We start from the raw sequence: 68,790 nt of genomic DNA, 5'->3' as shown, positions 1-68,790 counted from the left end.
ATCGGTTCCATCATGGTGGTCGCGTTGTCGACGTACGAGCTCTGGAAGCACGTGACGTCTCCGTCATGAGGCGTTGTTGTAGCCACGGTCAACGCCGTCGAGTGCGAGCCAGAGGACAAGAGCCCCAGCACCACTAACCCGACCGCGAGGATGACAGCAGAGCCACCGATGAGTCCCCACTTGATCCATTTACGTCGAGTCGCAGAGCGAGCGCTCAGTTGCTCGTCACTAGCGAGCGAACTGGTGCCGTACGCTGTGCGCTCCATCACCATATCAAACTGCTGTGCTACTCGTTTGCCAATTCGATTTTAACCAACAATTCCAGCTCCAAACCCACTACAACACGATCGAGGAGGTGGTGAAGGATCCAAGTAGTGCAGAACTCACTTCAACTTGTCTACGGCATCAAAAATGACAATAACTGTCTCAGTGTCATATTTGATGGCGTGGATTGCTCACAGTCGTGATTTTGTTGCACATGGACGCACCGGCCGGATGGAGGCGACAAGGCTCGGGCAGCGGAGGCGCGCGGCGGACAGGAGCAACTTCAGCTCTTCGGACCGCGACCAACTCGTCGAATACATCCACAGTTACTGCTCAGCCACGGGCGGCGTCTGTCGGAGCGCTACGGACGCCAAAACAAACTGCTGAACGCGATATCAAAGCTCGGAAAAGTACGTCGATCGAGTTAGAGGCTGCCCCATCGCGATGGAGAGAAATGAGGCAGTCCGTACGCACGAAAGCGACGCTGGAGACGGCAGAGAGCCGCCCGGTTAATGCAAAAATCGCTGATCTGTGCCCGGAAGACCGAGAGAAGGTGACCAAGTTGGTCCACCGCATCGTCGAGGTAAAGATACACTAGTACAGTCAATTATGAGCAGTTGTAGATATAGAATGGTGATATTGATTCTATGTGCGTTTGTTGTGGGTTCCTGGGCAGGTGGGGACGCTGCAAGAGGAAGGAGAGAGGGAGTTTAGCCGACAGAGGGAGGTGCTGGAGGCTGAGGTGAAGGAGTTGCGAGCGCAAGTGCGACAAGATGCTGAAGAGATCCAAGAGCTGAGTGATGAGTTACGCTCTGCGACGAGGAAGGCGATGGTGTTTGAAGAACGAGTGCTGGCATTGGAGGAGAGCACAGACGCTGAGACGCGATCTCGTCTGGAGGCGGAGCAGACGCTGGATTTACTCAAGCTTGAAGTGGACAAGTTGCGTGCTCTTGTGCAGCGACAGCAGGATGAGATGAAACGGAGGATGAAGGAGCAGCGGGAGCAGTTTGCTACTGAACTACGAGAAACGAAGGAGGAGTTGAAGGAAGCACAGGAGCTATTGTTGAAGGAGCGGAACGAGCGTGTCCTCGAAAAGCAGAGAGCTTTAGACCAGCGACTTGAACGCACAGCGACGATTGGAGAAGAGAAGTTGGACAGGCTGCACTCGCTCCTTCGTGAACAGCAAGAAGAAATCCAGCTCAATGCGAAGGAGCAGCAAGAGGAAATGCAGTTGAATGCCCGGAAGCAGCAGGAACGATTTGACGCTGAGATGAAGCAGCTCAAGGAGGAGCTGAAGGCTGCGAATGAGTTGCTTCAGCAAGAGCGTCTTAACCAAGTGGCCGAGAAGGAGAAACTTGCACCTGACCCAATTGAGCGTGCTGTAGAAACAGTTCAAGACGAGCGACTCGTGGCCCCTCAAGAGCATGTTCCTGCTTCCAGGGATCGATCATCAGAACGTTTTTCGACAAGTATCGACAGCGATCTTGCAGTTTTCGAGGAAGTGAAGGACCTGTACGCCGAAGATCTTTTCGCATCGCGTCGCTGGGGAGGACTCGCTGCAACGAGTGCTCCAGCTCCAGTCAGACCAACATCAAACCAATTCGATTCAACCTGGCGAGAAGCCCTTCGTCCTGGCAACATGTCCCTTGGTCCGGCATTATCTGCACAGGAGCTGTCTGTGCAAGAAGCCATCGAGAAGGACATGGAAGCCTTACTGCGCAGCGAGGCTCTCCACACTCTAGACGCTTTGCAGTAGTCCATGCAGATATTCACAATACTTCACACAAAGTAATACAGGCAGTCTCTTCAAACTGCAGCCAGACCCGAGGCCAGACCCGTATCCCGATTTTCATTCCAGAAGTTGTTAAATTAACACAAACCCGAGTATGTTTTATAAACAATGATGGTACATCTCTGTCTTTTCCTTTGTCTTCTTGTGAAATGTGTTCACTGAAAAGTTTTCAATGAAAACTGAAGTCTCACATTGCGATCGACCAGCATGGCACCGCTGGAAGACGAGCTCAAGAAGCTGCAGGCGTTGGCCGCACAGCAATGGGAGCAGTACACCACCCAGCTGCATAGCATCGTCGATAACCCGCACGAGCTGCTGCAACATCCCTCCACGCCCGTCGTGTGCGGGGCGTTCGTGGTCGGACTTGGCGTCGGACTGCTGCTCCCTCGTCTGCGGCAGCCGTTCCGACGGTTCGCAACGGTGGAAGACGTGCCTAATCGGCTTTTCCATGAGGAAGGCAAGCTCAAAGCCCTAGCAGTGAATTTCAGTGACGGAGACACGTTCCGAGCGCGTCATTTGCCGCTTTTCCGAGCCCCCGGGAGCTTCGACGGGAAACTGTCGGACCACACGCTGCAGATCCGCCTCGCGGGAATTGGTGCGTCACAACGAGCTGGAGGATTTTAATTTGCTTTGTTGCAATGAACGACCGCGAGCTGACCTGTATTTTGCATCGGGTGGTGGTAGATACGCCCGAGACGGCCAAATTCGGGAATCCGGGTCAGCCGTTCGGAGACGACGCCAAGAAGTGGCTGTCCTCGACTCTTGAGGGAAGAAGGTTGACGCTGACGCTGCTGCATAAAGACCAGTACGCACGTGCTGTTTGCATGGTACAGTACGGGTGGTGGCCGTTCCGACGCGATGCGTCCGAGGAGATTCTGAAGGTGGGGCTGGGCCAAGTGTACCGCCAAGCGGGTGCAGTGTATGGAGGCAAGCAGGAGCTCTATGAGACGCTGGAGGAGAAGGCGAGGATCAAGAAACGAGGGATTTGGAGTCAAGGAAAGAAAATGGAGAGCTCCAGCGACTACAAGGCCCGCATGCGTGCAGGGTAGACGTGTGGAGAAAGCTGTGAGGGGAAAAAGTGGTGCTGCTTCAAAAGTAACACTCTTTGTATGCAGTGCCTTCCCAACTAATCATTTTGTGTCACGTGCTGCAAGTGCATGGCGTTCTCTTGATTTTGGTGAGATAGTGAGGGCTGTCTACGATATTGCAGTTGTACTATCTAGATCTCTGTTGTGAGGTGGAGGCGCTTTCTTGCTGAGCATGAGATTCCGTCGTGCTAGAGCTGCGAAGATCGACAGAAAAGCATTCGTCAACGTTCAAGCTCCTCGTCGTTTTCAAGAGAAAATATGAACGTACGCGAACAAGCTGGTGGGGCGCTGGTTACTCGTCGCGGGGATGCACCTGGTGCGCGCTTGGATGGAGAAGATGATGTCGGCAAACACGGGGGCTTCTTATGAAATGCGCGCTGCTTAACAAGACTTGTAAAATTCATTGTATCCGCTCGAGTTGACTCAGAGTTTGGGTTGCTGCATGAACGACATGGACGTTGCACTTTACTTTGTTTTCGAAAGAGTGTCTGCAACACAAAAAGTTGTGAGTAAAACGGAGCAGCAAAGAAGAGCAGCATTAGTCTTTACCAGCGAAGTCGAGGAACCGCACGAGCATGAAGCTGTAGTCTCAGCGTAAGAAAAGTCGTCGGACTTACTTCCGACCCAGGTATCACCAGCAAGATAGTGATTTCGACCCTGACCGGTCACTTGGTCTCCTGTGAAATCCCTAGCAGCAGATGAATGACCCAAGTCCCATGCCGTCTCGGTCAGAAAAGTTCCTCTTCCAACCTGTTGTACTTGATGCTGGTTGGGAACAGTTGTCGGCTGTGGTTTCGGAAGTGAGTAAGTCTCCATGCGCTGGATAAACCCACACAGTCAGCTACCACTCGCAAATAATACAAGAAGATGGCGCGATCACTTACCACGAAAGTGGATCGACGCATGCGCGACGCAAAAAAAGGCAAGTCCGGCCCAGCACTAGCCTCCTCTCCAGATCGGACCTTCACGCCAGGCGACAATGGCATCGCATGAAAATGTTGTTCCAGTGGGTCTTCATGGGACTCCGTTTCTCGTTCGGCACCGCTGTCCTCGTCTCTGATGCCGGCAAAAGCTCCAAACGCTTGGTAGGGGAGGCTTGGACGTGATGTCATTCTCCCACCATCGATATCGGGGAGGACGCCTCTGATGCTAACGCTACCCCGCCTCGGTAGTGCTTTCTGAATGGTAAACTCCACTTTCACCTCTTCTTCTCGCTCACCAAAGCAGAGCGTCTTGGCAGCTTGCCTGCTGTGGGCTGATCCTGGAGGATGAGGTCGTCGTAATGATGCAACAGAGGACGGCGATTTTGACAGCGGCGGAGGTGAGCGGCGCGCTTGAGCACTTGCTACGCTATCACCCGGGCGAACGGAATCCGTGTCGATGTCAAGTTGTAGACCTGCTCCGGCGCTGTGAAAGTGTGGAGATGCAGCGTCGCCGGAATGTGAAGCTGTGTGATGATCTTCTGTCGCCACAAGCTGGTGTTTTGCTATTGCTTTCCGAGGCGACGCAATATGATGCCTGCTTGATGAGTTTGGATGCTTGTTGTCGTGAACTTCAGTACTATACGGTACCCCAGGCTGAGGTCCTGTCTGTTCTACATGGGTCGTCTGCGCACCATGCTGCTTCCTCCTCATTTTACTTTTTGTTGTCGGTCTGGAGGACGTGATTGAAGCTGGATGCGTATGTGATCGGGTCGCTGCCTTGACTGCATGGTGAAGAGCTTCGCGGTCGTAGTGGTTGCGCTTTGTCGCTCGAATCGGTATTTGTCTCCGTTGATACGTGACATCAATTAGACAGCTCTTAGGTGGCTCGAGAGGTTCCAGTGCGATGCAATCACGCCCAAGCAAAGCTCTGGAGTTGTTCAAGATATCGTTATCGCTCGAATCCACGCAGGGATCACCTGTCGGAGCGATCGCCGAAGCCAAAGTCTCTTGGATTATTCCCGACCCCCATGCAGCTACACACCCGAACAACCGACGATTCACAACGTTTTCTATCGACTGCCCCACACTTCCTATGGCGAGATCCTCCACGACTTCCAGGACCAAACCTTCGATGTCATCCAGAGCCCATGATCTGTGGTTTCCGGTGGCCGATGTTGCGTCGGACTCGCCCACTTCAGTTGAAGGTGAGGCGACTACACTATCATGTTCCAGTGAGGACACCTGCTGCCTGTCATTTTCGCTGTCATCATGCAACTGGGACCCCCCACGAGTGATTGGCGCCTCTGGAGTCATTTTGGCATTGTCCGACGCTCACCAAGTCGACGATTTCCAAACGCAAAACTCGATTTCGTGGGAGACTGCAACGACAATTGAATTCCCTAAAAAAAGCGGTGAGTTGTCAGCTATTTCGGCTTGTTGAGCTGCGGTGAGGTCACAGCAAGTACCGCTAGCTCGTGAATCATGGCCTGTTGGAAGACTGGAGAGCCCACGGGGTGTTTTTCAGCTCGAACCCTTTCGGCGAGGTCTTCAGCAATTCGTTGGCGCTCTTCGGGCGTAAGTGGTCGCTGTGGGGGCTTTCGACCGAATAGTCTGCTGAGTACTCCCTGCTTTGCAGGCTTCGTGTCTCGTTTACTTGCGTTTGGACGGCTATCATCCGAGTTTGCCGTTGGTGTCCGAGCTGGACTGGCTGGTCGGTCTTGGGCTTGAAGCCCTCGAAGCTGTTCCTTGAGTTTGACCACTTCACTTTCCAGCTCGACCTGTCGTCTACGCTGAAGCTGTTCGCGCTCTGCTAGCTCGAGCCGATGTCGCTCTTCACCCGAGAGCAGCACATTCGGTCGCTCACTTGTTGACTCTTTCGTCTCGACATTGAAGTAGACCGTGGCTTTCTCGTCCCTGATCTCAATCCAGTCCCCATGCTGAGCTGCGACGCACCACGGCAACCAGGTGTGTCGGCGCTTGGCTCCTTTTGCGTGGGTCCTGTCAAAGCACCCGTCGCAAAAACCATCTCCGCAGAGATTGCACAGTCTTGAGCTGGCACGAACGTCGCATTCCACACAGAATCGATCCGTTTCGCGCTCTAGTAGGTCACGCAGTACATCTAGCGCAGTCCACGTGTGCTGCATACTGCGCCGCTTGCTACCGTTGTGTGAAGAGGTAAAACATGCCTCACAGAATTTGTCTCCTCCACACGAGTCGCATTGACGTACAGCGAGAACGTGTCCACAGTCACAGCACAACAAAGCTCCGCGACGAAAGCGCAGGGCTTTATCCACATGTCGGAGCTTCGTAGCCGTCTCGTGGTCATGGGCGAAGCATGATTCGCAGTAGAAGCAGCCTGGTCCCGCTGCATCATTCTCGTTGATAGATGAGGTGCCTGGGAGCTTAGATTCGGTTGAAGTGTTGACGCATGACTCGTTTTGAGGCGGAGGAGTGCACTCGTAGCAGTAGTAAGCAGCCAAACCTTTCTCCGCTGGTTCTTGGTTGTTGGTGCTTACCGACGGATTGTCTTCGTCGACTCGACACTCCATTCCCGATTCACAACGAGCAACTGCAGCCCTGGGTACCACCTCAAAATCGTGCTTGACGTTGCTGGGAATTGACGAGTTTTCTTCGGTTGGGCTTCTAGTGTGCTCCCTGAAGCACGCCGTACAATAGAACGCTCGCTTGGTGTCTTTGCAATCTAAACAACGCTTGGTTGATGGCACGAGCTGGCACTTGATGCACTTGCCCTCACGCAAAACCTCCTCGAGCGGGTCGATCTCTTTAGGCTTTCCCTCTTCAGCGCTCTTATCTCCTTCACTCGGAACATCTTTTTCTTCTTCAGTTGGAGCATTCTTTTCTTCTTCACTCGGCACATCTTTCCCTTCCTCTTCTTCTGGCGAAGTTTTCACTTTCTTGGTTCGAGGCGGAGGAGGATCCCAACTACTTTCCTGCGTGCTCTCGTTGTAGTAGTATACATTGCCATATTCATCCGTGAGTTGCATCCACGGGTCTTTCTCCTCTTCCTCTTCGACATGTTTTCCGTCTCCTCCATTTGTAGCAGGCTTTTTCGTCGTAGGTGTCTTCAAAAGCGTCTCAATCTCACGTTCAGCAGCCAGCTCTTTGGCCCGGTATTCGGCTGCTTCAGCCTTGACACGAGCTAGATCCGCTTCTCGTCTTGCTTCTCGGAGTTGGTTTGCAGCTTCTTGAGCACGCTGCACGCACAACTCCATCTGTTCACGGTCGTAGCGCTCTTTCCAAAGTCGCTCCTCTTCTTTTCTCTTACGCTCCCGAATGTACGCCTCCTTCAGCTCTGCTAACCGTCGTTGCTCACGAACGCGGCGCACATATCGTTTTGCTAGCCATCTTCGTGCTGCACTTTGAATTACGACAGCTTTCTTCGACTGAAGACGTCGATGCTCATCCACTTGCAACCGATGCACCCAGTAGGCCATACGAGTAGCGTAACCCCGGTATCGACGCTGAAGGTAGACCGCAGCATGGTCTTCACGTGCCAAGCGGTCATACCCAGCCTGAACCTGTGCACGTAGCCATCGCAGTTCTTTCGTCGTGAAGCAAGAGCCATCCTCGAGGAAACGTTGTGTAACGTAGGTAAGAAGCTCTGAAGAAGCCTGATGGGTAGTCCAGCCGATGCCTCCACTCTCAGAGCCAAAATATCTTCGCTGCTCAATTTTCACGATGTTCAGCGCCTCACGAAATACTCGCGCAATGTGCTGCGCTTCGTACTGGCGCACAAGCTTTTGAATGAGGATCACGGATGTCTCCCGCCGCTTTGCTTCGATTCGTAGCGCAACCAAAACTTTATGCGCAGCTCGGCAAGCGTACACGCCTCTGACCCACCTTTGAAGCTTGTGAATGGCGTTTTGCCGCCGAGTACGCAGACGTCGTGCTAGAGCACATCGGATGCTGCACTGGACGACTAGCACCGCTTGTTGAGCTTTCTGGTAACGACACCTAGCGAACAAACCGCGTGTGTGTCGTTGCAAAATTGTAGCAGCTCGTCGTCGTCTGTCTTTCTCAGCGGCGAGAAGGAATCGTTTGCGTCTTGCACGAAAGCAGCGGAAAGCACATTGAACGACGATGGCAGCTTGTAAGCGACACTGGGCAATTCGTTCGCGTCGTTCAGCGAAGCGGAGTCCCAGGGCATATAACCCAGCTCGTCGACGCCAAAAGCGCTGCAAGTACACTGCAGCTTGTTCCCTCCGACGTTCTTGTAGCCTGCGCTCGTAGATTTTCCGTGCAAGCAAGCCTCGCAAAACGCACTGTACGGCGATAACAGATTTCCAGTGTAGCCGAGCCAGCTCCTCAGCGGCGGCACGAGCTTGAGCTTCATCGTTCAATCTCTTCCGCTCTCGAAACTTTGCTTGGAGGGTGGCTAGAAACCAGCGATGTCTTAGCCACCGTTGCAGTCGCAGGGCAGACTGTTTCGCTTTTGCTAGCCATAGTCTCCGGTGGATCGCCTCACTTCTGGCTAGAAACCCTCGCGCAGCTCGCTGCATTTGAGTTGCAGCTTTGAATTCGAACGCTAAGCGCTCAGCTCGCTTAATACGACGACACAAAACTTCCTGGCGAGCCACGTGAGCTCTCCATTGCGCTTGGATACAAATCGCCCCTTCACGGCACCGAACGCGGCGAGCAATTCGGCGTCGTACAGCCACTCTCCTCAGAAAGAGCTGCAAGTTTCGTGCAGCTCGATTTTGTTTCGCGAAGTCAAAACCAATACGCAGCGCACTCCACCGCATGGTAGTTCCATAGCGCTCAAAACGCAGCAACGCCTGTATTGCTTGATTTCGACGGTAATCCAGAGCCTTCGCAGCCTGGCGGAGCGCATCTAAGTGTAGTCTTGAGCGGCGCGTTCGGACCGCTTTCTGAATGACAGCAGCTGAAAGATGTCGTTCATGATCGACCAACGTTTGGATTGCTGTCTTCCAGTGTTGGAAGCCTTGAGCTAGCGTCCCCACGTATGCGTCACTGGAGACCCGCTCAAGAAGGGCGACGGCGCGTTGCTGAGCGAGATGAAGAGCTTCGCGTTTTCTGTCCTCGTGCCGAACTGCCTCAAGAAAGGCTACCCAGCGCTTGTAACTGTTGTACAGCATGCGGTGCTGCAGCTTTGCGAAAATGGCGGTCACTATACGTAAACCATCTTGCTGTGCATCGGAGCGGCGCATCAGGTTGCGCTCGAAGAGGAATGTCAACGGCAGTCGAGATTTTCCCTCTGCAATTCGCGTCATCACGCTCTTCTCTAGTCGTTCTTCTTCTTCAGCAAGCTCCTTAATCTGTTGCGAATACTTGTCGAGCAAAGTTCGAGGAGTTAGCGATGCATTCCGCTTCATAGACTCCGTTTTGCTGTGTGCCGAGATCGCCGGTGTAGGCGTAAGTACTGGGAAGCGTAACGCAAGAAGTTGTGAGGGTTTCTTGCATTTTTTCGGCTTCTTCAGCTTTCGCAGCTGTACGAGCGACTCGTGACTTTGTTGTAACATTTCCAGCACTGCTTCCGTGTCTTCACTTCGATCATGACCATCTTGATCGAACAGCTCTATTGGTGTTGGAGCAGAAAGCAAAGGCATCAAAGGCGTACGCTGAAACTGGAGTGACGACATAGCAAACTCTCCGGTAGATGGCCCGTTGTTCATCAAGTCTTGGTCTAGGTTCGTGCAAATCCTTCCGTGGTTTCGAAGTATTGTGTTGATCTTCGCCTGCTTCTTCTTCCTCTGCTGCTTTCCATGTCTTCCAGGTCGAGACTCTTCTCCTCTACTTCTGGATCGCGTGTTCCATTTCTTACGACGCGGTAAACGACCTTTTGCTTTATCGTTGCTCTCGTTACCACTTGATCGAGCAGGCGAAGAGGGTGAGGCATCCGACACCCAGCGGAAAGGTGAGCGGAACTCTTCCAGGGCCTCTTGATCCACCCGAAGCCACGGATACTTGGCCGCTAAGTGGGTCACATCCCACTGACTTTGGGGAGGAAGCGCCATTATGCTGCGAGGTCGGAGGCAATATGAAAGCAGCAGCAAACCGTTACGACCCTGGTTAAGTTGAAGTTGTCGACCAATCACAAACCGCAAACTATTTATGTAGCCATTTCAACTCCTTGCTGGGTAATGATATCAAACGGGTTTGTGTGCCAAACGTCGATTCCAGTGCAGGATGGCGAGCGCTACTGCTTTTTCGATAGCGATTTCAATGCGTCGGAACTGTTGAGTGGCCCCTACCTCGACGTTCCGTGTGTGAACTTCGCCTGTGTTATAGGCGGAGCAGTTGCAGATAGCTTGCTGCTACGTGATATTGAGACGCTTTTGAAGGCACCTACGGCGAAAGGGTCTGGTACAAATGGAGAAGACGAGAAAGATGTCGAACCACAATTTTGAGGTGGAGCCCCGACAGCGAGCACTGATGCCGGAGGAGCGACAACATAGTACAGATGACCTCGCAGAAAGGGTTCGTGCTGGAAGACCAAGCTGTCATTTGCAGAGTGAAATCAAAAGGTTTAGTGCAAAGTATTATAAGAAATTCAACAAGCAAATACACATGTTTTGTTGATTCAGACATCAAGTAGGTTCTTACGCGTATTTTCGACTGAGAATTACCGAGCAGAATAAACAAGTGCTTCTGAAACACAATTGGGATGAATTCCATCTGATGGAGGAGGATGCAATGCAATGCGAGGATCTCCGTGCGCTTCGCTAATGATCCTACGACCCAGTACTAGTGACAGTAATGCAGTAACATAAAGAAGTAATCTAAAATGTGATCCAGTAACTACTGAGTGATTCAGTAGGTTCTCCAACACAGCCTTCCTAATACAGCCGTAAATAGCGAAAAGTGTCAGTGCTGGAAGGCCCTGAAGGGATGCTCCAGTCGGGCACACCAGAGACTGTTTGGATTATGCGGCAAGTGTGATTATGGAGGACAAACCTAATAGCCGCTCTCTAGTCACTATCAATGGGACACAGTGCATAATATAGTGCATACATTGTAGAATTTGTACACATCAGAGTACAGTACTCTCCCTCATTGCACAGTGGATTTAAAGACAGCTATCACAGAGGTATTCATTATTGAACGAATTATAAAGCAACAGATGGCATTGCTATATCTATCCGATATTACGGGGTATTACCATAGTGTGGTGCGCAAAAGGAGGGATCGCAAAACTGTATAGATCCACGTATGTTGTGAGGCAGCGTTTCCTTTTGTTCTTGCTCATTATTAATTTTTGCTTCTTCGCCCGGCAATCCAGATATCGCGACACCACCCACTATATCATGAACTTCGGCTTCTTCCTTACCCTGGTGGTAACAACCTTTGCTGTGGGCTGCCTCAACCTCGCCAGTGCCAAAGAAGCCGTCAAAATCACTGCGATCGAAGACCTCTGGAAGAATGCGCTTCTGAAGGTGAACGCGATGGGAGCCTTCCGCGAGGCGGGTAAACTCAGACCCGCTAAAAACAGGTGGAAAGGCCTCGCCGCCAAGATGAAGGCAGGTCAGTTAAAAAATCTCGACACTACGGACCCCAAGTGGCAAAAGGCGTTCGTGAAGATAAAGGAGGCGGGTCTATTGAGCAAGGTTGACGAGGCGAAGATTGTCAAAGTCACGGAGAATGTTGCACACGAAGTCGCGAATAACCCCAGCAAGTGGCGTTACGTCAATCAGGCTCTATTGGTTACGTTCGGTGTCGCGGTCACGGCACTTATCGTCACTGGTCTTCAGTCGATGATGTCTTCCTAGTACCTCGGTAGGTGCCTTTCTCATTAAGAGTCCGGTGCCAATCTGCTCGATGCCAACGACAGTGAAACTCGCACACCCTGCGCACAAAAAGCAAGTACATATGTAAAAACAGAAATTTAACCCCTATGCATTTAAAATTTGCACATTTTTGTCATATTTACGTTTTTTTTTTCTCTCTCTCTCTTATTGACCTTTTCCGATAATCATCGAGTATGCGCGTCCGCCTCTCCTTATTAATAGGCCTTACGCTACTAATGGCCCTTTGAGCATCATCAGGCCCGTCGTTTTGCTATCTCATTCTACAAGTGACTTGGGATCGCCACACTTCAGCAAGCATCAATTGGTAAACGTCATAGTGGTAGGTGCTACTAGGGATTTGGCCGCAAAATATTTGTGGGAGGAGCTGATCCGCTTGCCGTTGGAGGCTGCGTTGACCACTAGACGGATATCTCGGTTCGTAGCAGGAGAATCAGACACTTTAGAGAGAGGTCACGGTTGGCATACGAAGTTTTTCAACGATATGTTCGGTCAACGCGTGTGTGGAGCAGTGTGTGTGTGTGTGTGTGTGGTGGTGGTGGGGGGGGGGGGGGGGGGGGGGCAGGAGCAGCTTTTGACTGCGCAGAAGTGTCGAGAAATTCTGGAAGGGGAATTCATACCTAGTGTTCGGTACACGCCGTTGCGGGAGGAGAGCTATTACCGAGAGCTGGGGAAAAGATTGAATGAGATGAACGAGCTACTACCGAGCGAAGAGGGACGGACGGTGTACCTTGTCATCCCACCACAGTTTTTCCTGCTGGTATGTGCATAATTGTAGTTTGTAGCTTGGCATGTTGATGTTGATGCTGTTCCTGAACTATTAGAGCTGCGAGCTTATCTATCGCTACTTGCGTCCGCGGTCAACAGAGTCGAGAGCTGCTTCTTTTCTCCGAGTGGTGGTGGAGAAACCTTTTGGGCGGGATCTCAAGTCTGCACATGAGCTAGCTACGCAGCTGCGAGCGATTTACGATGTACGATAAGAGCAGATCAAGAAATACATTGCCCGTCAAGACGCTAGTTCTTTGAATGCCTCGGTCGGCGAATGGCAGAACGACGAGCTGTACGTAATGGGCCAGTACGCTGGCAAACCTGTGGTGCACGCGCTTCGGAGCTACTTTCAACTCAATGCAGCCGCTTTGTATTCGATCTGGAACGCAGAACACACCGACAATTTCCACGTCAGTGCCGTGTTCAATGTTGCAAGTGATCATTTTGGATGAACTAACAGGGCCAAACTCTTTTACCCACTACAGATTGAGATCACAGAAACAGCAACGCTCCAAAATCAGGTACACTAGTTTGACAGGTAGGCATGGCAGCATGCGCCAAGACGGCATCTGCGACGTCTACAAATATTATTGACGCTGCCGCGACCTGTTTGTTCTGTGACGGCTATTATACTTCGAAGTAATACAGATTTGGACACACAGATATGACGCCCGAGGTTTTTCTATTGTATCAAACAGATGTGGACACAAATGAGTGACATCTGCAGCCATTATTAAATTTAGCCTATCCGAGCGCGCTATCTAAAAAAATGGTAGGCTCAATATTCTGCTCATTCGGAGTCATAAAATGTCGCTCTGGGGCTCAACCAGTTAGCGACCTTAATTTTATTCGGGTGACGAGAGTTCAATCCCCCATTGACCGTAAAGTTAAACACCCATGTGGTGACCTTGGTGCCGGCAGTAGGTGCACCTGTTAACACCCCCCGCCCAATTTGGTCGTCTATTAAAAGCCAGCTTTTACCCACGCTTTCTTTATACAGCTTTAACTCACCGAATCCCACGCAGTGACAACGCGCTCAACTAAGCGCTTCCGCTTTTCTGGCGCCGACAAGCGCTGGAGCTTGAGCAGACGCCCGCGGAGGAGGACATGGCCGCTGGTACGGATAGCTTCGAACTAGTAGGACTGTGTGACGGCCCGAAATTTCAGTTTGAACGGTCCCATCACCCCGACATCCAGGGGCTGGAGCACCAAGGTGGTATACTTCGGCAACGGCACTACCTCCGTGCCCCAAGTCGTAAATGCTTCCTGTGCAGCAGCACTCAAGTGGCACTTGAGGTTGTCAACGTAGAGCGCTAGCGGTCCGGGTGATGTGTCACTGATGAAGTCGCCCCAAGCCTCCTCTGCGAAGGTGTCCAGCCACACCCGAGCGCCCATCTAGGCGTTCTTCTGGACGGCGGTCACAACCTTGTTCGAAATACCCTTGACTTCCTCCTCGACGCGCCCCCCAGGCTGGCCCTTGAAAATGATGATGGGGCGGAGCTTGCGTCCTGTAGCTGACACAATCAGCAGCACGCTTGCTCTTCCGGAACGAGTTTGACCCTTGATCTTGGCCCCATTGTTCGCGCCCCGCTCACTGATAATGCGCGTGGGGGTGTCGTCGTAGTAGACGGCCGTTTTGTCGGCATTGAAAATGCACGACTTTTTGTACGTGTCTTTAACCTTGGCACCGACCCCGCTGGCGAACATGCGTTGTTCTTCCTTAAGGTCTTGCGTAGACAAGATAGATACAGTTGGCCGCACCAGAACCGCCGCTGGTGTATGATCCGTCGGATAATCTGGCCTAAGCTCTCCTCCTTGTTCTTCGTAAGCTAATCTGTAATGAAGTCGGCGTAGTCTTCCTTCAAGAAGTCCAACACGTAGGACGTTTTCAAAGAAAAATCGTCGAGTCGCATTTGCTTGATCCACTGCACAACCTCGTCACAGTGATGGAACGAGTTTAGTCTACCTTGACCACCTACGCTGCACTTAGATCGCTTCTTGTTATCGCATGCATATTTAATACTAGCCTCCTTCTTTACCCATGCACGCACCACAGTCCTTGACTCGATACCATTGAGCGTGGCAGCTTCGGTGACGCTCAGACCAGCGTTGGTATCGTCCAGCACCTTTGCTTTAAGGGCGTTCGAATATGCGTTTCGCCGGTCTCGAACAATCATGTTAACTTCCTCAACCAACTGACCCCCTCCTCGCTTTCTAAGTCACCCTGTGCGTGCAATCATCACTCACCCGCCAAACTCGTAAACGAGCGATCACTCCGTCCTCCGTGGACTCTATTTCGCGTTTAATTATGAGTGGCTTTGGTGCGTTACATATCTCAGCAATTTAATTGGTCAAAAATGTTTGTATAGAACCCAACTTAATAAACCTTGTCTGTCATTGATCTGTGTCCGTCATATCTTAGTGTCCAAATCTGTACATTATTATTAAAGTTAATTAATAAAAAGTAAATAATTTAGTTAATAAATAAGCAGTTTGCGCACGTTATCACAACACGGACTTCTGCTCACGAGAAGAGTTATACTATCGTAATCAGAAGCAGAATACGCGGCTGCCGGTGCGCATTCGGTCCCATCCTACCTCATTTCCTTTCAGTTTCCGTGGCACCAAATGCGGCTCGTTAAAAAGGTGTTTTGGTGGACAATGCCTTCTGCCAGTTCCCAATTGGGTATTTCCCCGGATATGATTCTGTCAGCTGAAATTTCCCGGGATGTAGACCTTTCCCCCAATGTGGACCCACGCCGCCCAGATTTAGGTGGTACACTCTACGTCAGTCACTCTTAGCAGCAAGGAGAGCGTAGTGGTTCGTTGCGCAGAAGATGATGGCGAAGATCACGAGCAGCTTGGAGAACAGTGCCAAGAGCAATACATGACTAGCGTTGGACTACGTGACGACGTTGGTGAGCCCGTACACGTCTATCAGCGCGCTGCAGTCACCTGCATGACCATGTCCATTTTGACGAGCGCAAACATGTCGAGGGCCATGAAGGCAGGGATATACCGTCGACGAATGCGAAAGATATCGACGTCGGGGCTGCAGAATCGAAACGACTGAATGCTTCAATATGAACGAGATTTGATGCGCGCTAATTGACGTGTAATGTATACTGGTTTGGCGAGCATGAAACCTTTACGAAAGTAAAAATGCTAGGCCGAGGCGACTGGGGTTCTGCAAGTGTTCCGCTACGAACGGACGGTGGCATTGGCTCCGCGACGCGATTTTACGTCTGGACACCAAATAAAAAAAGTCTGGGGATATATATTTTTTTTTGACGATGCTGTAGCTTGGTGGGTTCTTCGTTCAAGAAGTCGTACAGGGGCTCATAAGAAAGTGGAGACACACCACGCTGGCAGGGTGTGCTTAAATCGCGATTCGCACTTAGGTTTATAAATAATATTTTGTTTGTCGCCGTCTCATATGTAGGTAGAGCTATATAGATTGGTATAGGTCGTAGGTACAAAAACACGCTGCTATTAAAAGCGCGTGCTGTGTTGTCATTCTCTGATTGGTTGAAGCTGTGAATAATACTGTCCATCAGAAGGTGACCTGTATTTGGTGGCTCATATGAGGCTGGAACCCCCAGTCTCAAACCTAACAGAAATCAGAGTTTAGTTTGCCTAAAACTCAAACTACGACTCATTCTCCTGAGTCTCACGACGATTCCTCACATCTATAGTGTAAGCTAGATAACGGACACACCTGACTTATTATAGTCCATTGCTGATCGGACCCAAGGAACTCTGTCCTTCTCTTTGCTCTAGCGGCATCGGATAATCCGTATCGCTGAACACAGTGTCATTACTTTCGAGGTCGATGCCGTGCACTTCCTCGTTGTGGTGGCTTCGCATTAAGCCGTCGGTGATCTCAGCTATTGTCCTGTGAACTGAGTCGTATCTGTTGTATCTGCTTTCTCCAGTTGACTAGACCGTGTGATGTATAGCTCCGTTTGTGTTCAAATACTCACCGATGGTATCGACAGCGCAGTCTTCGTGTTATACTTGATGGGCTGTAAGAACTGTTCGATCAACACAACTGCCGGGATTTCGTACGCCTAGTTAATAGTATGGGTAAGTTGCAATATTATATCCCCGTTGCTTATTGCATATTCGGCACTTGTAAATCTTGCCACTGTTTGACTCGCCATCGCTTGCATATCTCCTTGTCTTCGGCCGTCCTGCGTGTCGATATAAAAGTGATGGGAGAATCGTGTGATCGGTAACGACAACGCCATCGTCAACCATCCTGACACTCATGGTATCTAACGATGACTTGTACGTACTCACGTTATACGCGGTGAAGAAGATCTAATCTTATCTTTGAGGTTGTCCAGCCGCACGAAGAGACGCGGTACGGTGGCGACATGGGATTGTTTTAGTGAACGAATGCCTTGCTTGAGCAAGACATACACTTCACATCAACTTCACGCCTCAATCCAAACTCCCTGCGACTTGTAGTATATATACTTGGGGCACTTTCCTCAACATTATATGCCCCCGCTTCTTTAAGCTCTTCCAGGCGGAGTTGCCTTGCCTTATGAGTGTACGTATGCGTGGGATCGGCCTATGTTGTAGCCAAATGACGCCTGGGGGTAGCACTAGTCATCATAGCCCTCATTGCCTGCTGAAGGATTCCAAAAGGTGTTGCATTTCGGAGGCCGTTCGTCAACATGATGTTGTTATCACTCTCGACGAAATTTGTCGATCTCCAGTTGAACAGGGCGCGCGGTACTTTCTGCTTTTGCGACTGACCGGCAAAGCCAGGGAGAACGCTGCTGAACCCAAGTCAGCTCGTGTATAACGCTTTGTAGTGCAATCATGGAAAGCGCTCCAGGTCTCCGATAACTCTGTGTACTCGCTTGTACGCGAGTACGAAGACGTCTTCTCTGATAAGATCACAGCGAAATTGCCTGCGGAGCGAGGTGTTCCACACGAGATCGACCTCGTGCCCGGCGCGAAATACTGCCTAACATAAAAGTGGCCTCGGCTGCGGAACCAAGACCAGGTGATCGATGACTTCTTCGAGGGCTGCCGCACAGCAGGTCACGTGCGCGAAAGCACTTCGCCACATTCGAGCCCGACCTTTTGCATGAAGAAGGCGACCGATGGGTGGCGCATTGGTCACGCCTTCAACAAGCTAAACGATGCCACCATCTCCGCTCAAACACTTATCCTGAGAAAGGACATGGTGGTGGATTCCATGTCGTGCAGTGTCATCTACAGCGCCATCAATCTGACAGACGATTTCAATCAGACCCTCATGAAGAACTCCGATGTTCCTCTGCCTCTGGCGGCAGTGAGCCCTCTGAGCGGCATATCCTTGGAGTGGATCGTAATGACACAGGGCCGGAAAAACGCACCCGCGACATTCAATCGGATGGTGTCTCAAGTCCGTCGGCCGCTCGACAACTTCGCGCCGAGCTATTTCGATGGCATCGTTATGCACAGCCGCGCTGAGAAAGAACTCAGCGACGTCCATCTTCGTCACGCGAGGCAAGTCTTCCAAGCGACGCGCGAGAAGAAGCTGTACGTGAATCTAAAGAAGTGTGTATTCTGTACCCCGGAGATTTCGGTGCTTGGCGGCTATGTCAGCAAAGATGGCGTTCACACCGACCCAGAGAAGGTGTCTTCGATTTGCTCTTGGCCGACGTCCAAGATTCCAACCAAGCTGCGTGAATCGTTGGACCTCGTCAACTATCTTCACAAGTACACGAAGGATTATGCAGGGCACATTCAACCCCTCTCGTCATTACTGAAAAAAGCCGCTGCTTGGGTCTGGCGTTCTGAACACCAGGACGCGTTCTCTGGTGCGTAGAAGACCCTTGCCTCGGCTCCCGTCTTGATGATCCCGGATACATTACGACCATTCCACGTCGTGTGCGACGAAAGCAATTTTGCGATCGGTTACGTACTCGTGCAATTCGACGATGAGGGTCACGAGCGCGTCGTGAGCTAATAGTCGCGACAGATGAAGCCGACAGAGAAGATTTACCCGATGCACGCCAAGGAGCTTCTCGCGAGGCGCTACTATATGATTAAATTCAGAGTATACCTCCTGGGCGTACAAACCTTTGCGGTGTATACAGATCACACGTCGTTGCGGACGAGCTCCCATCTATCCCAACGAATGGCGGGATGCCCCCCTTCACGGAGTACAGCTTGGTCGTGTACTACAAGCCATGCAAGAACAACATTCCTGACGCGCTCTCACGGCGCCCAGACTATGCCCCCCGGCGCCTAGGGCGTCATCAGGAGATCCTGATGACGGGGACGACGAGAATTGCGGGGTATGCAAGGTGCTCTGCATCACCGAGTCCGGTGCTGCCCCTCAATCAACAGATGACTAATGCGTACGGAGCGGGTTTGTTTTACGCCTCGATCATGACGCACTTCCGCAATCTCTCCGCGGAGGGGCTGGTGAAGCTGACCCGTCCAACGCGTGCGCACACCACGCGCTACGCACTGGACGATGCTCTACTGATGTACACGATCGACAAGCTCGACGCTCCGCCTGTCATCATTCCTACCGACGACGATCACCCTGTTGGTGCATGGGTTTTACGATGCGCCATCGGGAGGCCATCTGGGCCGAAAAGACCTTCTTGTCGATCTTCCAGGTCTTCTGGCGGGCCCACATGTACAAGTGGATTTACATGTATGTGAAGACCTGCAAGCCATGCCAGCGTGTGAAACCTGTTGGGGATGCCTCAGCTCCTTTACACAGCCTATCAGTCCCGGAAGACTGATGGAATTCATTGACTTCCGACTTCGTCTTTGGACTACCCGATGATGCCCAAACCAACACCGGCGTCCTGGTGTTTGTCTGCCGTTTGAGCAAGATGGTACACCTCGCTCGGGTAGCTGACTTAGTCACTGGGGAACAGACTCCAAGGCTGGTCCTGGATGGCGTCTTCCTCTATCATGGCCTTCCGGAAACTATTGTCTCAGACCGTGACCCAAGGTTCACGTCTGCGGTTTTGAAGAACGCTGTTCCAACTGCCTGGAATGCGGCTGCTCATGTTCACGGTCGATCACCGACAGACGGATGGCCAGACAGAGTACATCAATCGCGGGCTCAAAGACACTACACATGTGCGAAACCTCCCCGCACATGGTCGGCTAGTTGTCGATGGTTGAGTTTGCACTCAACAACACGGTGTACGCGTCGACGAGGCTCACCCCGTGCTACCTCAAGGGGCTTCGGAACCCCCCGGTGCCACTCACTCTCCGTGGTGGCACCGCGTCTTCGGTTGTAAGTGGCGCGGGGGGGGGCTCGGAAAGCTCTTTCCTCCCAGTCATCAGAGGTGACACCGGCTTCTCTAAAGAAGCAGTTGTCGCCTTGAGTCGACAAGCAGCCATGACTTCGCCTACGCGAACGACTTGTCTAAGTCGATGACGACCCATCCGGTTTTTTGTGTGAGTCGTCTGAAGCGTTACCATGACCCGCATGCTTCTGATCCCCCGCAGAAAGCGAAAGAAGATCCTGATATGGCGAGTTCACCACCTTGAATCGAGCGCGCGCCATCTGCTGTGGTGTCTGCCACACGGAAGTCGGCGCAAGGGGGTTGGCCGTAGGCGTAAACCTGCTGACTCGAAGACACCTGCCGTACGGGTAGGAGCCGTAATGGTACGGCTGAGAGTACGCATAGGGCGGCACCTCTCGACAGATCGGATAGTTCGGCCGGTTCTGGAGTTCAGAACGGAGGTGAGCCACTTCGCCGCAAAGACGGTCGACGTCGTACAACGACGCGCGACGATCGACTCAGGAGTGGAGATTCGCTCTTGGTACCGTCGGGTCACGTCCCCATGAAGGAGAGAAGAGACACTGGCTTGCCTGACTGAGCGGCAGCCGGCCCACCAGGTCCAAGACCCAATGCGATCTCCAGAGTGTACACTCGATCACGGAGACCATGGATCACCTGCTGCTGGAGCAGTACGGATTGATAGAGAGATCGAGCCTCGCGCTGTGGTGAAGCCTCGTACTCGTAGTCGGGCGAAGCCTCCTCTGGGTGTCCTCGGTCGTAAGGGAGAAATACACTACCACGTGGAGCGCGTCCTCCATAAGCGGCGCCCCAGGGAAACCACCAGCTCTTGGTGGAGTGGTGATTTTAACTCATGGGAGTCGTTCGAGCGGCTCCAGGCTGACCGCCCGAAGACTGTCGCGATCTGGGAACAGAATTGGCGGCAGCTTCGTATGTAGTTCGTGAGTTCGTAGCCGACGGACAGGGTACGGTGGCCTACGCATGAACACCGTACCCGCGCTCGTCATGAGCGCGGGACTCAGCTTCATGCCTCAGTCCTTCCATCTCGGAGTAGATATTTAGCTCACTCAAGAGATGGGTAAACTGAATACGGAGGTTGAGCTGTTCCAGAATGCGATACAGCCAGCGATCCACATTGAGTTTATTGAGCGATGAGGTTACGAGGGGCGCTGAGTTTTTCCAGGAACAACGGAGAACATGTGTTCTCATCTGGCGCGAAATAGTCTCTGGGGTGCTTGGGCTCCTCCCCTTCTTAAGCGGTGCCACCAGGCGCTGGCTTTGGTACTGGTGGGGGTGATGTGTTGGCGCATCCGGGCCTCCTGGAGGCGCTCTTGCTGGCCGTCAAGTGCATTGGTGACGTACTCGGGCACATGTGCCTGCTCCTCCTCCTCCTCTGGCTCAGAGAAACCAAACAGAACCTTGAGGTCATACAGTATTATTGCATGGCCCTTGGGAGGAGAACGAGATGCGACGCGCTTCTTAGAGCCGGTCTCTTTGCGCTTGGTATCACGGACTCGCTGAAGGCCCTAGCCGAGCGACCAGCGCTGGGTTAGCGGCGCTGTCTTGGCGTAACAGACTTTCTGGCCACTCACGGAGTCGTCATTTGTGGACACGGCATCCGCAGGAGGCTTGGACTCGCTGTCTCCATCTCCTTCATGGTCTCCATGGATAGAGACCTTGTCCTCAGAAGCGCCTTATGTACAAACCGAGGGCTTGGACGGTCGTCCGGTGGCACATTGGGCGAGTCGCGGCGTCGTGAGTGCGTGTCGTAGACGCGGATACCTGACCAGGCGAATTAATCGCCTTGGAAGCCGTATTCACGGCTTCCTTTAATGCAGAGTCCTTCCACGAGGCTTGGCAGATTTAGTATTCACCCTTGTAGGCTTTGTTTTGGACGCTTTCCCGTTGCAAGGTTTCTTCCCCTGGGACACCTTGCCAAGTTGACGTGGAGGCCATGGAGCACGTTTGGGAACGTTCAAGTGCTCCGAGAGAGCGGCGAGCGCGACCGGAAAGGATCGGCTGCTTGGCAATGGTTTCGACTGAGTGAGAAAAGTGTGAGAAACTCCCCATTCGCTCTGATTGGTCAAGAAGATCGACGCGAAGTGGGGGAAGACCTAACGGGGTTACAGAAGAGTGCCCGTCACTTTTCCGAGTTGGATACATGGTGTATCCAACACCACTACCATGTCACATATGGCGTGTGCAACATCTCTCACACGTCGATGGTGGGTCACAGCCACCCACGTATAAATAAAAGACGACGTATTGTATACCTAGGAGAAACCTGGAAATGTCCAGGTATAAAACTACAATTACGGCATTTAGAAACGACATGTCCATGAATCTAGCTCTTCCATGCGTACTCTTTTGCGCACTTGCTGGTTACCCAAAGAAGAAGGGATTTATATGAACAACATACGGAACTGTGTTAGACGACCACTTCCCGTTACGCTAGGTAGTATTCTTTTCCTTGTACGCTAAGAGGCAAGAAAGCAAGATTAATTTTGTGTGCGATTAATTTAAATTGCACCGGTTCTATTAGTATTTTTGAAAAAGTTGGGAAATGCCTGGACACCAACGCTGCTCTAAAATATATAGGAGAAACTATAGTTGACTTAGGAGGTGTAATGCAGGACGCTTTCTAGATAACTATAAATATATCAGTCTATAATCTACATTGTTCAAGGCAACCTTCCTCCAAGACCGGGAACCAGTGAACTACTGTTCACCTGGAGTTTGTAAACTCCTAGCATTTCCTCAGTCGAAAGGTGCTGTGTGGCTCCCGTCCAATAGAGGCTGCCCCGCACCAGGACTTCCGAGAGCTACAAGAGGAAGCTAATATGCCAACGTAGACGGAAGTAACGACGCCGACTTAACAACGAGCTGTGTACCTGTTCTTTCCGCAGATAAACATGGTTGGACCTAGTCCTGACGCATTTCAAACGATTGATAGTATATTCTAAAGCGCGATGTGATATGGCCACATATTTAGGCACCGTAAGTCTCCGTTCGTCAACTTACTATCTAACCGAAAGAAGAATCGGTTCGACAATGAAGAAAATGGCATAAATTACCAGTCAAGCCGAAGGATGTCTAAAACAACAGCCATTCGTCAGCAGATTGCCGAGAAGCGTCCACAAATCCAGAATAAGAAGCCTGAATTATCTCACTGAGTGTTTGCCACTGACGAGTGCTCTAAAAAAAGTGAGAGAAAATGTGTTGTGCACTTTCAGATCCGAGACGCCTGTACACGTGCCCAATACAACAAGTACCTCCAAAGAGGTATACTGAGCATACTTCCTCCTGACTAGCCGCTGTTGTTTTAGAACGAGCAACGTGACGCCATTTCCAGAAGATGTAAAATAGTATTTCAGGACGTTTCGATGTGCTCACGGACCTCTTCAAAAGTCAAGAGGCTTGGGTAAAAGGAGATCGAAGGTTCGGTGCACTAATTATGTTGCTCTGTTCACAGCTACTGTAGATATCACTTCTGGGGGAAACAACCAAACTGAACTCAGCAATCAGGTAACTGTTTTTCAATAGTGGCTACTAGCTTTGATATAATTATTAACCCTTTCGTGATACAAGGGCGCATTTCTCGCCCTTTAAGCTATTTTTCAAAACACGGTACGAAACCACCATCTCAACGGGCGTCTTTTTCGCCCTTTTACACACAGTTCACTTTGTATATACCGGTACCGTATAATATAACATATCATAAACGGTACGATCAGTAATTATCCCACCATGCTAAAACCAAGTAAGATTGGTGAAGCATCCGTTGTGGACATTGTTATTTCCAGAAGAATTAGGATTCAAGGACATCCCAGGATGCAATGGTGCAGTTCAGGTTTAGACCACAGTAGTGCTAGTTAGACGAGGGAGAAGGCAGAGCTCATTCGCCTTTTCACATTCCCTCGATAAAGTCGACCAACCAAGAACCCCCCCCCCCCTACCTCCCCTTCGCATTACGTCCCCAAGATGGTGTTTCCTGTTCCCGGTGATCTAGCCTTCGCAGGGCCGACCAAAGTGGACGAGCTCTCTGATTTCCAGTACATCGAACTGGTCGCTGGTGAAGAGGGCATGGCTACCGTCAAGGTCGTTGGACCAGACGAAGAGGGGGAGGAGAGACAGTGTCGATGAATGGCTGTATGGGGTCGTGTCCGAGTACACGGTGATGGACCTGATGACAACACTACCTGTCGTCTGCCAAGACGGACAAGGGTAACAAAGGAAATCAACATAGTACGATAATGCTGAGGTCGCTAGCATCAAGTGGTTCCACCGCTACTATCGCAATCTGCTGTTACCAACGACTCCGAGGTTCACCCTCCTCCTTCAAGGTATCAAACGTCTATCTTCCCCAAGACAAAAGAAACAACCCATTACCACGCCATTTCTGCGCCTTCTCCGCCGCGACCTCGATTTTTCTCGGACTACTATGGGGCAGTGTACTAATCGGCTACTTCTTCATGCTCAAAAGGTCGGAATACATAATGATCGGAAACAAACAGCATTTCTACTGCCTCAAGAATCGCAACGCATTCTTCTCGGACGGCAAGCCAGCCAACTCTCAGTTCGCAACATCGGGCACAATCGGCTTTGAGGGCGCCAAAAATGACCAATACGGGCGTTGTTCTTGGAGGGCCATACACGCCTCAAGTGACCGCAGTATATGGCCATTGCAGGGCCTGTGCCACATGAAGAAAGTTCGCCAAGAACTACAGCTTCGATCGGAAGTACATCTGTGCGGAGACCTCACATCCCAAGTCGTGGCCCGAGAAACCAAACGAACAGCACGGCTGGCAGGGGTACCCGCAGAAAGATATTCAACGCACTCAATCCGTATCGGCGGAGCCACTGCATTTGTCGCTGGGCGAGCTGACAGACTCTCAATCAAACTTCTCGGACGCTGGGCCTCCAACTTCTTCGCCGAGTATCCTCGACAATCAGCGAAGGCGTCAACAGGGCTCTCAATACGAATAGTGCAACGCAGAGAGTCAAACACTCGGCGAACAAATTAACATCACCATCATGGGGCCGTTCACCGCGCCCTTCGACCCACTGCAATGCACTTCCTGTTTGTCTCAATTCCGGTTGCGTGATGGAAACATGTATCAGGCGCTATCAACAAATCATTTAAGCTGATTTGTTACATGAGATAGACAATGCAAGTACCATGAATTTGGAAAAGAGCGCTAAAATCACCCTTTTACAATCAAATGACTTACGTTTGTATACTATAGTGTACCTAGGTGGATCGCAAAAGGTTAATCATGTGTGGATGATAACAGTGTAGAGACATATTCACAACCATAACAGCACGCAAAGGATTTTTCAGTCGTACTTCGGAGCTAGTTGAATAACGCTGGATGAAGAAGTACAAAATAAAGATCTTTCTGCTGGAAAAAGTCAACACAAGGTCGAAACATGTCAACAGCTATTTGTGTAATAAGCTTGATAAGTGTCACTGCATTCCAAACCATTTACATATTAAACTATAATCTGACTGACGCGATTATTAGGTCGAAGTGTGACACCTCAGGAAATAAGGAATCTTCCCCGGCGATTTTTTCACACCTCTTCTACAGAAAAGCGGTTAAACAACATTTTGAAAAACTTCGTGAAGTATGAAGGAAAATGGCCTGCTAGTTGCGCACGACCAGTGTGATATTACAACTCTTTTAGCGGTGCAGACATCTACACAAAATGAATGTTTTTCGCGCTGGGGTGACAGTCTCGTATTAGATTGGACTAATGGGGCGAACAACAGAGGCTACCACCTAGGTACGTGACTTTGTTTTTATATTCCGCCTGGCCGAAAGCGTGACATATTTATAGACACCATTATCGAAACAATTAGTCTGCTGGTTACCTGTCTTATGGGTTGAGAGATCCCAGTCCTGGATTTTATATCTTTGGACCAAACAACTCCTCCTCTGGATCGATGTTTTTAGATTCGTCAAAGAAAAGAACCTGACTTGGCAAATGAGCGCCTCCACTGTCATTGATAAGGATTTTACGTAGTGGACAGTTTTCGAAAGCTGCTTTGCTTCAGCGAAGGCAGCAGCGAGGCGCCACATCCTCTTAGTCGCCTTGTCACGCCGTTCAGTGGGTGGAGTGTTGAAATACATATCGGAGATACGGTCAAGGGACTGCGAGGCAAGTGAAGCTCATGAGTCCGTGCCTGCGAGGAACTAGCTGGATGGCAAGATTGTCAAACGGTGAGAACTTATTAGAATGAATCAGCAGGACAGGCCGTTGCATTTGATAGCGGGTTTGACCCGTGAGTGTTGGTTGGAGTTGAGAGAGTCGAGCAGCTAACACTAAATACATTTAGTCTTCTTTTTCCCACGCGGTGCGCAGGCCGTCTCGGATCGAGTACGGTTCATAATATGGAGGATGATGCGCGTTGACAACAGTGATTGCCACGTGTACAGCACGTCGTTTGCATCCGTGCTGGTCATCAACTGAGGCATATCACACCCTCAGTGGGTAGCCAGCATGACGGTGGCGTGCACCACCGTCAATACTGCACGTCAAATTATATATATACTTATCGCCGATGATATCGTTGTGTAGTCCTACCGTAAGAAAAGCTAAAACCGAAAGCTTGCAGCCTTTCGGGAATACTGTACCAGTCAATATTCTGCTATTTTATCGTGTTTCATGAAAAATTGGCACACCTGTTGCGATATGTGTACCAATTGTGAGCGAGCTTTATACTTTTCTGCAGGAAACGCGACGACAAACCGGATTCAGAGTAATGCTAATCAAAAACACTAGTCTGGACTTCACTATCGAATGTGTTCTCAATCACCAGTTAGTTGTTGTCAGGCACGTTTCATCAACTATACACAGGTACATGGTCTCACCCCGAGCACCCGCAGATACCTGATATATTGCGTCGTATTTCTGGAGTTTTGAGCGACTATGCTTTGGAGAAACTGCTCTTTGAGTGGGAGAAGTACCTGGTATGTTTATAACGTGCATCTTTGCGTTCCCCACTAATGAGGTGCTTGTTGCAGGACACTTTTGCTGCTTGAGGTGTTTTGGAAAGTGAGTGCATTTGGAGTGAGCGATCTCTTCTCGTGCTAGCTGAGCTACCCAAAGCTCTACCTACTTCTACCTACGTGTTAGCTCAGCCGATTCAAATGACTGGCAGATTTTTTTTAGGGTGAAACGTTTTGGTGCGACGCTAAAAAAAATGGTGATACAGTAGGTCAATGTTGTATCGTGGAAAGGAGCAAATTCTGCAGGATGCCGATGGAGAGTGTATCAAATCATTTCGCAGAATGCCTTTCATGATAGCAGATATCAGCGACTCCAATCCTGTCACCACGGTTTGACTAGAGGTAGATCAGCACCAACGATTCCTGCTTGGGTTTGCTTCTTTTGGAGTGAACGTCGCGTCTCAGTCGGGCATATTAACCGTGTTGGGTTTTGACGGTGTACATTCTAAGCATCCCAAGTATAATGGTGTGTAGTTGTCGCTGTTAGGACGAGACGGGAACAATCTAAACGTAGCCTTGGCTACTGCATTGGTGATTGTAGAAAATGAAGCCAATATTCTATGGTTCTTGGAGCTGTGCCGCGATACACGTATCCATCTTGAAGACCGTGCAATTGTATGTGATCGCGGCAAGATAATAGGAGCAACAGAGCGCTTCTACGACATGACAGGTGTACGATTGAATATCCGATACTGCACAGCTCATATGATCTGCAACATGAAGTAGAAGTTCAAGCGTTTGAGAACTCCGTGTGGGAAGTTCAGGGTGCTGACAATCACGAGGCGTATGCAAGCACTCTGCGAGCCATGACATACCATTTTGGTGAGGGTGTTGTGGGGTATATTAAATAAATCGATCCGGCGGTGTGGACTGTTCATCCGAATATGTCCACGTACGTCTCATCGGGGGGGGGGGGGGGATGTCGTAACCTAATGTGATGGCAGTCTTATTCGCGGACAATGTATTGATCCAATTCACGATCGTAGTTATATTGACCACGTTGCATCAAGCTTTGATGAATGTGATCTTGTCGAGGATATTACAGAAGAACAAGACGGCCTCACCGAAGAGGAATGTGAATCCAGCCACCCCGTCACTCGAAGGACCCTTCCTTTGTTTAAATGGCGGACCTCAAACTTTGTAGAAAGTGATAACAGTGCGCTGCTGGAGAGTGGGTTTTGTGAGTCGGATCCGTGTAGCGCAGTTTACAAGCTAGCTGAAGAAGAGATGAAGAAACTAACCAAGCGCCGCAGTAAGATTGCGTGGCAAAAGAGATTCGAATCCTGACCCCGCATGCGAAGAAGCTGTAGGAGATAGAGAAGAATCGTGTCGGGATACACAGTGGTGCGATCGAATGATTCGTTGTCTTACGTATCATATCCTGGCGCTACAACGCGAAGTCGAGAAGTAAACGTAGCAACACGTTGTGCACCTGTTTGAGATTCGACCAGATGAGAATGGCCTGCCGGTACATATTCTGTGCACTTCGTGATCGAACTTTGCAAAGATAAGTGCTTCACCCTTTTCATCCTGCTTAATTGGAGACGCTCCACCGAGTGGGCAGGATATTAAAGCGGCCCCATACTACAAATCAGCTAGACTCCGAGTTACGCGGCGCATGGCAAGCACAGGTGAGACTAACAAGACTAACAAGTCTACATGTATGCAAAACCTGCGGAGTGGGTGGCCATACTGCCGACAACACGCCGATGAATCGTCATCTACAGATCGGTTATGGAGCTTGATAACTGGAGTTATTCACCTGTGGCTGTTTTTTTATACCTGAAACTACACAGGTCATGCTGTTGCCTCATGCAGTCGTCACAGGCAAGTCGCCTACTTGTTGTGCTTCTACGACGACTTAGACTTGTTGCTCTTCATTCTAACTCGAGTGTCACCAAACTATGTGGCCAACATTCTCCTGTGCTGGTTCTCTTTTTGTGAAGGTACTCCCGTTCCGAGACTATGGTGGCAAATCGGTATTCTTTTTGAGAAAAGCTCAGGTTTTATAAGCTAAAAGAATTGTACGATGCCTACTGCGTGTAGTAAAACGGAAGTAATTGTGAACTTGTCAGACACCAGTGGGGCATCTGAACCTGAAATATACCGCTGTTGCCGAGCGCATGAAGAGGAACGTACTCATCTTGTTTCACATATTAGAGTCCGTGCAGTCTTCAACCTTCAACCAGGTTATTTTTCCATTGGTCATCCCTCAATGCTCATGATGACGTGCTGCTGAGACTCCAATAGTAGATGGCGGAGCATTTATCTCGCTAACTCTCTGGTAGATATTTCTCCCCTCCTCACTTGTGCTCTATAGAGGGCCAGACTTAGAGCAATGTGAATGTTGTAAACCGTTTCAAGGTCAAGTTGAAGTTGCCAGCCAATCACAGGCCGCGAGCTATTTGGGGGCATATTCATTCAAGAGCAAAATGTCCGAGTACGCAGACTGGTCTCCAGCAAGCGTGTTCGGCTCGACGGTGGTACCTTCTGCTCCATGCAAGGCTTCATCCAGCTTTCCAGGTCGTCTGGGATCACCCAACGCCAAGATTTCGCCTAAGAAGCGCTACCTGACTGCTAATCCGTTGCCTCCAAATGACTTGGTGACAAACAACAACGATGAAGAATTTGGCAAGGAGAGTAGCAAGATCATGCAACAATCTACACCCAGTATAGCACGGACAGAAAGAAAAAGAGAGCTGGCAGTGGTATTTCTGCAGCGTCAAGTTCAGGTTTGGCTGCTGAGACGCCAAGAAACTTTGCACCTCCAAGAGGTCCAGCGACTACGTGTGGAGCTACGCCACGCCGCGGTGTGTGTGATTAGAGAGAGTTACATTCGATATGCCAAGCGACAAGCAATTTGGAGTTATCTGAATGAGCTAGGGAAATATGAGACTCGGCTGGATAACCTACTACAAGGATGTATCAATCGCAAGCGCCAAATGGAAGCTGTACAGAGATTTGCAACGCTTCGTAGGCAACAAAAGCAGCAAGCAAAGGACCAAAGTCAAAAGCTTGTACACGAGTGGCTTGAAAATTGTATCCAGACTCGTCGCCAGAAGAGGGAGCAAGCAATTGTTAACGCGCACGAAAAGCTTCTGGGTTGGGTGCGACGGTGGACTCTTCGGAAACGCTGCGAGGCGAGAATCATCACCTGCGCGAAGGAAAAACACATCGAAGCTCAACGTCGCAATTGTGCACAAACCATTTTGGCTTTTTACCGAGCATATAAGCTTTGTAGCAGCGCAAAGGACCAAATCCGACAGCGAAGGCGCTTGCGTGATGGCTTAGCAAGACTTTACGAGACTTTTGGTTTTGCTGTGCTGAGACTTGCTCAGTCGCGCTGGCGTGTGCGGATTTACAACTTGAAAATGATGGAAGATGCTACCAGAAAAATACAACGCGTTTATCGAGAGCACGTTGCAGAAGTTCGGCATGCGCGACGCGTTGGAAGTTGTCTTTTCCTGCAACGCGTGTTTCGTGGACACGTTGCAAGTGTACAGGCGTCTAGGATAAGACAAAAGAATCTCCAGGAGACTATTAACTGTCAACGCAGTGCAGCGGCGATCGTGATTCAACGACGTGCACGTGGGTATCTGACTCGCGTCTGGTTTGGTGAAGTACTTTGCAAGCTTCGTGAACGATTCAGATGTGCAAACTGCGGTGCTGTCGAGCCAGGTGGGACATATTGCAAGTATTGCGGACGCCATCGCACTGCAGTGGGTTTACTATCAAGTGTGCTGCTGCTGCATGAGAGGTGGCAGCTGGGCAGATTACCATCGCGATCGTTAGCCGTAAAAGCCGTAGAAGATCCCCCAGTGCTCGTCGATGAAGTTTCAACTTTGCCTATGGTGGTTCCTTCACCCAAGAAGCCTGCAATTCAACGATCTCGGTCTGCATCATTGCGGATGCTTGCAATCTCTTCGAGTAGTGAAGGTCTCGGTCCTATACCACAGCCGCCGGTGGTGTTTTCACCTCTCCACCGACGCTTGGCGCCTCATAATGCCGGAGCGTTTGCAAGATCTCTTTCGCTTTCAAATGGACACTTGGCTATTCCTCGAAGGAACTCCATTGCGTCCATTAGCGAGCAGACTGCACGTCGAGCTACAGCTCTTGTTACCTTGCAGGCCAACATTACGGCGTCAGCACAAGCCAACGCACTAGAAATGCACCTCACTCGTCTGCAAAACGCAAAGAAGGCTGTTCACAGGTAGCTTAACATGATCTTAAATCACTATCAAAGAAGAATCGATCGCTTGTCATGCTGCTAACTAAAGCTTGCTAATGTCTGTCTTTCTGCAGTGCCGCCATCAGGCCACCGCCGGTAGTGGTGCTGTTAAGTGACGACTTGACCAGGAACCAGTCGTGCACTAACGCATCCTGAGCTGTAAGTCGGCGTGCGGGGTCTTTCGTGAGTAAACCACGCAGCAATGCCTTCCCTGCTGGGGACACGCTGCGCCAAGCTGCATCAGTCTCAAGATTGACTTCTGCGTGCAGAGTCTTCTGAATGACTTCACTCTTGGCCTTGCCGTAGAAAGGAAGCTCGCCGCGTAGCAGCAGATACATGATGACTCCGAGAGACCAGATATCGGCCTCACGACCATAGCCCACGAGTGCTAGTGTAAGGACCGAGACGTGACGAGCACGTCAAGGCCCGCATATCCAAACTACAACATCCACTATTACGCAAAGACAAGTGGGTAAGTAAAGACCATGCACTGTGGTGCATGATCTCTGTCGTGCACATTTACTTTTGTATAGCGCACGTCAACCCACTTCAACTTGAAGTGGATTGACCAATCAAATTCATTCATTTTAGCACCGCCTTGGGCACTGCCCAGACGGCCGGCCACAGGGCCTTAACCAACTAATATCACTTTGCAATTTGCGTCTAACCACCTACACGCTTCCACATCGCGGACTACCTTCACTCGCGGCCTTCTACTAGCTCAAGCCTTACATCTGGTAGCACTTACGGTCATTTTCGCCGGGCAAGTGGTCAGAAGATCTTCAATCGACCGACTCGACTCGCTACTTCGGCTTTCAGCTCGACTACTGCTACAGTATCCGGGTTAGGGTTACTGCTTTCGCATATACTGCTACTCTACGTGTTCTCTGACTTAGCGGCATTAACGCTTTTCGCTAGCCGTATAAAGTCTTGCATAATCGACATTAACGCTTTTCGCTAGTCGATTACGCTAACTAGCCTCACGCTTTTTGCTAACGGTTAGTTATCCGAAGGATTTGTACTAGTTTAACGCTTTTCGCTTCACTAGTCACCTTCCCGCACGTAAGCCTAGTATATTGCGGAAACCTTTGGCCTTGTATGACCAAGGTGAACAACCAAAAAAGTAAAAACCTCAACTCAAACCCAGACCCTAATCTACAAGCAGTAGATCGACTTCGTATTAAGGGATTAAACTCAGTTAATCGCCTTGCAAGCTTAACTCACCACTTACAAGACCAGGAGAAGAGTTTTCACTCCAAGTCCGAGCGTATACTTTATCGAGAAGCTTGCCGTATCCTAAGTTTACAAGTAGTGCGTATTCATAACACACTCACTACTGTATTCGACCGTGAACTTAAGGAGAGCTCGCGTAAAAGAGCACTTGAAGAGGCTCAAAAGGAAGAGCTACTTGTTCAGGGTTTCTGCCAGAAGAAATCCAATTACAAGGCAAAGCGCCAACGCTTGAATTAGCGCTAAGTAGCGTTGTTTAAGTGTTGTTTTAAACTTTTTTTCGCATTGTTTTAGTGTAATTGCACTTTGGCTCAGCCAATCAGTAGTTGCCTAAACCCCAGCACCCGTATAATTCCGAATTTGAGAATCCGCGTAATTTTCAGTCGTTTCCTGAATTTTCGCGTAATTTTCGAGTAAGCTTTGGCGTAAGCTTCGGGTATTTTTCCAGTCTATGCCTAAGCGTACTGCTCGTGAGTGGGAAGAAGATCAGCAACATCGTCGCATTCTCACCATTGAACAAGCCGTTCAACGCGCTTTCACAGTTCGTGCTGCTATCCATTTGCAGTACGAGGTTACTTGCTTGACGGAACATCTCCGTGAAGTTTTCTTTCCGTTTTTCGAAACTCACCTCGACCGTGTTATCGAGACTGAGTTTGGACTGTTTCTCTACGAGACCGTCGACAACTTGAACACCTGCGTCAACCGCATCGACACCGAAGTTCGTGCTTTCGTTGATCGCGTTATCAGCATCAAGCGCGCCCGTTTCGAGTAGCTGTTGACAGTGTCGTTATAGCTCTAGTTCTAGTAGCTAGCAGCTGTACATTCGTAGCGTAACTTTAATCAGCTTTTAGCTCAAGTTACACTATCATGACTTCGTTAAATCCTAGCGGATGGTCTGCTGACCGTCTGACACAGTCTGTGGTCGAAATGGTGCAGAAGCAACAAGCACTAATCGACGTTTTGACTTCGCAACGCAAGGAAGTCAAAGTTGAAGGTATAAGCCTACCTCGCTTCTATGGAAACATGGGTGACTCGGTTGAATTGTACTTCGACCAAGTTATTCATTACTTTGAGGCGAAGAACATTAATTGGCAAGATGAGAATCAGAGTAAGCGCATCATTGCCATGATGACTGCCAATTTCAGGGGAAATGCTGCTGCATGGTACATGCTTTGCAGGGATTCCATTAGTGACGTCCAAGACTTGATCCAGAAGCTCACGAAGGAATTTGTTCCTCCGGATCTTCAGGAGCGTCTTCGAGATCGATTGTACAGTCTCAAGCAAAAACGTTGTTCTAGCTTGGAGGACTACATCTCTCGGTTCCGCGTTGCTATCATGCAAGTCAAGGACATGAGTGAGCTTGACAAGATCACGTACTTCATTCGAGGTCTTGTTAGCCCCACGAAAGAAGAAGTTCAGTATCGTCGTTGCACGACGGTATCTGAGGCTCTCTCAATTGCACTCGAGTATGACAGATCGCACTTTCGTGCTGGTCCGTTTCAGAAGAATCGTTGGACACCTCCAAGATCTTTTGGACGTTCCAACTCCACGTCATTCGCTCGTTCCAACACGGCTCCACAGCGTCCTGCTGACAATGAACCTGAGCCTATGGAAATCGACACTGGTCATGTGCATAACCCCCGCCGTGACAATTATCGTCGCCCTGTTCAGAACAATAACCGCAACAGTGGCAACCCGAAGAAGTGTCGGTACTGTAAGAAGCCTGGTCACACGATTGAACAGTGCTTCAAGCTTCAAAATCGACAGAATCATGGAGCGAACAACAGCTTTCCGTCTAACACTAAGCGTGGTCAGTTCGCTGTTCACACTTTGGCCACTGAAAAGCCAGAGTCCGTTGAAGTTGTTGAGATAAATGATCTCAACGCTGCTACCATCCAGTCACTACCAGCTCCGAATGAGTTGATTCGGAAGCCAGGTCTGTGTGAAGGCAAACGTGTTACCATTATGTTAGACACGGGAGCCACATGCAATGTCATTCGTCCTGGATTGGTGGATACTATTCCTGACACCATGATCTCTCAAGTCACCTTATTTGACGGAAGCACAACGAAAAAACGTGCCGTTCACAAGGGCAAGGTCACTATTGAGATGGATGGCTATCGATTCAGAGACTTAGAGGTCCTGGAATGGTCTATGAGTCCTGAACACGATGTCATTCTCGGAAAACCTTGGTTTACCAAGTACCAACCAATTATTGATTGGCGTACTCATCACCTGCAGTTCAAACCGCAAGGAATAAAGCCAGTGTTGCGCAAGGTGGAAGTATCTGGTGCTGAGTTCAAAGCCAAAGCCAAGCGCCATGACTACGATGAGATTTACCGCGTCAAAATTACTCCAGCTCAACCCGTCACGGAGGAACCACAAGAAATTGTGCCTCTCCTTGATGAGTTTGCTGACGTGTTTCCAGACGTTTTACCCGATGGGTTACCTCCTCATCGACGCGTGGAATTCGAGCTCAACATGAAGTCAGATGCTATGCCAAGCACACGCGCACCTTTTCGGCTCTCGAAGACAGAACAAGATGCCCTTGATCTGTTTGTCGAAGAAAAGTTGAAGAAAGGTTGGATCGAACTATCCGATTCACCTTGGGTCTCCAACATCTTTGGTATCCCGAAGAAAGACCCGAAATCAGGGAAACAACTTTCTCGAGCTGAGTGGCTACGGTCGGGAAATGCTACGTTACCGATTCGTTGGGTGATTGATTATCGTTGGCTCAACTCGCAAACGATCATCGCCAGAATTCCACTCCCAAGAGTTGACGAAACATTTGACAAGATGTATGGATGCATCATCTTCTCAGTCTTGGATCTCGCGCAAGGTTACCATCAGATGAGGATTGCCTTGAAAAGTCGTCAGTACACAGCGTTCCGCACTCATTCTGAGACCTATCAGTGGTGTGTTGCGCCAATGGGTCTTGCTGGAATGCCAGGTGTCTGGTCACGTCTTATGCGTGTCCTACTAGGCAAATATCCGTTTATCGTGGTGTATCTGGATGACATTTGTGTATTTTCCAAGAACATGAAGGAGCATCTGCAGCATCTCCGCACGCTCTTCGAAGTGTTACGCAGAGAGAAGCTGTACTGTCATCGTTCGAAGTGTCATTTTGGGCAGAATCAAGTTCAGTTCCTGGGCCACACCGTGTCAAGTCAAGGTATTGCGGTGGATTCCAAGAAAACTGAAGTGATCGCCAATTGGCCAATTCCCATGAACCAAAAGCAATTGCAAAGCTTTTTGGGTCTAGCAGGCTACTACCGTCGCTTCATTTACAACTACGCGACAATCGCCTTACCGTTTGGACCTCTAGTCAAGAAGGACCATACCTGGAATTGGAATGAAGAGCATGATACCGCCTTCAGCAAGCTAAAATCAGCATTGCAATCCGCCCCAGTCCTGACTTTACCGAAATTCTCTCTTCCGTTCATCGTGACAACCGATGCTTCAGGATATTGTGTGGGTGGAGTACTTTCGCAAAAACACAACGGACACGATCATCCGTTAGCTTTCCTCTCCAAGAAGTTGGGTGTGCATGAACAAAATTGGCCTACCCACGAGAAGGAACTCTATGCAATTAAGCTGTCGCTGGAAAAATGGCGTCATTACCTCTATGGTCGTCATTTCGACATCTACACGGACAACAGTGCATGCCAGTGGTTGTTACACCACCCGAAGGTTTCTTCGAAGCTTGCACGCTTCTTGACCTTCTTTGCTCAGTTCGACTTCACCCTGCATCACCTGAAAGGATCGATGAATGTCGTAGCTGATGCACTGTCCCGTCCTCCAATGGATTCAACTCCGACTGCGTTGATATCACCACAATTGGCTCCGCCTCTTGTCTGCACAATCAGTTTTCATCATTGTGAGTCTGAAAGTGATAAACTGACATCGAGTTTTCGCGTAATTAGCAATCTACACACAGTCAATGCTTCGCTATCGACTCCAGACAGTCAAATCGCGACGGTTCCAGCCTCACAGAGTGTTGCGCGTTCCGCTATCAATACGATCAGCTTTCATACGTGTACACCGCAGTGTGCCAGTTTTGGATCACGCTACCGTGCACAGCAACATGATAGAGACTCCCAGAAGGTGAATACGACCATGATATCTGCAGCTCTCTCGCCTGTTGAATTTTCGGGGGAGGAGATGGCGGATGTTTCTACTGGTCACATCGCCTTACATGATCTTTCCGATGGTTATCTCTACACTCCTGTTCAAGATGCAGAAATTGCCACATCAGTTGTGCAAATGCAACATGCAAGTTCGCTAGGATGGACTTCGAATCTCAAAGAAGAGTTCATCAAAGCCTACCGCACTGATCCCGGATTTCGTGACAAGTGTCGTAGTCCGCATGATCCATACATACTCAAGGATCAATTGCTTTATGTGCAATTCACGGACAACAAGGAGTCCAAAGTGATGAGACTTTGTGTCCCGAAATCGCAGCGCAATCATCTAAGGACGAAGATTATTGAGCAATTTCATGATTCCAGTATTGCCGCGCACCCAGGAATTCGTCGTACGTACCTCCGTATCAAGCAATGGTACTACTGGGCGTCGCTTCATGAAGACGTTTCTGATTACGTGCAAAGTTGTGAAACATGCACACGTTGGAAGCACAGCAACGCCAAGAAGAATGGCAAGCTGATTCCAATTCCGATTCCTAAGGAATGTTGGGAAGTCGTCTCCATGGATTTCGTTACTGGATTGCCAGAATCAGATGGCTATGATGCTATCATGACCATCGTGGACAAGTTATCCAAGCGTCCGATCTACTGTCCCGTTCACACTACCGATGATGCCAAAGAAATCGCTCATTATTTCTTCGACAACGTCGTTCGGCATCATGGAGTGCCTGCAGTGGTCATCAGTGATCGTGATCCCAAATTCACATCGCGATTTTGGAAATCTCTCGCGCAGGTCATGGGTATACAATTGAATATGACAACGTCGTACCGCGCTCAAGCTGACGGCCAAACTGAACGTCAAAACCTGGTACTAGAAGACGCACTTCGTTGCATGGTCTCGTATCATGGTGATGACTGGGCTGCCAAGTTGGGAACGATTGAGTATGCTCATGCCACGCTAGTCAGTGCCTCTACAGGACTTTCGCCATTTGAAGTAGACACAGGGCGTAAGGAACGCAATCCCTTCGGAACTTTTCCTACGCTGTCTACCACAGTTCAAGTACAACAAGGACTGTCTGAGTATGCAAACCGCTTCAAGGATGAACGTGACAAGATTATTGTCAAAGCCAAGGAGCACCTACTCAAGGCTCAAGCATCGCAAAAGAAGTACTACGATCAACACCGTAGCAATGTGCAATTCAAGGAAGGAGATTTGGTTATGCTGGATACACGCCGTATTCCACTCAAGCATGCTGCGAAAGACATTGACGTCAAACGTGCAAAGTTAGCCGCTCGTAAAGTTGGTCCGTTCGTTATCAAGCGCATGATCAACGACAACGCTGCTCGTCTGATTTTGCCACGCAGTATGAAGTCGCTGAACCCTACTTTCAACGTAGACGTTCTCAGCCATTACGTCTCCAACCCGGACAAGTTTGAGACTCGTGTTCTTCCGAAAGCATCTCGCATCATCACGAATGAAGACACTGGAGAAGACCTCCACATTATCGAGAAACTTCTACGCAAGCGTCAGTTCAATCGCAAGACTGAGTGGCTTGTCAAGTGGCATGGTCTCCCAGACCACGAATCTTCGTGGGAACTCGAGAAAGACATCAAGCACGTCTCTCACTGGAAAGTTCTCGTCGACGACTTCAAGCGCCGTCAACGTGAAGTCAAACCCGGGAGGATGTAAGGACCGAGACGTGACGAGCACGTCAAGGCCCGCATATCCAAACTACAACATCCACTATTACGCAAAGACAAGTGGGTAAGTAAAGACCATGCACTGTGGTGCATGATCTCTGTCGTGCACATTTACTTTTGTATAGCGCACGTCAACCCACTTCAACTTGAAGTGGATTGACCAATCAAATTCATTCATTTTAGCACCGCCTTGGGCACTGCCCAGACGGCCGGCCACAGGGCCTTAACCAACTAATATCACTTTGCAATTTGCGTCTAACCACCTACACGCTTCCACATCGCGGACTACCTTCACTCGCGGCCTTCTACTAGCTCAAGCCTTACAGCTAGCACCTCTGGTGCCACGTAGTTGAGGGTTCCGCAAGGCATTTTCATGAGTTCTTCGGGGTGCGCGAGCTTCGACAGCCCGAAATCTGCGATCTTGAGGTCTGTGAGTGCTTCGCCGCATAGAATGTTTTCGGGCTTGAGGTCGCGGTGGACGATACCCAGTCGGTGCAAGTAGTTGACGCTTTCAAGCAGCGGACGCATGACAAGACGAGCCTCCGCCTCCGTGTACCTTGCACGCCCTACAATCCGATTGAACAGCTCGCCGCCTGAAACCAGCTCCGTGACGATGAAAATGTACTGGCGGTCTTCGTACACGTCGTGCAGCTGGATAATGTTCGGGTGGCGCACGAGTTTCAAGATGGCGATCTCTGTGCGCAAAAGCTCCTTCTCTGTGGGCTGCAACTTGCTCTTGTCGATGATCTTCACCGCCGACTTGACCCCGCTGAGCTTGTGCGTGGCCTCACACACCTTGGAAAATCGCCCACGCCCGAGCTGCGCTCCAACGTCGTACACTTCTTCGATTGAGATTTTGTCGGTCGCTCGACGCAGTGCCGCAGCCCAACGCTTCTGAGAGTCCAGCGAGCGTGTGAATACCGTGCGCTTTTCACGAGAGCTGCCAGGTTCAGGCACGATGTCAATGCCGAAGTAGTGCAAACCTTTCTCGACAATCTGGTTCTGTGTGGGCTGCACCTCCACGTAGCAGTCACTCATGAACGTCACTCCGCGAGGTGCCGTGTCATCTGGGGATCTGCATCAAACAAAACCAGATGCATCAACTTCACGGAGTTCTAAGACGATCACCACTACGCAAAAGCAGTTTGAACGCACGCATAGTAGTAGAGAAAGTTGCCTTGCAGTACGTAGTGGCGCTTGATCATCTGCCGAAGTCGCAAACCGCGTTTCCACAGGTCTCCAGAGACACTGCACGCATCCTCCACCAGAATCGCTCCTGGTATCTCGTCCAACGCTTGCGAAGGCGTGGGGCTTCCACCGGAACTAGTGAAAGAACCACATCTGGACACCGAGGTGGCAGTTCCTGCAGACAGGGACAGCAAGCGATCCACCTCAGCTAACGCGGTCTGGATCTTAGATGTGACGCTTTCGGCTCCGCACACGCTCTTAGCTTCCTGCAGCAAATTACGAGTCTTTTCCAGCTCTTTGCGGGCGGAGTTGTCTGTCGAGGGGATTGCATTCGCCCTAGAAGCAGGTCGGCTGAAAGAACGTCGAAGTCATAATGGTTAGAGTTTGAAACCAGCACCTCAAATGGAGATGAACGTACTTGACATATAGACTCGTGAACGAATTGCGCTTCTTGCGCAGTTTGTCGTGTTCCACAGGACACGGACTTGCTGGTCCGGATGATAAATTTGATCTGCATCAACACAAAATTGTTTCATGAGGATTCCTACTTCTGAGCTGGCAAGGAGAATTTCGTCGCACCCGTCGACTGGAGCAACAGGAGCCGGGCTAAGACTGCTATTCGCCACTGGTTGGTCTTCCACCGGCAAGACACTCATCAAGAACTGTAGAAATGGCAAGCATGCTGGTGTAAATAAGGCATACTTGGACTGACAACACACTCGACGACGTACGTTCGTGACTCCAGGCGTATTCTCGCACCAGAGGCAGAATTGCTCAAAGCTGAGGCGTGTACTAGGCGGACACGGAAGTGGAAACGCCAAATCCACTAGCGCCTCAATTTCTTCCATCTACAACACAAGCGCGGGGTCAACCGCGAACAATTTCACCCGCGAGCAGTTTGTAGCACGCACAATTTTGCCCGGAGTCGACATTTCTGACCAGTTGTTGGTTTCCTCGTGCTGCGTATTTGGCTTGATAAGGTCTAACGCTGACTCGGGGAACTGGTGCAACATCGTCAGGAGCTCGTGGCGTGAAATGGAGCCGGCCCTGGATATCCACACGCACACAGGGTGTTAGTTAGTAAAAGCTCGTCACTACTCAACGAACACCTCAACGTACTCGCTGAGGTCGTAGAGGTCGAAAACAAACTTGAGCTTCTCCTTTCGTGAGCCTCGGAACAGAATGGCCAGACCATAGACGAACTCGTTGTAGTGGATGGACCCGGAGCCGTCTTTGTCGATCACCTCGAACAACCGTTCACCCAGCAGTCCACGCATGGGAAAACACTTGAGAAAGGTGTCTTTGTCTACGCTGACGCCGTCTTTACCGCTGGCCAGCCCCTTGAAAGTCTCACGTAGCAGCCGCATCTCTTCATCTCCGAATCGCTTCATGGCCTCGCGCTCCTCCGACGTCACTCGACGGCTCGAAAACTCTCGGGACAGCGGCGAGTTACCCATCGTAGCGAAAACGTACAACCAGTTCCTCGTAGTCTGCAGCAAAGTTGGAAATGGATGATGTTGAGGGCCAAGACAATAAATAGCGTGGTCAGTTTTACTGGGAGCGTCTCTTGCTGGTTCCGACACATGCGGACACCAATCAAAAGCTCGACTCCGATGAGAGAAACGATACTCAATTAAGCGAGATCAGTAGCCTTCAGGACGAAGTGGTCACTCTCAAGCAGCAGCTAGAAGACAAGAGTGCAGAATGTACGCGCTATCCTACTACAGCTTTATCCTTCACTGTGCACAATCCATGAGCGTCGGGTCCGTCAAGACGTCCTTCGGTGGCGATATCTTGCTCAGGTCGTCCTGGGACTCCGATGGAGTGACGACCTCCTCCTCCTTCTCCTCGATGGTGGCCATGTCGGTGTTCTTCGGACTGGCAACCGGACTCAGCCGTGGCGACATTGACTTGGCTGTAGACTCCTCTTCGCTCTCTCTCTTCAGCGGGAGCTCAGACATCTGCGAACCGGATGCCACCACTTTGTACCCCACCTTCTTCGTTGGAGCTTCGCAGAGGAAGAGGTTGCGCTCGCCCCGTGCTTCAGTGTTTCGTAGCACGCGCCGTCGAGGGTCGATAACCTTGTTGAGAAGGCTCAGGTCGCCGTGGTGCCAAAGCTTCGTCCGAATACGGTCTATGACTGCTTGGGGGTGAAGGAACGCTGCCTCCTCTTCGAGGCGCGTGTATTGTACCGACTTGTCCCCTAGCTGCTGCTTGAGAGTTGCCACCTCGTCCTTCAGGCTGCTGATCTCGCTGCGCAGTATCGCGTCACTCTGTGCCAATTCAGAGGCTAGTTCTGAAATGGTCTCGTTCACCAGAACCGTCGAGTCTGCAATCTCCTGCACCTTTCGCTTCCGATCTCTGCGCTCCATCGGAAATTCTGCAATGAAAGCGAGAAAGCTAACGATAGCGACTGAAGCGACGTGACCCCGTCAAGAACTGCCAACCGTGGCTCCTTGTCGCTTTGTGCAGAGAACCGTTTGAAGAACTCGAGAAAAAGAAATCATCAGGTTACCAACACTATCAACAAACGGTATCAGCAAAAGCGAAGTACAGACTGGGACAGCATGTTGAACAAGTGCTTTCAGACCAATAGTCATTAACCATCACTTCGTCCTCTTCGATGTGAAGTTTCCTTTTCAATTTTACGTGTACAATACGTACACCACACCACCTTTACACCAGTCCCCCTTGAGCTCTCCAGTCCACGTCTTACGTATCCGCGATGCACCTGCTGAACCTGACGCTGCAGCCGCCCACGGGCGTGCACCTGGCCGTGTACGGCAACTTCTCGGCCGCGCAGGCGCAGGAGTTCGTGGTGGCGCGGGGAGATGTGCTGCAGCTGCTGCGTCCGGACGCTGCGGGGCGCCTCGAGGTTGTCATCTCGAAGCAGGTTTTCGGCGTCGTGCGGTCACTGCAGCCCTTCCGCCTCACGGGAGGCGAGCGCGACTACCTCGTGGTGGGATCCGACTCGGGAAAGCTCGTGGTGCTGGAGGTGAACGCAACCACGAGCCAATTCGAGGCCCGACAGAGCGAAACTTACGGCAAAACCGGCTGCAGACGCATCACGCCCGGCCAGTACCTGGCGGCGGACCCCAAGGGCCGCGCCGTGCTGGTGGGCGCTGTGGAGAAGCAGAAACTCGTGTACGTCATGAACCGGGACGCGTCCAGCCGCCTCACGATCTCGTCACCACTGGAGGCGCATCGCTCCAACGCCATCCACTTGGGTATCGTGGGGCTCGACGTGGGCTTTGAGAACCCCATTTTCGCCAGTCTGGAGCTGGATTACGCTGATGCAGACGCAGACCCAAGCGGCCAAGCAGCGAGGGACGCTGTGAAGACGCTGGTGTATTATGAACTGGACCTGGGACTCAACCACGTGACCAGACGATGGAGTGAACAGGTTGCACGGACGGCCAATCTGCTCGTGGCTGTGCCTGGAGGAGGAGATGGACCTGGAGGCGTCTTGGTGATGGGGGAGAACGTCGTACAGTACAAGAATGAAGGCCACCCGGAACTCACGTGCGCTATCCCAAGACGTGAAGGAGAACACAGGGATATTATCATTGTTTCGGCGGCCACGCATAAGCAGCGGGACTTATTCTTTGTGCTGCTGCAGTCGGAGCTGGGAGACTTGTACAAGATCTCGCTCGACTATTCGGGAAACGCTGTGGACGAGATCAAGATCCAGTTTTTTGATACGGTGCCAGTGGCGTCCTCCATGTGCATCACCAAGACGGGGCTGCTCTTCTGCGCGTCCGAGTTCTCGAACCACTATTTATTTCAGTTTTTGAGCATCGGCGAGGGCGACGATACCGCGCGCTGCTCGAGTTTGGCCATGGACCCGGCCGAAAACTCGACGTTCCCGCTACGAAAGTTGAAAAACCTGGCACTGGCGAGCTCCATGCCGAGTTTGAGCCCTGTCACGCAGTTGTTGGTGGACGATTTGGCGAATGAACAGACCCCGCAGATGTACGCTTTGTGTGGTAACAGCAACCGCTCGTCGCTGCGTGTGCTGCGTCACGGACTGCCTATCACTGAGATGGCTGCGAGTGCGCTTCCTGGTGTTGCCAAGGCAGTTTGGTGTCTGAAGGAGTCGTACTCGGACCCATACGACAAATACATTGTTGTCAGTTTTGAAGACGCGACGCTCGTTCTCGAGGTAGGCGAGACTGTCGAAGAAGTTGCCCAATCTGGATTCCTTCGTGACCATGGATCGTTGTTGGTTGCGCTGCTTGAAGATGACTCGAAGCTTCAGATCCATCAGAACGGAATTCGTCATGTGCCAAAGTTCCAGCCCGTTACCGAGTGGAAGGCGCCTGGTAAGAAGGTGATTGAGCACTGCGCTGCCAACTCTCGCCAGGTCGTGATTTCTCTCGCTGGTGGTGAAATTATTTACTTCGAACTGGGTCAGTCGGGCGAGCTTGCGGAAAAGGGTAAGCTGGACCTTGGTTTTGAAGTCTGCAGTTTGGACCTGGGAGAGGTTCCCGAGGGTCGCCAGCGCTTCCAGTTCATGGCAGTTGGTAGCTGGGATAACACCGTTCGCATCCTCTCACTGGACCCCAATGATTTGTTCAGGCAGAAATCGACGTTGGCGTTGACGTCACACCCGCACACGCTGTGCCTTGCCCAGTTGCAGAATGAGACATCTACGCCCGACTCGGAGCATTCATCTCAAGCTCTTTTCTTGAGCATCGGTCTCGACAATGGTGTTCTTCAGCAATCTCTTATCGACCCGATCACAGCCAACTTGACGGATTCTCGATCGCGCTTCCTCGGAACAAACCCCGTGAAGCTTTTCCGTGTGGCGGTCGAAGGGAAGCGCTCGATCCTTGCGCTGTCGAGTCGCTCTTGGATCTCTTACTTCCATCAGACGCGGAGACACCTCACCCCACTATCGTGCGAGCTGCTTTCTTACGCGAGCTCGTTTAATTCTGAGCAATGTCCCGGTGGCATTGTTGCTTTGACAAACGAAGGGATGAAAATTTTGACAGTTGATCAGGTTGGAGACACCTTCAACCAGCAGAAGTGTAACCTGCGTTACACCCCCCGCAAGGCCGTGGTTCACGCTCCTTCGCGAAGACTTGTTGTCATTGAAAGCGACCATAATGAGTACGGTGCTGCGTACAAGAGGCAGCATGGTCTCCCAATTCCTGACATTCGAAGCCCTACGGAACAGGAGGAAGACGATGAGGACGAGATTAATGACGCGTTGCTATTCCCCCGGGGCCCGCAGCCGACTGAGAAGGACAAGTGGGCGTCGTGCGTGCGAATCATCGACCCACTGTCATGTCAAACGGTGGTTTGCGAAGAACTGGACGTAGATGAGCGTGCGCGAAGTATTGCTGCTTGTGTATTCCACGACCGTGGCGGCGAAGCATTCATTGTCGTTGGCACTGTCAAAAAGATGCAGTTGCACCCCCAGAAGGCGCCTGCAGGGGGATATCTGCGCGTCTACCGTGTCGTTGAAGGCATGCAGTTGGTGCTTGTTCATACCACTGAGATTGATGACATTCCTCACGCTATGTGCGAGTTCCAGGGGCGACTTCTGGTGTCTGTCGGACGAGCACTCCGAATCTACGACCTTGGAAAGAAGAAGATGCTGCGCAAGTGCGAAAACCGCAACTTCCCATCCATTTTGATCGAGCTGAAGTCTGCTGGTGATCGGATTTATGCGTCGGACATGCATGAGTCCTTCCACTTCGTGAAGTACAAGAAGGACGAGAACCAACTGGTGATTTTTGCCGACGACTGTGTGCCACGCTTCATCACTAGCAGTGTGTTGCTGGATTACGATACGTTGTGTGGAGCTGACAAGTTTGGTAACGTGTTCGTGTCTCGACTACCTTCTGAAGTCTCTGACGAGATTGACAACCCTACGGGCAACCGTATTCTTTGGGACTCGGGTCTTCTCAATGGTGCGCCAAACAAGCTAGAGCAGGTGGCACAATTCCACGTTGGCGACGTTGTGACCAGCATGGTGCGTACAAGCCTGGTACCTGGAGGAATTGAAGCGATCATCTATGCGACGATCATGGGCCGCGTTGGTGCGCTGATTCCCTTCACCTCGCGCGAGGACGTGGATTTCTACAGTCATTTGGAGATGTACATGCGCCAGGAGCAGCCTCCGCTCTGTGGTCGTGACCACCTTTCATACCGGTCGTACTACATCCCTGTCAAGAACGTCACGGACGGCGATTTGTGTGAGCAATTCAGCTTGTTGAGCGCGGAAAAGCAGGCTAGCGTGGCTGAAGACCTCGACCGAACGCCCGCCGAGGTGCTGAAGAAGCTGGAGGACATTCGCAACCGCCTTCTGTAGGGAGGATGGCCCCAGCACATTTCAACTAAACAAATAAACATGAGAAGGCGACGCGGTAGAAACAATCAAAACCGAGTTCTTCATGTGAGCACGAATGGTGGTTGAAAATTGTTGGTGACAGGAAAGTGAAGCCACTGCAACTGGCTCGAGCTCAGCACGGTTTAGCTGCGACAGCAGTAGGAAGGTACATTTTACGATCGCTACCGTTGGGAAAGAGCAGCTTCTTCGTTTCCTGGTAGATTTCTTGCACTACGGCTACCCGTGGCCGGAACGTCTGCTCAAAGTACGCACCCCCTCGACATCAGCACCATATTCAATAAATATGTGATCTCGTTCGTCTATCGTACCTCGAATGGCAGCACCATGTCGTTCTGTCCCTCTACCATTAGCACCAGCGAGTACACCACATTAGAGAACGAAATGGCCTCGTTCACTGCCACGCCGCTGATCTTCTCCAGATCCACGAACTTGCTGACCGCAGCTCCATTGCGCCGCCTCTGGCTCAGCTTCACTCCAAGCGCCGGCACCACCAGCATCGCCTCTATCAGCACAGGAATTTATGGTAACTACCAAATAACAACACCCACTAAAATACTAATTTCTTGAAACAAACCTTCAACTATGACGTTACCAGAAGCTTGGAAGACCCACGCGGCCACAGCAGCGAGCAGCAGAGCCACAACCAGTCGAGACGGGGATGATGCACCCCATTTAAACGTTGATAACACGCCAACGCAGGTGAATAAGAGCACAGCGATCAGCCCCCATGTAGATGTGCCTCTCTTCTCGTAGGATTTAGGCCCAGACAGCGCAAAATCCACGCCCTGCTGCCCATACACTCTCACGCGCAGCACCACATCCTCCGCTCGCGGCATCTCGTGATGAACTGCGCGCCTACACCAAGTTTACATAACTTACAATGAAGTTTTTATGGGACACAATTCGTTCGTCGCCATGAACACCAAAGCCGATCGGATTCTGGCTAAACAGCAGCAGCATGCGGCGGACGAGCACGAGCTGGACCTGTTTCTCAATGCACCGCAGGCGTCACTAGATTCCCCTGTTTCTTCCACCTCAAATGCAAGTTTCACCGCTGAAAGTTGCCCCACGAAATCTTCAGAAGGCAATGCACAAGTTCCACCTCGAGGCAGCGTTGACACTGGCGCATTGCTGCCTGGTTTCGTGGTTCTCAAGGGATTTCTGTCGCCCCAAGAGCAGCAGGAGCTGGTAAATGATTCGAGGAGGATGGGACTGCAGGAAGGGGGCTTCTATAAGCCTACGTACGCCAGCGGAGCTAAGTGTCGACTGCACCAGATGTGCCTCGGACGACACTGGAACGTGAAGACCGAGAAATACGAAGACCAACGCTCAAACTTTGATGACGCTCCGGTTCCTGCCCTACCGATGAGCTGGAAGTTGTATGCACAGCGCAGTCTTGAAGCGGCGAAGGCGATTGACCCACAGGTGATGGGGACGTGCAAGAACATGATGCCCGACGTTTGTGTTATCAACTTCTACAAGAAGGCGGGGCGGAACGGCATGCACATCGATAAGGACGAGAGCGACGAAGCCATGACTATGGGGTCGCCAGTGATTTCGTTCTCGATTGGCTGCGCGGCGGAGTTTGCGTACATTGACCACTACCCGGAACCACATGAGGCGGTGCCCATCGTCCGTCTTGAATCGGGTGACGTGTTGGTTTTTGGCGGACCAGCGAGGAATGTGGTGCATGCGCTGACGAGAGTTTATAATCGCACCCAACCATTGTGGTTGCGTATGCGTTCGGGGAGACTGAACCTGACATTCCGGGAGTACAGACCGAGTGAACTTGAGCGTTAACTATCCCCGAGCACTCGTGTTTCATAAAGAAACCAATGCATCGAGTCTGTAGGATAGAGAATACTACAGTACAGACAATCCTCTCGGTCGTGATATCCTGAGTAGTGATACCCTCCACGGAGAGATATGGGGAGGGCTCCCGATGACCGTCACCATACAAGCACGAGTCAAATATACCTCTACCCTCTAGTTACTGGTTTGTGATACAAAACACGTCATTATCACTATTCAAAGGTGCTTAACTATTGCTAAGGTCCATTTGGTGCAGGACGTCCGAAGAAGTCGAGCATCGACTTTTGCTGCTTGTGGCCTTGTCTACACGCAAGCTCCTCTCTAAATACTCGCTGCATCGTTCGAAGCCCGATAACGTCCCTTGAACGGACCCCCATCGCACCGGCGGTAACGAAAAGTTGTGCTATCCATTGAAGACGCTCCTTCAGCTCCTCTGTGGACAGGTTTTCGGGCGTTGGATAGGTTGAAGAAGTGCTTTCTTCTTCTTCGTCCTCGATACCGCCATCACCGACATCTTGACCGCACCCATTCTCGCGCTCTGAAGACTCGACCCGGCAGAAATCTTCGTCCGTTGGTTCATCCGCGAGGATGTTCTCGTCCGGTGGGTTCAGCAGCTCTTCAACCGACATCGGATTCGAGGGGTGGAGACGCGTCAGCATCTCTGCCAGCTCGTTCACGATGTCATCCTCCACGCCCGGCTCGGCGTACTCGCACGTGTAGTAGTCAAGCAAGCCAGTCTTCTTCCAGCAGTTACTGAAGACGCTGGGAAGCAGGGCGTTCCAGCTCTCGATGCTCCACAGTACTGCCTGCTGTACGTCGACGCTGTAGAGCTGTTAAGTTCAAATGTACCAATTTTACGGCACATTTCTGCCTTGTAATAACTCCAGCGAGTGATAATGTGGTGGTTCCCGACGCTATCACAAAGGAGAGGATTGTCTGTATTTGCATCGCACCAGCTCAATTTCGTTAGTCGCTTCACTTGCTTTCTGTATACTTTGTTGTGCTGGTTTGTGAACTGCACGGAAGAGAGCAAATCCTCTCTTTTGAGATGTAGAGGACAGATGTCATGCACTACCATGGGCTTTAAACCTGTGCACTTCGCAAAAGGAGTCGCTCGGGCGGGTGCGTGAAGCGAGCCTATGCAAGCCTGCCGGGGACCCGTGATACAGCGCCGAGCGCTATTTCTTTTGAACACACCACGCTCTGTACATGTATTACAAAAGTTGGCACACTACGGATACATAACCACTAATAATATGCTGGATATTTTATTTCTCAGAAATACTGTATATCCTGAGAAAAATGATACCGTATTGAGCAGGGCATTTTCGCGCGAGCGCAAGTTTCGAACCCAGACTCGTTTTCTACCAACGCGGATACGAGCATGGGGAAGTGGATGACCATTGACAACAAGCGTTCTCATCTGCAAGAACTTCGAGACTCCTGACGGTGCAGCCAATACGATCCACCTTTCGTAGGAAACCTCGCCAAAGTTCGCATTGCGTTTCTAGGCAACGACGTCAAGTAGCAACCCTCCATCCGAGTTGCGTTCCATCTGCCAAGGCGGCGAATCTGCTCTTCACTTGCTCCGTAAGTCTCGCCTAGCTTTGCCCCCGACCCACGATTTGCATGCGTCCAAACAGTTGAATCGATACCACAGGCGTCAAAGGCTCGTTTAATTCGATTCAGTTGTGTGTTGTACGGCATATCTTATATAGTTGTGTTAGATCCATTAATTAGACGAATGTCATGCCACTTTTTCCGACACGACACATCTGGAAAGGGCTCCAAATCGATCTGCCACCTCCAAAAAAGATGACACGCCACAGCATTAAGAGGGCATATCAATTTCGTTTTGCATCGCAGTGCTGCACCATACTCGATCCTGCCGTGCTGATTCGTCTTGCCACGATTCATTAGAATAACTAGAGGCGTGCACAGCTAAGGCCCTTCGTCCGGTAGCTCCAAACTTAACATGTCAGGTAGCTCGATAAACCGTCGCGTTTCTCCTCGCTAGCAACGAATGGCCAAGAAAAAAATCTGCTCTGTCGCGAAGGGCATCTCCATCATTGTCCGACATCCAAAAGTCACTTAATTGATTCATATCCTCCACGTTGTAGCCGTCTAAAATGGTTCCCAGACCCCGATCTACATACTGCGTGCGCTTACGCTCTGTTTCGTTCCGCTTTAAGGTGTCAAATAAATCATGATACGCTTTACCACGCGGGTGAGGATGTGAGTTAGTTTTCAAAGACTGCTGCAGTTTGTACATATCGATTACAGCTTTGGCATACGCTTCAATAATACGAGGAATAATATACGTTTTGAGGAAAGTCACTAGCTTGCCTTCGTAAACCAAACAACCATCATCATAGTTTTTCATTACACACCATTGCTTGAACTCAGCTTGCTTAGGCGCATACTGCTTCGTTGTGTTTGACGGGCGCGATGCTGCATGATTCTGCACAATGACAGAAGCAACATTCGTAATTTCCTGCGCGTTGGACACCGAGACTCGAGTATGAGCATCCATGAGGTTGACTTGCTTGTTGCGCGTGGTTGGCGTCGAGCGAAAGTGGAAGGGGGGAGAAAGTGGGAAGGGGGGAGATTTTGTTTGAGCGACTATCATTTGAACACGACGCCGATGCAAATACAAAGGGTATTTTGCACGGCTACGCTCAAATCCCCCACAGATCGTTGGCCCGGTCGACGGATGCGGTCCGCCTCGTCGGGAGATACCGAAGAAGCTAAACAGCCAACAATCCTGTCGTGCTATCTGTCGAAAAGACCACTATATTAATCCGTATATGCTAGCATATTGAAAATTGATTATATTGCCGAGTTTGCGTGCAACATTTAAAATGGCTATATCTTCATACTTACATATATTAAGATATGAAATAGCATAAAGGTGTAAAACAAAACGACACTGTCGTTGTAGATCGTGCAAATTCTTAACCCTTTTGTGATCCACTTAGATAAACTATAGTATACAAACGTAAGTCATTCGGTTGTTAAATGGTGCGAAAATCGCCCTTTTACAAATTCACGGTATTTTCTTTGCCTATCTCTTGTAACAAATCAGCTGCAATGATTTGCTGATGGTGTCTGATACGGGAATCTTACTTGGGTCAGTGTGTCGTGATGATTACTGATCGTACAGTGGACGAAATGCTATAAAGACGGTAGATGAGCTTGTATTAAAGGGCGAGAAAAGAGTCCTTGAATCGCGAAAGGGTTAACCGTTCGTCGTAAATCTGTATAGTCACGACGAAAGTAGATAGCTGCTCGCTTTTAAGCATCATGCTTACAGCTCATGAACATCTGGAAGTTCTTCGTTTTTGTTCAAGACGGTTTGACTCAATTTAATCGGTATACGGGGTTCACGTGAGGCTCCGTCAGTTTTTATAAACCTGCAATTTATATTTCAGACCTGTGGTTCACAGTTTCACAAAGTTCAACGGAGAGGACGTGGTGGCAGGATTGGTGGAGACGGTGGCCTCGCCGACGACAGTGTTCCTCAACGGAGACGCCGCCATGCTGAAGTACGTGCCAAGCACGTGTTACGACACGGTCCTTTCACCTAGGTGCTCCAGCAGCGTCGTTGGGGCTGACTCGTTTGACATGAAACTCAGAAGCATCTGAAGCATGTGAAGTCTGCAGAAGAGCGGTGAGATGAACGTTCGACCACTAGTGAGCAAAGCGCGCACGAGCGCACGTAGACCAAGGCGCGAGCAGGCGTGTCTGGATTGCAAGTACATCCGCGTCCGCGAACACGCGCAAGATGCTGGACAGGTATGCTGGATCGTTGTGCACCGCCGCAAGCAAGGTCATTTTTCACACGGCGCGGACACGGACTGCGACCCGCTCGTAGGGTGAGATCCTGGCGCATCCAGTCCGTCCGGGGATGAGGAAGCGCGCGTTGACGTCGGCATCGGCGTCGTGGATGTCGTCGATCAGAATGCGTAACCCAGCGGTGCAGCCTGCGTTGTCGCGAGCACTGCAACTCCGTGAGATCCTTGCTCCTGCACGGAGATGCAGGCACCAGCGCTATCCCACCCTGCCAGGCGTATGATCGTCTCGTCGCGCTGGGTCTCCATCTCCAGGATTAACGCTTCATGGGCCTGCAGTAAGGCCGAGTCGGACACTAGACACCGACAATCACGGTTCGCAATTGCCGACTGTTTCGTCGCTGGTGCGTTTGAGGAAGTTGACATGGCGACTCAGATCGAACGCAAAGCAGTTGGACTCGCCCAGACGTGTGGGTTAGTAAAAGCCGTGTACGGTGGGCCAGGCAACGTATTCCAAAGCCACCTTCTTTCCTGGGACAACCGTAATGCAACGATTGCTAGCAGCGTGCCTACGGTACCGACGGTGACAAACTTCCTGGTCGTGTTTGCCGGGCCGATAACTCGAGCACAGGAGCTAGTGTTATCGAAACAAGACGAGTGCGATGGTGGGTGGGTGAAGCGTCTCGACACGCTCTTACGGCGCGTTAATCCGCTCTACCGCGAGGTGAAGTTCAACCGAGACTTCATTGGAGTGGCTGACCCGTTGAGCGTATACTGCCCGAGGCTATCAGACGACTGCGGCAGTGTTAGTGAGATCGTTAACCAGGCACGCCATCGTCAGCAGACGGTCACAACATCTCAAGAGGAGGTTGCGCCTGCTGACGAAACCACACTGGTGTCATCGGATACTGTGCTAATCGAAACCAGCTCCAACGAGGAACAGGAAGCGCGGCTGGCACGTGCGCTGGACGCCATTGTGAGTCGGCCGGCCTATGTGGCTCGACGTTCAGCGTCGGTGTTGCGCAAGGACGACCCGTTCTACATGGATCGCGTTTTTCCGCATCTGTTAACTTTCGGTATCGGCGGATTCTCGAGTCAGCGAAGCCACAAGTATAGCAAGCGAGACATTGTGCTGCACTACCTCAACTTGTCAACGAACTGCTTCACCGAGGACCCGCTTTTCAAGCTGAAGATGTTTGACTCCTTCTCCACGCAGCGTGTGCAGAACGGTGTCTTCATGAGCGTCAAACGCAGCTCGGAAATGGCGACACGGGAGATGCACGTGACTCCGGAGGAGCTGGATGCGGCAATCGATGCACGAGTAAGCAAGAGGAAGGTGGCGAAGGCAGGGAGGCCAATCACGCGGCAAACGGAAGTCGGCAACGACTCGACATTGTTGCTGAAGTCGATCTCTGCGTCGACAGCGAAGATGAGGTGCAGTAGCCAAGAACGCGAGGTGTTCCAGCGTAAAGTCAGCGCCATGGCAATCATGTACGATGAACCTTCGGTGTTCTGGACGTTGACACCAAACCCAGATTCGTCGATCGCCGTCGCGTTTTGGGCAGGTTGCGATCTGCCAACTGACCGCCCGAAAGATCTCGTTGCGTGCACGATGATGCACATGCCAAGCACAGCTGAAATGAAGCGCCTCAGTGCTCAAAACACGGTACTACTACAAGATCTGCTGCAAGGCTCTCACCGATATTTTGTTCGGTTGGGATTTGTCCGTCAATCGACCGAAGGCAGCGCCCGGCCTCTTTGGATTCGTGAAGGCACTTTTCTACGCGCTTGAGCAGCAGGGGCGGCTGCGTGTGCATCACTATGGGTAGCAGGACCGCCACGAACCAAAGCGGACTGGGATGTATTACTCGGCGACGCAGTCATGCGTACGCAATTTGAGGAATATTGTGCATCGTTGTTCTTTGCTGAGCTACCCGTGTTTAGTTCACTGCAATCGATTGGGTGTCCGATCTCATCCTGCAATGGTGAGCTCAGTCTCATCGGGATCGACAAGAAATACAAGCACCGACTACGGAACCAGGCGCCTCCACCGACGGTAGCAAATTGCAACATCTGCTCGAAGGAATACATCGAGTCGGCACTGGTCAACGCAGTGTTGAAGCGTGCATGGGCTACACTTAACAGCAACCAACAAGCGGCTAGCACTGAGAATGCAGTGCGGGAACTCAGCATGAGATTCGGTGGTCTGGCGTCGGATCCCGCCACTGCGCGAGTGCAGCTGACTCGCCTGCTGCGCCGCGGTCAAGTGCACGCCTATCAGCATATTCATTCGTGCGTAAAAGGGAGGTTCGGCACCAAGTGTCGATATAAGTTTTTTTGCAACCTCGAGGACTCCACCGGTTGAAAGTGAAAGGTGAGATGCGGTACCATCGCCGTGTTGGAAACCAGTGGCTTAATCCGTATATTCCTCTTTGGAGACGCTTACTACACTTTAATATGGATTCACGAATGCTCGGCGGCGGTCACGGTGGCCTCTAGGCCACCCGCTACGCTATCCAGTATGCCACCAAGCAGGAGACGGTGCTTGACAACGCATCCGTTGTTGAGTTAGCCTTCCGGCGTCGCATTGAACGTGATGCTGCAATGGCAACAAGCAAAACCGAGTTAGAGCGAGGTTTGGGTCGCTTCATGCCCCTCGCGTACTCGTCATCAAGCGCCATGGAAGTCGGCGGCCCGCTCGTGACGACCACGTTGTTCGAGGATGGTGCCGCCAAGTTTAGTTGTCAGTTTGAGCGTCTTGTCGTGATCGAAGCGTTAAACCTGATGGGAAATGAGGATGTCAACACGTTGGTGGTCGAGCGCGGCGGCAAATTGTTTACGGACACGTCCATTCGGCGTTACACTAGCCGGCCACGTTGCATCGAATCGTGTTGCTGGTACGATTTTTGCGCTTGGTACAAACAAACGCGAACCCGGAGACCACTGCCTGGGGATTATTGCACGTTCGCGTCCGAAAACTTACACGAGCTTGCTAATCATGTACGGGTGCACGTCCTCGCGCGTGTCCAGTACCCACGAGTACCAGAGGTCGTAGAGCCGCGGATGCCGGATGCCCGATGCATTGACGACCCCGAGCTCAACGACAAGGCTGAACTTTATTACCGTCTCGTTGTGGTGCTGTACTGTCCTTTTAGGCGGCCACGGTATTTTTTGGATAGTCGCCGATCTGCTAAACAACACTTTCTGACGTGGCACCCATTTGACCAGCCCACAGTGCATCGCTCGCTAGAATTCCACCAACTATATTACCTTGCTCTGGACGAGGCAAGCGACTTCCACGCGCAGCAAGCCGCTGAGGAGGCAGATGCAGCATGTGACCACCCAGACGTGCTTCACGACCATGGCGGTGATGGCGAAGATCGTCCAGGTCTCGCAGACATCCTTGTCGCAGTGGAATCTGACTTGTGCAAATGTATAGCGGACTCACCGGAAGTAGACGATGAAGAGACCGCAAACATACTCGCTGTCGTGGACGAGGCGGCCATGCAAATGTTGCTGTCCAACAACGTTCTTGGCGGAACATTCCCGGGCGACGCATGCGGAGACGTTGTCGTGCGGCAGACACCGGTCAAGAAAGCCAAGGTGGCCGCGTTTGAAAATCAACTGGTCAGCGAAACCGTACAGACCACCTAGGGTGAGGTAGCGGCGCAGCCAGGCGAGCCGACAACCGAGGTCACTGTAGAGCTACTGAGTCAAGCAGTAACCGTCTTGAGATTTCAAGGGTCCGATGCGGAGCCGGTACAATCCGAGCACGAGGTTGCCTCCTTCGCATAGGTCCAAACCGTGTCGCAGTCGTTTCGCTTAAACGAAGAACAGCATCGTGCCTTTTTGCACGTCGCAGTGCCCCTCCTACACAAGATTGCAGACAAGGAGCTGGCGCCAGAATCGTGCTTCAGCATGCGTCCGCTCATCATCACCGGCGCTGGCGTAACTGGCAAGACACGGATTGTGGAAGCTGTGCAAACCCTTGCACGAAGTGGGGGGCGCCCAAATTGCGTTATGGCAACCGCGTCGTCTTGCATCACCGCTGCAAACCTGGGAGGACACACCATGCACAGCTCGGTTAAGCTGGGCATCCGGCAGAAGCAGTTGCCGCCGCACGTGCGAGAACCAATAGAAGATCTGGACGCGCTGTGGGACCCAGTGTTGTGCGTATTTGCTGACGAATTGTCCATGACAGAAATCGGCTTCTTCGGACTTTGGGAAGAAGCGCTGCGGCACGTCAAAAACTGCCCCGACCCTTTTGGGGGGACCATTACCGTGCTCATGTTCGACTTCTTTCAACTGGAGACAATCAGCGGCTATCAGTTGTACAAGCTGCCAACACATAAAAGGCCATTTAGCGGGCTCCAGCTACGCGGATCCTGGCTATACCGATCGATTGACAAAGTCGTGTATTTAACACGCAATATGCGTTTCGCGAACGATCCAGAATGGGGTGAATGGCTAGAACTCGAGCGACGCGGCAACTGGTGCACGGCCATGCGTGTGTTCCTGCAGCAGGCGTCACCGCCAGCAGGGTTTACGAATGCACTCTCAGGTGACTTCGCTCAGGTGATCTCAACAGACAGTGCGATGCAGAAACACGTAAACGACCCAGCGGTGCAGATTGCAACCCGTGCATTCGTAAGGTGTACAATATATCTGCACATCTACCAAAAACACCAACTTGACAGCAATCCAAACCATGCCAAACAGCCGCACCGGTAACATCCCCGTGTTCCTGAAATCGTACATTGGTCAGTAAGCTCTACGTTGCGTTACTAAGCGCCTCCGTACGTCTGACATGCTCCAGTGATTTGTGCTGCCACAAGCATGCCAGTCCGCATCAAGACGAATCAGTGCATCGTGAAGGGTGTTGCCAACGGCGCTACAGGCAGGATATTTCACATCGACTGGCGTTCGGGCACGCAGTTCGAGCGCAAACATGACGGCGGCTGGATTGCGTCAACGCCACCGTCCAACCTGTTTGTTGACATTCGAGACCAGCACTCCCGCGGTCGCTTACCTAGCATCCCGGCGGCATGGCCGGCGTCTGTCATGTCGGTGGTGCAGACAAGAGCAAATTTTTCGCTCGCTAGCGACACGATCTCAATCAAGGGGTTTCCGGTCGTCCCAGCGTTTGGGATGACGGTACATGGAGTTCAAGGAGACACACGAAACAAAATCGTCGTCACCGACCTACGGCCGCCGCACTTTCATCGAATTGATCGCCACACGCTGTACGTCGTACTCTCAAGAGTGCGCACGCGTGCAGGACTTTACTGGGCGGCCACCGCCTCGATGACAGCGACTTCGTGTATTTCTGCCCAAATGAAGAAGAGCTGGCAGACGATCAGCGCCTACACGAGCTTGCATTAACAACTGCAGCAATAACTATTGCGTGTGTTGATCAAGGACCACAATACGAACGTGAACAAACTTGACTCATGCTTCGTTTTCTTTACAAACATTGTGCATCTATCCCAGCGGCAATCCACGATCTCGTCTTTACCAGCGAACAGCAACAAAATTTCCAATCACCTAGGCTACGATCTGGTGTAGTCACAAGCCGCGCACAAGCTGTCAAACCGCACTTGATGCCCATATGAAACCGTCAGCTCACTTCCTGCCGGTACGAACTCGCACGTCACGACAGTCACTTTCCGCGCACGCCGGTTCGCCATCACTTCAAATCGGCAGTTCGCCACACATGAGTGATTCATATATCTACACATACTTCCATATCGACTTGCATCAATACGCGCGCTCCAGTCACACTGACTTCTGCGAACTCGAATCCGAACCCGACTGGCTCCGTCACGCGCGTACACTCAGTGCCTCGACGCAACACAATATTGGCCAACACAAACATCCCGAGGCAATGGCAGCGTAGACGTAACACCAAGTCCCATTCTGCTTGCTACCAGCTCCAAGCACGACAACTCTTGACAGCAATTCCAGCAGTTAACGCCACCACAGTAGGTTGCATCGCAAAACATCCCTGCCGTTGCGTTCACACAACGGCCACGCAAACACCCAGCAATACAGGAGAACTGTCCGAAATCGCCGGTCAGGTCACGAAAGGCAATACCGTCCGGGTTGACGCTTACGTGAAGCTGTGGTGAAGTGGATGTTGGAAATTTCGTGATGGACCAACGATGGGCTAGGATCGGACGTGTAGCGGGGCTACACATTCGGTTCACCTCCTACCTTAGTGCAACATGCACTAAGGCACACATTCAGGTGACCACCACAGGGTGGTCCACATTCATAGCAAAAGGCATATGACTGGTAGAAAGTAACACCTTTCTACCAATGAGAGTCATTCAATAGATAGGGGTTCTGCCAGCCATCCAATGGCAGAACCTCTCATTAGAAATATCAGTTTTAGGAGGAAACCCCATTTACAATCAATACAGTTCTCATTTACCACCAAAGCTTTCGTTTGGTTCATTTATCTAGGTTTAAGTATACTTGTGGATACAAGTATACTGAACTTAAGTAAATTACTCCTACGCTTCCTCCTACACGTGCGCACACGTGTAAGCTTAAGTAGTGGGTCTAAGCAGACCCATTACACCTGGTAGCACTTTGTAGTCCGTCCAACGACCGACTAACACGTTCGTATGGAATACGAACGCGGGGCTGAGAACCTGCCCTCGGACAGTAACATGTCCGTGGGTAGCCCAAACACGTCTGCAACGCATGTTGCGCGTGCAGACTGCCCCCACCTGTCGGAACCAGAGTGGGAGGCCCTCCAACGACTGTCAACAGTCATTGGGGAAGCGGCGGTAGCAACGATGTTGCGAACGCTATCACCGACGGAGCAACACGGTGTTGCTCTGGGTTTCATCGTGAAGGAACAGCGTGAAACCGCTGCTCGAACTTCGGTGTCGCCATCGGCCACACCGCGCGTGGAGTCATTGAAACTCCACGTAAGCAGCTACGTTGGAAGAGAGGGGGAGCCTCTCCTCCGTTGGCTTGTCGAGGTCGACACTGCCATTGCGGCTCGACGTATCGTCGACCCGTTGTCGAAGGTTGCGTTCGCCATGTCATGTCTTGGCGGACGAGCGAGGAGTTGGGCGTACGGACGCCGACTCACAGATCCTACGTGCTTTAGCACGTACGAAGAGTTCAAGGAGGAGCTCAAACTAGCGTTTGAGCCCCCGCAAAACGAGTTCCGATCGAGGGCGGAGTTCCTCGATCTGCAACAGGGCAAGCATGACGTGCATGCTTACGCCCAAAGGGCACGGTACTTGGTCTCGAACATCGTGACCAACCCGATTGACGAGGCGACAAAGGTCGTCACGTTCATGAAGGGCCTTAGAGATGGGCCTGTGAAGACCTATCTCTTCCGAGAGTATCCAAATACTCTCGAGGCTGCAATTGCGCTTGCAATGCAAGAAGAGTTTAGCCTGCGGCAGGCTAAACTGCATGTGAACGCCCCACGGCAAATGCCACGACCGGTGGCAAGGCCGTCGGGAGGTCCCGAACCAATGGACCTCTCGAGTGCGACCGCTGCTGGTTCCCAGCAGCGTCGTGGATCAACGAATGTGCGTTGTTTCCGCTGCGGAAACATCGGTCACTATGCCCACGAGTGCACAGCACCTGTGCACGCGGCGAGGAGCCGTCGTGGCGATACTGGGTATCGTCACGGGCAATCAAAAAACTAAAGGGACCAGCAGGCGCGGGGCGCCCTGCTGGTGATGCGATCGAGCGTGTCGACATCGGACACGCTGCAATGAAGATCGCTGCCCCCAGTGAGAGTCAATCTCACTGCAAGAAGCAAGATGACAAGCCGAACCTTGTCATCCTGAAGGTAAGCTCGAAGAGAGAGAAGTCTCTTCGTGCTCTAGTGGACTGTGGAGCGTCGAACAACTTTGTTCGACTGCAGAGCCTTCCAAGGCTTGACTTCGAGGAAGTGGAAACACCTCGAAGTCTATTGGAAGTGAGGCTAGCAACGGGTGTCGTTGTTAGAACCGAGAAGCGTATCGTACGCGTACGCTTCTCTTATCAAGAGAAGGAGTTCGTCGACGAGCTTATCGTCCTGGAACTGGACGATAAGTTCGATATGGTGTTGGGCATGCCGTGGCTTGCACGGCATGATCCGGTGATCGACTGGACGAAGCGCATGATCGTGCGCTTCGGGAGCAGCAGCAGCGCGACAGAGAGCGATGGCCCTGTCGGCGCAGCACATGCACCGCGTGGTGCATGCGGCCCTCCACTAGAGACAGCGCGGAATGCGGCTGTCTCCGGTCACCCCAAGCGAACGCCAACGACTGCGAGAGTCGTTGGGAGAAGATGTGAACCGAATCAGCAGGGCCTGGTTCAATCCGATTCGAGAGGGACTCGAAGCGTCCGGGGCGACGCGGTAGTGTCGACAGGTAATGTCGACACACAATTGGTCAAAAGACACTCCGCCGTTAGGCGTCGAGGTAAAGAAGGCGCGTCGGCTCTGGGAGCCGACGCTGCAAGCAGTGCGGACGGTTGCAAACGTCCCGCACCGGAAATGCTTGCGAGCTCGCGTGCAGCCGGGCTGCACGACGAAGCGGTGCGCGATCAAGCCGGGCTTGAACGCGTGCGCCCGCGGGTAGAACCCGCCGGCGAATACAAGGAACAACTGTCCACGGCCGGGCCTGGACAAGAAGAAACTCGCGGAGCCGGGCTCCGCACGAGAAGTGAACGGCGTAAGCGATCAAAGCTGCGCAAGTCTCGGTCAGGGACCGAGACGCTACAAGCAGTGTCTGCTGGGCAGACACAGGAGTTGGAGACGACCGTCGAGACATTGAATGTCTTGACGCGTACGGGTATTGGTCTCCAATACAAGAAGATGAGGCTGAATAATCCTCCGACGTTAGCGTCGGAGTTGATGTCGCTCCCAGTCACAAGCTGGAAGCGTTTCGCTCGCGACCTGCACGATGGACGCATCGAGCAGATCTGCATCCTCTCGGACGTCGAGAGGATGACGTGTGAAGCAGAAGAGCTGAATCAGCTCATCTCTGAGGGCGCGGACGCCCTCAGCGCGAAGTCGAAGAAGGAACGGTTCGACGAGCAAGGCTGGGACTCGCTCAAGGCGAGCCCCTTTTACAAGGTCTTGCGTGAGTACAAGGATGTACTCCCGGACGACATTCCTGCGGAGTTACCGCAGGATAAGGGTGTTCAGCACGAGATTGATCTCGTGCCGGGAACGAAGTACTGCGTCACGCGACAGTGGCCACTGCCGCGTGAGCAAGTCAAGGCAATCGACGACTTCTTTGAAAGTCGTCGCAATGCAGGACAAGTGCGGGAATCGAAGTCCCCGCACAGCGCGCCTACGTTCTGTGTGAAGAAACCACAGGGCGGGTGGCGCATCGTTCATGCGTACAACAAGCTGAACGATGCGACGGTACCGGCGCAGACGCCGATACCTCGAAAAGATGTGATCATCGATTCGATGACCTCGAGTACTATCTTCAGTACTCTGGATCTGAGAGACGGGTTCTATCAGATCCTCATGCGTGAGAGTGATATCCCTCTCACAGCGGTAAGCACTCCGAGCGGCATGCTCTGGGAGTGGCTCGTGATGCCGCAGGGGCTGAAGAACGCCCCAGCGACGTTCAACAGGTGCGTCACGCACTTGTTGCGCTCGGTGCGCGACTTCGCACCGAGCTATTTTGACGACGTGTTCATTCACAGCCGGGCTGTGAATGGTAAATCGGATGTGGAGATGCATACAGAGCATCTCCGCAAGTTGCTTAATCTCATGCGAAAGCACAAGCTCTACGCGAACCTGAAGAAGTGTATCTTCGGGGCGACCGAGATACCCGTACTTGGGTGTCTCGTGGGGAAGAACGGCGTACGCCCTGACCCAGGAAAGGTCAGAGTGATCAATGAATGGCCTACGCCTTCAAATGTAAAGGAACTGCGGCAGTTCCTTGGACTCGCCACGTACTTGTGCAAGTACGTGAGCAACTACGCGGGCAAGATTCGCCCGCTGTCGCAGCTCTTAAAGAAAGAGGCTGCATGGGAATGGACTGCTGATTGTCAGCAGGCCTTCGAAGCAGTCAAGCAGGGCTTGACTGAGGCGCCGATCTTGGCGGTGGCCGACCAAGATCGCCCATTCCACGTTGTGTGCGATGCATCCGATTTCGCGATCGGATGCGCACTGATGCAACTCGATCACGAAGGTCGTGATCGTGTGGTTTACTACCAATCGCGTCAGCTGAAGCCAGCTGAGCGCAATTACCCGGTACATGACAAGGAACTCCTTGCCATGAAGTATGCACTCGCAAAGTTTCGAGTGTATCTACTTGGGAGTAGACCATTCGTGGTCTACACCGACCACGCATCGTTGCGTACGGCGATCAAGTCGCCGCACATATCACAAAGAATGGCACGGTGGCTGTCATTCTTTGCTGAATACAACTTCCAGGTTGAGTACAAACCTGGAAGGTTGAATGTCGTGGCCGACGCGCTTTCGCGTCGACCAGATTATGCGGTACAAGAGGCCGACGCCAACGCAGTTGGCGTCGTCAGGACGACTACACCCTCGTCGTCCTTGTTGGACGACGTGAAGGCCGCATACGCACATGATGCGGATGCGAAGCAGTTGTTGGAGTACTTCTCCACACCTTCTGACAAGTCTCGTCAGAAGCTGGCCAAACACCTTCGTGCCCGTGTACACCGTTATCGTGTACACAATGGTCTGCTGCTTTACAGCGCAGTCGACGACAACGCAGATCGCATTGTCGTGCCGGATGATCATGAGCTGAAGCTCAAGATCACGTACGAGTACCACGATGCCCCGACATCGGGACATCCTGGCCGTGAGAAGACATATTTGCTTCTCACGCGTGACTTCTATTGGAGTCACCAGTACAAGTGGGTACGCAAGTACGTTCGTGCTTGCGAGGTATGCCAGCGCGTGAAGCCTGCGCCCAACTCGCAGGCTCCGCTTCAATCACTACCGACTCCGTCGGAGTGCTGGCAGTCCATTTCAATGGACTTTGTTTTTGGTCTTCCGCAAGACAACAAGCGGAGGACTGGTATTGTGGTCTTTGTTGACCGCTTCAGCAAGATGGTGCATCTTGCTGCAGTACCAGCCGAGGTGACAGCCAAACAGACGGCATGTCTGTTTGTCGACATGGTGTTTAGACACCATGGTATGCCACTCGACATCGTGTCGGATCGGGATCCGCGCTTTACAGCGCGATTCTGGCAAGAAGTGTTTACACTTCTTGGGACGCAGTTGTCCATGTCGACTGCGGATCACCCGCAGACCGACGGACAAACAGAGCGTGTCAACCGCGTGCTGGTTGACACCATGAAGAGCTACGCGCACTCGTTCCATCAATGGAGCGACTGCTTGCCGATGGCGGAGTTCGCCATCAACAACTCGGTGCATGTCTCGACAGGACACACACCGTTCTACGTGAATGCCATGAGGCACCCACGCGTACCGAGCGTACTCGGTGCGGTAGCTCCTTCCTTAAGTGGGGGAGGATATCCGGTTAATTCAAAACAACCGGATAAGCACGCTGATACAAGCAATGTATCAGCTGTGTCGACTCGCGCACGTACTGCGCGCAGTCATGGCGACGACAAGACAGTGTCTACGACGGGCGTAGACACTCCAAACGACAATGAACAACACGCGCAGGCCGGGCCTGCTGTGAACAAAGAGCACGAACTGAACCAGGGGTTCAGCTCGGATGCAATGGACTATGTCCAGCGTCGACAAGCCGTAATTCGGTTTGTCCAAGATGCAATAGCAGCTTCTGTCGATCGACAGAAGCTGAATGCCGATAACATCGGCAGGGGAAACACAAATGAATTCAAAGTTGGTTCATTAGTTCTGTTAGCTACTCAGAACCTAGCTAAACATGCAGTTTCCGATTTCGGAGCAAGCAAGCTTGCTCCGCGCTTCATTGGGCCATTCACCGTGTTGGCGAAGCATGGCAACGCGTACACACTGGACATACCGTCCAGCATGCGCCTGCACCCAACGTTTTACGTTGGGCGACTGAAGCCGTACGTGCAGCACGAGTCACCTACGTCTGGTGACTCGCCAAAGCGCTCTCGAGCGCGGCGACGCGCTTCGAGACGCCAGAGAGTCTCGTCCCGACCTCGACCTTTACGTTCGAGGTCGTCTGCGCAACCTCCGCGAGCTGAGCCTTCAACAAGCTCAGCTCCTGACGCAGAGCAGCGAACTGCGACGCTTGGAGACGCTCAACAGCCTCCAAGCGAGACTCAAGGTTTGGTTGACCAAACCCGGGGCGTCTTCCCGCCCCCCCCCACCCCCGTTGCGAGACGCACGCGGGGCAACTCGCTGGATCGTCCAGCGAATTGTTGGTCATCGGAACCAGACCCGAGGTCCGGTTCATTTTCGTATTCGTTGGAGAGGATTTCCTCCCCAACACGATACGTGGGAATCACGGAATGTCCTGATGGAGGACATTCCGGAAATGGTGACGGCGTACGAAGGCCGCCACCGCCACCTCCGCCGAAGGGCGTAAAACTTGGGCGAGCGCTGTAGTCGCCTACAGCACTCGGATAAGTGCTGCGATTATCCGCAGCACTAGAAGACGCCTGCGCCTGAAAACTGGCGCGCAGGGTCTTGAGGTCGTCAGGTACACACATGGACGTGTACCCGTTGACGTCCCGCTCGGTGATGCGTACTGCTCCGGGGTAGCAGTACTCACAAGCAGTGTCATAAGGCACTGCGCAAGGAAGTCCAATACCGACTGCACCATGGTGCAGTCGTTCAAGTTTACCACGCTTCGAGAACTTCTCGTAGCGCTCCCGCGCCTGGCTAATCCGGTCGCGATAGCCAGCGGGGTTCTTGTTGAAGTTTTCAACAAAGGCACTCCAACTTTGACAAAGTGCCTGCCACTCGGGCACTTTGCTTCTGCGAGAAGTCTTCTTGCTCGCAAACCATCGGAGCTCATGGAAGAGCCCGATGTAGTAGTCGCGCCTTTGATTCGTTAACGGATCAAAGTGTACTCGCTTCGCGACGTCATCGTCAACGATGGCGTTGCACGAGTACAGCGCGTACAGATTCGGTGGCGCGGTCGCACCGAATCGGCTGCCGATCTCAGACTGAGACGGCATCCACGGCTCGCGCACTGGCTCAGTGTGCGAGGCCGCAACAACAGCGGATGGAGCAGAGTCATCTCCATCCCGCGGAGTCGTCAAGGCTCCAGCGGCAGCGAGCGGTGTTCCACTGCCGCTGCGCGAACGCTTCGAGCTCGAAGCGTTCGAGTCGTCCTCGCGTGGACGACGTAGACCCACATTGGGGTCAGAGTGGCCCGGAGACAAGATGTCCTTGTCTCCTTCGAGTTCCCCCTCCTCGACTTCGCTTCCGTAGTCGAGGGGAACTCCCTCTCCACCCGGAGAGTAGATGCCCACTCCGGTTTCGACAGCAATGATCTTGCCTGTCTTGTTTCGGATGGCATGTTTCTCATGCCATCTCGAGTGGTATCCAGCAACAGAGAGGCGACTCTCTGTTGCCGCGCTTGTCGGCATCGCCGTCGAGGCGATGCCAGTAGCGGTCGTGGCTGAGGCAGCGGCCGTCGTCGCCTTGGAGGCGACGACAGCACTTGCTGTTGCCGAAGCGGCCGGCGTCTTGGACGAATACGTCGTTGGCGTGCTCATTGGGAATGAGCACGTGTTCTCCCGAAGAAAATACGGATTGACGTGTCGAGACCGGCACGTCAAATCCTAACGGGGGGATGGTGTAGCGGGGCTACACATTCGGTTCACCTCCTACCTTAGTGCAACATGCACTAAGGCACACATTCAGGTGACCACCACAGGGTGGTCCACATTCATAGCAAAAGGCATATGACTGGTAGAAAGTAACACCTTTCTACCAATGAGAGTCATTCAATAGATAGGGGTTCTGCCAGCCATCCAATGGCAGAACCTCTCATTAGAAATATCAGTTTTAGGAGGAAACCCCATTTACAATCAATACAGTTCTCATTTACCACCAAAGCTTTCGTTTGGTTCATTTATCTAGGTTTAAGTATACTTGTGGATACAAGTATACTGAACTTAAGTAAATTACTCCTACGCTTCCTCCTACACGTGCGCACACGTGTAAGCTTAAGTAGTGGGTCTAAGCAGACCCATTACAGGACGGGACCGGACGTACGATCGGAGGTTGATGAAGACCGACTTTGGAGGGATTAGATTGGACCTGAGGGGTAGGGTATGGAGACCCGATGGGTACAGTGGCGCCATCAGTCATCGGTGTATACCGGTATGCGGTATGGTGCGATCATTTCGATATGCGATCGTGGTCACAACTGCGATCGCGATCCCGATCCCAAATGACGATCGTGGCGTACCACTTTGGTGGTACACCCGCAATCATTCCGGAGTAAGGATCCGTGGAAGGTACCTCGGGAGATGGGTGAAAGAATCCAGTAAGGGGGGGGGGGGGGGGGGATAGGAAGCTGAGATCATTGTTTAATTTGTTAAGAAGAAGCTTCCCTTGCAACACAAGTGGCGTTCGTTGATTCCAGGCTGGGAAGTATATTGGCCCTCCTGACGACTTCGGACTCACCTCGTCGCGCAAGGTAATTACACGGGAGCCCCTGGATCGCTTGGCCAGGTGCGCAACCACTTAACTCCCCCCAGAAGACCCCGCCATAGGACGCGGCAAGCACGTAAAGGAACACACCCAAGCACCCCCCCCCCCACGCCGATCAAGCCCCACCAGGCCCCGATCGGCAGACGACCGACGACCGCGTGAAGAATACCCGAGTGGCTGTCACCCCCCGATTCCCAGGAAGGAACAGTCCAGCTCCCCACCCCGTCTTGATAACCACCGACGCCTCCAGTGAACACCGGAAGAGCGTAACCCGCCCCGCCGCCGGGTACACAAGGTGAATACAAGGTTCCGATCACGCCTGATCAACGGAGTACCCCCTCCGATAGTCGGCAGTCCGGGCGTACTGCTGGTAAGTCTGGGATCGCGACAGCAATTTTCGTGGTTCCGCTTCGCCACAAAGCCGCTCAATTCCAGCCGGCCACGCCATTCACGATCACTCAAAAGTGTGGCAATTCATTGTCAGTGGCGCGGCGTGGCGAGGCAGTTGAGAAAAAGCGACGAGGCGCTGCAGTTGCGGCTGCGACCGAGCGTTTGAACCAGCACATCGCTGCAGAAAGCCATCTAAGCGATCTCGCCGGCGCTGCAACCAACAAAAGCGATGGCACAGCTACGTCGACTGCGCGAACTCTTTGACGCCCAGGAACGCGTGTTCACGACAGTTCCAGGGCTTGCAGACTACGTAACGCAACTGGAACCATCTCGTGGTAGTACTTGCGCTATACGTATGTGTTTCCTCCGTGACAGCCACTTCACAACAGGTGAGTTTCCTTCCTTGCCTTCGGCTTGCCAACGCTGCATACTAACAATACCGTCACCCTCCAAATGGCCAGATCAATACAGCGGAACGCATCTCGAATTCATCGATGCCGAATCGGCTAGCGTGTTTGACAACGCGCGCTCCATGTTGCTGGCGATCCCGCTAAATCAAGCCAGAAGCGAGATATGCAGGCTGACAGTGTGGGAGCGGACAGACCTCACTAACTTTACACTAGGTACACTACACTACTTTGTGTCTACCTTATCCAAACTAACAGCTCTATTGCAACAATCTGCAGGTGTTGTGTATGAAATCCGGCACGTCTTCAACCTAAATCTCTACACCAAGATGCCACAAGGATCCGCAATGAGAGTCTGTGCCGAAGGACGGCTCGAAGTGAAGCAACCCAACGTAGCCAACGACGCAACGCCGGCCAGCAACGCAGGTACTCCTACTGCTGCTCCCGCGTCAACTAGCGCAAGCGATGCTGCACAACTCGACGTTCACACTAAAACCACAGACGCAGTTGACCTCGCCGTGTCCGCAACACCCAAACGCAAGCATCCTGATGGACCGCAGAAGGCGCCGCCCAAGCCACCATCCCAGAAGAAACACCGCGCCGTCCAGTAAGTCAGCTACGACTGTAGCGGGGCTACACATTCGGTTCACCTCCTACCTTAGTGCAACATGCACTAAGGCACACATTCAGGTGACCACCACAGGGTGGTCCACATTCATAGCAAAAGGCATATGACTGGTAGAAAGTAACACCTTTCTACCAATGAGAGTCATTCAATAGATAGGGGTTCTGCCAGCCATCCAATGGCAGAACCTCTCATTAGAAATATCAGTTTTAGGAGGAAACCCCATTTACAATCAATACAGTTCTCATTTACCACCAAAGCTTTCGTTTGGTTCATTTATCTAGGTTTAAGTATACTTGTGGATACAAGTATACTGAACTTAAGTAAATTACTCCTACGCTTCCTCCTACACGTGCGCACACGTGTAAGCTTAAGTAGTGGGTCTAAGCAGACCCATTACACCTGGTAGCACTTTGTAGTCCGTCCAACGACCGACTAACACGTTCGTATGGAATACGAACGCGGGGCTGAGAACCTGCCCTCGGACAGTAACATGTCCGTGGGTAGCCCAAACACGTCTGCAACGCATGTTGCGCGTGCAGACTGCCCCCACCTGTCGGAACCAGAGTGGGAGGCCCTCCAACGACTGTCAACAGTCATTGGGGAAGCGGCGGTAGCAACGATGTTGCGAACGCTATCACCGACGGAGCAACACGGTGTTGCTCTGGGTTTCATCGTGAAGGAACAGCGTGAAACCGCTGCTCGAACTTCGGTGTCGCCATCGGCCACACCGCGCGTGGAGTCATTGAAACTCCACGTAAGCAGCTACGTTGGAAGAGAGGGGGAGCCTCTCCTCCGTTGGCTTGTCGAGGTCGACACTGCCATTGCGGCTCGACGTATCGTCGACCCGTTGTCGAAGGTTGCGTTCGCCATGTCATGTCTTGGCGGACGAGCGAGGAGTTGGGCGTACGGACGCCGACTCACAGATCCTACGTGCTTTAGCACGTACGAAGAGTTCAAGGAGGAGCTCAAACTAGCGTTTGAGCCCCCGCAAAACGAGTTCCGATCGAGGGCGGAGTTCCTCGATCTGCAACAGGGCAAGCATGACGTGCATGCTTACGCCCAAAGGGCACGGTACTTGGTCTCGAACATCGTGACCAACCCGATTGACGAGGCGACAAAGGTCGTCACGTTCATGAAGGGCCTTAGAGATGGGCCTGTGAAGACCTATCTCTTCCGAGAGTATCCAAATACTCTCGAGGCTGCAATTGCGCTTGCAATGCAAGAAGAGTTTAGCCTGCGGCAGGCTAAACTGCATGTGAACGCCCCACGGCAAATGCCACGACCGGTGGCAAGGCCGTCGGGAGGTCCCGAACCAATGGACCTCTCGAGTGCGACCGCTGCTGGTTCCCAGCAGCGTCGTGGATCAACGAATGTGCGTTGTTTCCGCTGCGGAAACATCGGTCACTATGCCCGCGAGTGCACAGCACC

At 51.8% G+C, this 68,790-nt stretch overlaps 15 protein-coding genes across 15 annotated transcripts in view; 8 read left to right on the top strand and 7 right to left on the bottom strand.

Annotated features, from left to right (window-relative positions):
- KRP23_12381 (putative glucosylceramidase 3) overlaps positions 1-272 on the bottom strand; it is a gene marked incomplete at both ends in the record, with an annotated part of 2,028 nt that extends 1,756 nt beyond the window's left edge. The window contains one exon of the mRNA XM_067882993.1: positions 1-272. This exon is cut by the window's left edge and continues 1,756 nt beyond it. Coding sequence (XP_067739289.1) covers positions 1-272 — 272 coding nt within the window.
- Positions 273-718: 446 nt separating this feature from the next.
- Positions 719-2,020, top strand: KRP23_12380 (uncharacterized protein; the record flags this gene model as incomplete). Its single annotated transcript, XM_067882992.1, has 2 exons — positions 719-847; positions 941-2,020. The coding sequence occupies 2 exons, from the start codon at positions 719-721 to the stop codon at positions 2,018-2,020; spliced, it is 1,209 nt and encodes a 402-aa protein (XP_067739288.1).
- Positions 2,021-2,263: 243 nt separating this feature from the next.
- On the top strand, positions 2,264-3,105 carry KRP23_12379 (Endonuclease Htp3; the record flags this gene model as incomplete). The annotated part of the gene is made up of 2 exons (XM_067882990.1): positions 2,264-2,651; positions 2,741-3,105. The coding sequence occupies 2 exons, from the start codon at positions 2,264-2,266 to the stop codon at positions 3,103-3,105; spliced, it is 753 nt and encodes a 250-aa protein (XP_067739287.1).
- Positions 3,106-5,491: 2,386 nt separating this feature from the next.
- KRP23_12378 (uncharacterized protein) lies at positions 5,492-10,063 on the bottom strand (the record flags this gene model as incomplete). Its single annotated transcript, XM_067882989.1, has 2 exons — positions 5,492-8,042; positions 9,000-10,063. 2 exons carry the CDS (start codon positions 10,061-10,063, stop codon positions 5,492-5,494), a joined length of 3,615 nt encoding a protein of 1,204 aa, XP_067739286.1.
- A 1,290-nt stretch (positions 10,064-11,353) lies between these two features.
- On the top strand, positions 11,354-11,815 carry KRP23_12377 (uncharacterized protein; the record flags this gene model as incomplete). The annotated part of the gene is made up of 1 exon (XM_067882988.1): positions 11,354-11,815. The coding sequence occupies one exon, from the start codon at positions 11,354-11,356 to the stop codon at positions 11,813-11,815; it is 462 nt and encodes a 153-aa protein (XP_067739285.1).
- A 2,633-nt stretch (positions 11,816-14,448) lies between these two features.
- Positions 14,449-14,796, bottom strand: KRP23_12376 (uncharacterized protein; the record flags this gene model as incomplete). Its single annotated transcript, XM_067882987.1, has 1 exon — positions 14,449-14,796. One exon carries the CDS (start codon positions 14,794-14,796, stop codon positions 14,449-14,451), a length of 348 nt encoding a protein of 115 aa, XP_067739284.1.
- A 16,394-nt stretch (positions 14,797-31,190) lies between these two features.
- KRP23_12375 (putative myosin light chain kinase) lies at positions 31,191-31,475 on the bottom strand (the record flags this gene model as incomplete). The annotated part of the gene is made up of 1 exon (XM_067882986.1): positions 31,191-31,475. The coding sequence occupies one exon, from the start codon at positions 31,473-31,475 to the stop codon at positions 31,191-31,193; it is 285 nt and encodes a 94-aa protein (XP_067739283.1).
- A 7,026-nt stretch (positions 31,476-38,501) lies between these two features.
- KRP23_12374 (putative myosin light chain kinase) lies at positions 38,502-40,855 on the bottom strand (the record flags this gene model as incomplete). Its single annotated transcript, XM_067882985.1, has 7 exons — positions 38,502-39,285; positions 39,366-39,749; positions 39,817-39,909; positions 39,978-40,060; positions 40,130-40,246; positions 40,310-40,445; positions 40,518-40,855. 7 exons carry the CDS (start codon positions 40,853-40,855, stop codon positions 38,502-38,504), a joined length of 1,935 nt encoding a protein of 644 aa, XP_067739282.1.
- Positions 40,856-41,134: 279 nt separating this feature from the next.
- On the bottom strand, positions 41,135-41,770 carry KRP23_12373 (uncharacterized protein; the record flags this gene model as incomplete). Its single annotated transcript, XM_067882984.1, has 1 exon — positions 41,135-41,770. The coding sequence occupies one exon, from the start codon at positions 41,768-41,770 to the stop codon at positions 41,135-41,137; it is 636 nt and encodes a 211-aa protein (XP_067739281.1).
- Positions 41,771-42,123: 353 nt separating this feature from the next.
- On the top strand, positions 42,124-45,717 carry KRP23_12372 (Spliceosome-associated protein 130 B; the record flags this gene model as incomplete). The annotated part of the gene is made up of 1 exon (XM_067882983.1): positions 42,124-45,717. The coding sequence occupies one exon, from the start codon at positions 42,124-42,126 to the stop codon at positions 45,715-45,717; it is 3,594 nt and encodes a 1,197-aa protein (XP_067739280.1).
- Positions 45,718-45,868: 151 nt separating this feature from the next.
- Positions 45,869-46,592, bottom strand: KRP23_12371 (Phosphatidylinositol N-acetylglucosaminyltransferase subunit H; the record flags this gene model as incomplete). Its single annotated transcript, XM_067882982.1, has 3 exons — positions 45,869-45,991; positions 46,065-46,258; positions 46,331-46,592. The coding sequence occupies 3 exons, from the start codon at positions 46,590-46,592 to the stop codon at positions 45,869-45,871; spliced, it is 579 nt and encodes a 192-aa protein (XP_067739279.1).
- Positions 46,593-46,671: 79 nt separating this feature from the next.
- KRP23_12370 (Alpha-ketoglutarate-dependent dioxygenase AlkB-like protein) lies at positions 46,672-47,556 on the top strand (the record flags this gene model as incomplete). Its single annotated transcript, XM_067882981.1, has 1 exon — positions 46,672-47,556. The coding sequence occupies one exon, from the start codon at positions 46,672-46,674 to the stop codon at positions 47,554-47,556; it is 885 nt and encodes a 294-aa protein (XP_067739278.1).
- A 4,083-nt stretch (positions 47,557-51,639) lies between these two features.
- KRP23_12369 (uncharacterized protein) lies at positions 51,640-53,151 on the top strand (the record flags this gene model as incomplete). The annotated part of the gene is made up of 1 exon (XM_067882979.1): positions 51,640-53,151. One exon carries the CDS (start codon positions 51,640-51,642, stop codon positions 53,149-53,151), a length of 1,512 nt encoding a protein of 503 aa, XP_067739277.1.
- Positions 53,152-54,422: 1,271 nt separating this feature from the next.
- Positions 54,423-55,013, top strand: KRP23_12368 (uncharacterized protein; the record flags this gene model as incomplete). The annotated part of the gene is made up of 1 exon (XM_067882978.1): positions 54,423-55,013. The coding sequence occupies one exon, from the start codon at positions 54,423-54,425 to the stop codon at positions 55,011-55,013; it is 591 nt and encodes a 196-aa protein (XP_067739276.1).
- Positions 55,014-55,379: 366 nt separating this feature from the next.
- KRP23_12367 (ATP-dependent DNA helicase PIF1) lies at positions 55,380-56,127 on the top strand (the record flags this gene model as incomplete). Its single annotated transcript, XM_067882977.1, has 2 exons — positions 55,380-56,011; positions 56,079-56,127. The coding sequence occupies 2 exons, from the start codon at positions 55,380-55,382 to the stop codon at positions 56,125-56,127; spliced, it is 681 nt and encodes a 226-aa protein (XP_067739275.1).
- Positions 56,128-68,790: the final 12,663 nt, after the last annotated feature.

The sequence above is a fragment of the Phytophthora ramorum genome (genome assembly GCF_020800215.1).
Source record: "Phytophthora ramorum isolate Pr-102 chromosome Unknown Phyram_PR-102_s0015, whole genome shotgun sequence".
Classification (NCBI taxonomy): domain Eukaryota; phylum Oomycota; class Peronosporomycetes; order Peronosporales; family Peronosporaceae; genus Phytophthora; species Phytophthora ramorum.
This window is presented reverse-complemented; position numbering and strand designations above follow the sequence as displayed.